Source organism: Coregonus clupeaformis, chromosome 7 (genome assembly GCF_020615455.1).
Source record: "Coregonus clupeaformis isolate EN_2021a chromosome 7, ASM2061545v1, whole genome shotgun sequence".
Lineage (NCBI taxonomy): Eukaryota > Metazoa > Chordata > Actinopteri > Salmoniformes > Salmonidae > Coregonus > Coregonus clupeaformis.
In genome coordinates, this window is record NC_059198.1 from 17,327,518 (window position 1) to 17,388,465 (window position 60,948).

At 43.2% G+C, this 60,948-nt stretch overlaps 1 pseudogene; it reads left to right on the top strand.

The window, feature by feature from the left end:
* Positions 1-31,394: 31,394 nt before the first annotated feature.
* On the top strand, positions 31,395-55,201 carry LOC121570621 (annotated as a pseudogene).
* The last annotated feature ends 5,747 nt before the right edge of the window (positions 55,202-60,948 follow it).

Here is a 60,948-nt window from a genome sequence, read left to right on the forward strand (position 1 = left end):
AGACAGAATAATAACAACAAAAATCCAGAAAAACGCATGTCAAAAATGTTATAAATTGATTTGCATTTTAATTAGGGAAATAAGTATTTGACCCCTCTGCAAAAAATGACTTAGTACTTGGTGGCAAAACCCTTTTTGGCAATCACAGAGGTCAGACGTTTCTTGTAGTTGGCCACCAGGTTTGCACACATCTCAGGAGGGATTTTGTCCCACTCCTCTTTGCTGATCTTCTCCAAGTCATTAAGGTTTCGGGCCTGACGTTTGGCAACTCGAACTTTCAGCTCCCTCCACAGATTTTCTATGGGATTAAGGTCTGGAGACTGGCTAGGCCACTCCAGGACCTTGATGTGCTTCTTCTTGAGCCACTCCTTTGTTGCCTTGGCAGTGTGTTTTGGGTCATTGTCATGCTGGAATATCCATCCACGACCCATTTTCAATGCCCTGGCTGAGGGAAGGAGGTTCTCACCCAAGATTTGATGGTACATGGCCCCGTCCATCGTACCTTTGATGCGGTGAAGTTGTCCTGTCCCCTTAGCAGAAAAACACCCCCAAAGCATAATGTTTCCACCTCCATGTTTGACGGTGGGGATGGTGTTCTTGGGGTCATAGGCAGCATTCCTCCTCCTCCAAACACGGCGAGTTGAGTTGATGCCAAAGAGCTCCATTTTGGTCTCATCTGACCACAACACTTTCACCCAGTTCTCCTCTGAATCATTCAGATGTTCATTGGCAAACTTCAGACGGGCCTGTATATGTGCTTTCTTGAGCAGGGGGACCTTGCGGGCGCTGCAGGATTTCAGTTCTTCACGGCGTAATGTGTTACCAATTGTTTTCTTGGTGACTATGGTCCCAGCTGCCTTGAGATCATTGACAAGATCCTCCTGTGTAGTTCTGGACTAATTCCTCACCGTTCTCATTATCATTGCAACTCCACGAGGTGAGAACTTGCATGGAGCCCCAGGCCGAGGGAGATTGACAGTCTTTTGTGTTTCTTCCATTTGCGAATAATCGCACCAACTGTTGTCACCTTCTCACCAAGCTGCTTGGCGATGGTCTTGTAGCCCATTCCAGCCTTGTGTAGGTCTACAATCTTGTCCCTGACATCCTTGGAGAGCTCTTTGGTCTTGGCCATAGTGGAGAGTTTGGAATCTGATTGATTGATTGCTTCTGTGGACAGGTGTCTTGTATACAGGTAACAAGCTGAGATTAGGAGCACTCCCTTTAAGAGTGTGCTCCTAATCTCAGCTCATTACCTGTATAAAAGACACCTGGGAGCCAGAAATCTTTCTGATTGAGAGGGGGTCAAATACTTATTTCCCTCATTAAAATGCAAATCAATTTATAAAATTTTTGACATGCATTTTTCTGGATTTTGTTGTTGTTATTAGCCTGTTAGCGTCGGTGCTTGACTACCGTTGTGAGGTCAGAATGCTTGGCTCAACCCTACTCCTCGGCCAGAGCGTCCAGTGTGCGCTCTGAACGCTCCGAGAGCGAAACCCACTGAATTTACGAACTGACAATCTGACAACGCTCTGAGTTTACTAACGCCCAGAGCACACTCTGGAACTCCAAATTAAATGTATGAACACACCCATAGTATAAACCAGCCTTTAGTCTTGAAAGTTAGAGAAATGGCGCCGGAGAAGATGGCTGCCGTTTTACAGCCCTCTAACCAATTGTACTATTATGTGTGTTTTTTTGCGTTATTTGTAATTTATTCTGTACATAATGTTTCTGTCACCGTCACTTATGACCAAAAAGAGCTTCTGTATATCAGGACAGCGATTACTCACCTCGTATTGGACGAAGATTTTTTCTTCAATGAGTCGGACGCGAAGGATATCCTACAGACATCCGACAAGGCCCAAATCCCCATCATTCGCATGAGAAAGAGATGGAGATATCGTGTACGTAGGTCGGGGTGCCTTGTAGGGATCCGACGGCGAGCGAGTAAACTGTCTATTCCATCATCCTATTAGCCAAAGTTCAATCATTCGAAAACAAATTGGACGACCTAAGATTAAGGTTATCCTACCAACGGGACATTAAAAACTGTAATATATTATGTTTCACCGAGTCGTGGCAGAACGACGACATGGATAACATACAGCTGGCGGGATATACGCTACATCGGCAGGATAGAACGGCTGACACCGGTAAGACAAGGGGTGGCGGTCTGTGCATATTTGTAAACAACAGCTGGTGCATAAAATCTAATACTAAGGAAGTCTCAAGGTTTTGCTTGCCGGAGGTAGAGTATCTCATGGTAAGCTGTAGACTACACTATTTACCAAGAGAGTTTTCATCTATATTTTTCGTAGCTGTCTATTTACCACCATAAACCGATTCTGGCACTAAGATTGCACTCAATAAGCTGTAAAAGGCCATAAGTAAACAGGAAAACGCTCATCCAGAGGCAGCGCTCCTAGTGGCCGGGGACTTTAATGCAGGGAAACTTAAATCCGTTCTACCTTATTTCTACCAGCATGTTAAATGTGCAACCAGAGGAAAAAAAAACTCTAGACCACCTTTATTCCACACACAGAGACGCGTACAAAGCTCTCCCTCGCCCCTATTTGGCAAATCTGACCATAACTCTATCCTCCTGATTCCTGCTTATAAGCAAAAACTAAAGCAGGTAGCACCAGTGACTCTGTTAATACAATTGTGGTCAGATGACACAGATGCTAAGCTACAGGACTGTTTTGTTAGCACAGACTGGAATATGTTCCGGGATTCTTCCGATAGCATTGAGGAGTACACCACATCAGTCACTGGCTTCATCAATATGTGCATCGATGACGTCGTGCCCACAGTGACTGTACGTACATACCCCAACCAGAAGTTATGGATTACAGGCAACATCCGCACTGAGCTAAAGGGTAGAGCTGCCGCTTTCAAGGAGCGGGACTCTAACCCGGACACTTATAAGAAATCCCGCTATGCCCTCCAACGAACCATCAAAAATAGGCAAAGAGTCAATACAGGACTAAGATTGAATCGTACTACACCGGCTCCGACGCTCGACGGATGTGGCAGCGCTTCCAAACTATTACAGACTACAAAGGGAAGCACAGCCACGAGCTGCCCAGTGACACAAGCCTACCAGATGAGCTAAATCACTTCTATGCTCGCTTCGAGGCAAGCAACACTGAAGCATGCATGAGACCATCAGCTGTTCCGGATGACTATGTGATCACGCTCTCCGTAGCCGATGTGAGTAAGACTTTTAAGCAGGTCAACATTCACAAGGCCACAGGGCCAGATGGATTACCAGGACGTGTCTCCGAGCATGCACTGACCAACTGGCAAGTGTCTTCACTGACATTTTCAACATGTCCCTGACTGAGTCTCCAATAACAATATTTTTCAAGCAGGACACTAAGATAACCTGCCTAAATGACTCCCGACCCATAGCACTCACGTCTGTAGCCATGAAGTGTTTTGAAAGGCTGGTCATGGCTCACATCAACACCATTATCCCAGAAACCCTAGACCCACTCCAATTTGCATACCACCCCAACAGATCCACAGATGATGCAATCTCTATTGCACTCCACACTGCCCTTTCCCACCTGGACAAGAGGAACACCTACGTGAGAATGCTATTCATTGACTACAGCTCAGCGTTCAACACCATAGTGCCCTCAAAGCTCATCACTAAGCTAAGGACCCTGGGACTAAACACCTCCCTCTGCAACTGGATCCTGGACTTCCTGACGGCTGCCGCCAGGTTGTACGGATAGGTAACAACACATCTGCCATGCTGATCCTCAACACGGGGGCCCCTCAGGGGTGCGTGCTCAGTCCCCTCCTGTACTCCCTGTGCACCCATGACTGCATGGCCAGGCACGACTCCAACACCATCATTAAGTTTGCCGACGACACAACAGTGTTAGGCCTGATCACCGACAATGATGAGACAGGAGGTCAGACACCTGGCCATGTGGTGCCAGGATAACAACCTTTCCCTCAACGTGATCAAGACAAAGGAGATGATTGTGGACTACAGGAAAAAAAGAGGACTGAGCACGGATGGACGGGGCTGAACAGGTTGAGAGCTTCAAGTTCCTTGGTGTCCACATCACCAACAAACTATCATGGTCCAAACACACCAAGACAGTCGTGAAGAGGGCACAACAAAGCCAATTCACCCTCAGGAGACTGAAAAGATTTGGCATGGGTCCTCAGATCCTCAAAAAGTTCTACAGCTGCACCATTGAGAGCATCCTGACCGGTTGCATCACCGCCTGGTATGGCAACTGCTCGACATCCGACCGTAAGGCGCTACAGAGGGTAGTGCGTACGGCATCCAGTACCTCTATACCAGGCGGTGTCAGAGGAAGGCCCTAAAAATGTTCAAAGACTCCAGCCACCCTAGTCATAGACTGTTCTCTCTGCTACCGCACGGTAAGCGGTACCAGAGCGCCAATTTTAGGTCCAAAAGGCTTCTTAACAGCTTCTACCACCAAGCCATAAGACTCCTGAACAGCTAATCATGGCTACCCGGACTATTTGCACTGCCCCCCCACCCCACCCCCCCCCCCACCCCACCCCATCCCCCTCTTTTACACTGCTGCTACTCTCTTTATTGTTTATGCAGAGTCACTTTAACTCTACCCACATGTACATACAGTGGGGAAAAAAAGTATTTAGTCAGCCACCAATTGTGCAAGTTCTCCCACTTAAAAAGATGAGAGAGGCCTGTAATTTTCATCATAGGTACACGTCAACTATGACAGACAAAATGAGGAAAAAAAATCCAGAAAATCACATTGTAGGATTTTTTATGAATTTATTTGCAAATTATGGTGGAAAATAAGTATGTGGTCAATAACAAAAGTTTCTCAATACTTTGTTATATACCCTTTGTTGGCAATGACACAGGTCAAACGTTTTCTGTAAGTCTTCACAAGGTTTTCACACACTGTTGCTGGTATTTTGGCCCATTCCTCCATGCAGATCTCCTCTAGAGCAGTGATGTTTTGGGGCTGTCGCTGGGCAACACAGACGTTCAACTCCCCTCCAAAGATTTTCTATGGGGTTGAGATCTGGAGACTGGCTAGGCCACTCCAGGACCTTGAAATGCTTCTTACGAAGCCACTCCTTCGTTGCCCGGGCGGTGTGTTTGGGATCATTGTCATGCTGAAAGACCCAGCCACGTTTCATCTTCAATGCCCTTGCTGATGGAAGGAGGTTTTCACTCAAAATCTCACGATACATTCTTTCCTTTACACGGATCAGTCGTCCTGGTCCCTTTGCAGAAAAACAGCCCCAAAGCATGATGTTTCCAGCCCCATGCTTCACAGTAGGTATGGTGTTCTTTGGATGCAACTCAGCATTCTTTGTCCTCCAAACACGACGAGTTGAGTTTTTACCAAAAAGTTCTATTTTGGTTTCATCTGACCATATGACATTCTCCCAATCCTCTTCTGGATCATCCAAATGCACTCTAGCAAACTTCAGACGGGCCTGGACATGTACTGGCTTAAGCAGGGGGACACGTCTGGCACTGCAGGATTTGAGTCCCTGGCGGCGTAGTGTGTTACTGATGGTAGGCTTTGTTACTTTGGTCCCAGCTCTCTGCAGGTCATTCACTAGGTCCCCCCGTGTGGTTCTGGGATTTTTGCTCACCGTTCTTGTGATCATTTTGACTCCACGGGGTGAGATCTTGCGTGGAGCCCCAGATCGAGGGAGATTATCAGTGTTTTTTTGTGTCTTCCATTTCCTAATAATTGCTCCCACAGTTGATTTCTTCAAACCAAGCTGCTTACCTATTGCAGATTCAGTCTTCCCAGCCTGGTGCAGGTCTACAATTTTGTTTCTGGTGTCCTTTGACAGCTCTTTGGTCTTGGCCATAGTGGAGTTTGGAGTGTGACTGTTTGAGGTTGTGGACATGTGTCTTTTATACTGATAACAAGTTCAAACAGGTGCCATTTATACAGGTAACGAGTGGAGGACAGAGGAGCCTCTTAAAGAAGAAGTTACAGGTCTGTGAGAGCCAGAAATCTTGCTTGTTTGTAGGTGACCAAATACTTATTTTCCACCATAATTTGCAAATAAATTCATAAAAAATCCTACAATGTGATTTTCTGGATTTTTTTTCCTCAATTTGTCTGTCATAGTTGACGTGTACCTATAATGAAAATTACAGTCCTCTCTCATCTTTTTAAGTGGGAGAACTTGCACAATTGGTGGCTGACTAAATACTTTTTTCCCCACTGTATTACCTCAATTACCTACTGTTATTTTATTTTACTGCTGCTCTTTAGTTATTTGCTTTTATTTTTTACTTAGCTATTTTTTACTTAACACTTTTCTTCTTTTTTTTTCTCAAAAAAATCTGCATTGTTGGTTAAGGGCTTGTAAGTAAGCATTTCACTGTAATGTCTACACCTGTTGTATTCGGCGCATGTGGCAAATAACATTTGATTTGATTTGATTTTAAATCTTTGGTTGTTTAGTACATGGACTCACATGTGAATCCTTAAAGAGATGGGTGGGGCTAAAGCTTAAGAGGGTGTGAACGATGCTGAATGGGTGTAGACAAAGAAGAGTGCCATTCAAGGGCCATTTTCTCAAAAGTGAGGTTACAAGTTCATAAACTGTCAAAGCAGAATTACTTTCCATTGTTCCTCAATTGTAGTGTATGATATACAATTTTCTAGCTCTGAGTCTCTACTTTTATCCAATGTAAAAAAAAAAATGTTGCTACATAAGACCGAAACGAACCGGTCGGTCACATTTATTGTCTTCAGAAAATTCATTCAATATCTTTTGATGAAGTGGTCTGGGAAAAATAATGGGATGGTAAAATCTATTTCAGTCATGGGTTAATAAATTCGAAAGGGTGTTATTATCCTACTCAAAAATAATTTGGATCTTGAGGTACAATCAGTTAAAATAGATCCTCAAGGAAGATGGATTGCTTTGAATATATTACTTGATGACAAACAGTTATGGCTCATAAATCTATATGGACCAAATAATGACGATCCAAACTTCTTTGAAAGTATGTACAATAATCTAATTAGTCACCAACATTTTTATAACTCTGTTATAATGGTAGGGGACTACAACACAGTATTAAGTACATCACTAGACCATAAAGGCAATCATACTACCAATTATCACCCTTTGGCCTTCAAAGAGATTATGAATATTATGGACACGTTGGAACTGGTCGATATGTGGAGGCTTAAAAACCCGGACCTATATATACTTGGAAGAGGCTAAATCAAGCTAGTCGGATTAATTACTTTCTGGTATCCTTTTCTATGGTACCAAAAGTGAAAAAAGTACAGATTGAGGGCCGAATGCAATCAGACCATCAGCTTATAGCCCTCCATGTAACTATGACAGACTTTCCTCGAGGGCGGGGATATTGGAAATGCAATCCGAGTTTATTGATGGACAGTGTATTTTTTATGAAAACGAAGGAGATTCTAACAGATGTTTTCTTGCATAATACAGGTTCAGCGGATCCACTTATAGTTTGGGAGGCCATTCAATTCAATTTTCATCCCAAAAACAAAAACAGATTCGGTCAAGAGAGAAAAGACTTACAGCAGAAATAGAAGAACTAACATCGCACATCAATGGTGTTGATAAATGTTCTACAGAAGTACTGAATAGTTTATACACAAAACAAAAGGAGTTTGAGGAACTTATTCAGGAAAGATCTGGTTTCATTTATCAAAAAAACGTTTTTCTTTAACCTTCAACATGGAAACGCAACCAAAAATAACCTACAATTCTTTATTTTTTACAAATGATGGAGAAAACTATGGTTGGCAATTGATTCCTTTCAGACTGAGAAAACCCATGGCCTTGATGGCATTCCAATATAAATATATCAAATGAATTATTGAAAGATCCACTACTAGCATGATTTAATTATTCATACTTAAATGGTAAACTGTCTGACACACAAAAAGAAGGATTGATTACTCTCCAACTGAAGCAGGAGCTGAGGGGACAGTATAAAGTATATACAAAAATTGGAGGGCCCTCACCCTTAAATGTTGCGATGCAAAAATATTAGCTAAATGTGTTGCTCATAGAATTAAAAAAGTCTTACTATCATTCATCATGATCAGACAGGATTCTTAAAAGGAAGATACAGTATATTGGAGATAACATTAGACAATTATTAGAAATAATTGAAAACCATGAGAATGCAGGGAAACCAGGCATAATCTTTATAGCAGATTTTAAGAAAGTCTTCAATAAAGTACGGTGCCTGGATTATTTTAATTTAGGAGAATCTCTTATAAAATGGATAAAAATCATGTATAACACTCCTTTATGTCATATTATAAATAATGGTTATTTCTCTGAAATTTTTGAATTGTTAAGAGGTGTAAAACAGGGTTGCCCTCTTTCACCATACTTGTTTGTTATGGCCATTGAATTTTTAGCTATGAAAATCTAATCTAATTATAAAATTAAGGGGTTAGAAATTAATGGACTAGAAACAAAGATATCAATGTATGCCGATGATTCAAGTTTTTTCTTGAGTCCACAATGAACCCTGAATGGTTTTACTGAGGACCTGGGTACATTTCTCCAGTTTAAAACCTAACTATGATAAGTGTACTATATTACAGATTCGGTCTCTAAAAGACACAAACTTTAAATTGCTATGTGGTCTCCCGATTAAATGGGTGGATGGTGCAGTTGATGTGCTTGGTGTACATGTTCCTGAAAAGTTGAATGATCTTGCAACTATCAATTTTCATAGAAAACTTAGCAAAACAGATAGGATCTTAAAACCATGGAAAGAGAAAGACCTGTCCATCTATGGGGAAATTCCACTGATTAATTCTCTAGTGATATCACAGTTTACATATTGTCACGATCGTTATAAGATGAAGCGGACCAAGGCGCAGCGTGATATGCGTACATACTTTATTGTACTAAATACACGATCTAAACAAAACAACAAAACAAACGATACGTGAAGTCCTAGGTAAATAACACCAACACAAACCTTCCGGAACAAGATCCCACAAATAACTAGTGCCAACAGGCTGCCTAAGTATGGTTCCCAATCAGAGACAACGAGAATCAGCTGCCTCTGATTGGGAACCACCCTGGCCAACATAAAAAAAACACGAACTAGAACAAAACATAGAAAATCACACATAGAAAATCCACACCCTGGCTCAACATATAAGAGTCCCCAGAGCCAGGGCGTGACAGTACCCCCCCCCCAAAGGCGCGGACTGCGACCGCGCCAACCAAACACCAGAGGGTAGGGGCCGGGTGGGCATTCCGCCTCGGAGGCGGATCCGGCTCCGGGCGTGACCACCACTCTCTCTCTACCCCCCCGTAGCGCCCCTGGTCTGGTCTGGCCCCGCTGGCTGGAGCTGGACTGGACATCGGTGGAGCGGATTGCTTTGGCTCCGGTGTGAAGCAGCTGACCGGTGCCGGACCAGGCACCGGTGGAACAGGCACGGACCGTGCCGGACTGACGACGCGCACCACTGGCTTGGTGCGGGGAGCAGGAACGGGCCGGACCGGGCTGACGACGCGCACCACTGGCTTGGTGCGGGGAGCAGGAACGGGCCGGACCGGCTGACGGCGCGCACCACTGGCTTGATGCGGGGAGCAGGAACGGGCGGACCGGGTGAAAACGCGCACCACTGGCTTGGTGCGGGAGCAGGAACGGGCGGACCGGGCTGACGCACGCGCACCACTGGCTTGGTGCGGGGAGCAGGAACGGGCCGGACCGGGCTGACGACGCGCACCACTGGCTTGATGCGTGGAGCAGGAACGGGCGGACCGGGCTGACGACGCGCACCACTGGCTTGATGCGGGGAGCAGGAACGGGCCGGACCGGGCTGACGACGCGCACCACTGGCTTGGTGCGGGGAGCAGGAACGGCCGGACCGGGCTGACGACGCCGCACCACTGGCTTGGTGCGGGGAGCAGGAACGGGCCGGACCGGGCTGACGACGCGCACCACTGGCTTGGTGCGGGGAGCAGGAACGGGCCGGACCGGGCTGGCGACGCGCACCACTGGCTTAGTGCGGGGAGCAGGAAAGGGCCTGACCGTTCTGGGAACACACACCACTGGCCTTGTGCGGGAATCAGGAACGGGCCGGACCGGACTGGTGACACACACCACTTGCTTGGTGCGAGGAGCGGGACTGGGTTTCCTCATAAACCTCCGCTCCCTCTGCTGCCTAACCAGTTCCTCTCGCCGTGCCTCTACACTCTCCTTCTCCCTCGTGACCAATGACCCCCTTAATCTGGCGGCCTCCTCTGCTAACCGGCTGAACCGCTCTATCGCGGCCTCCTGCTGCCTCGTCGTCCACGGCGTGAGCCCCCCCCTAAAAATGTTTTGGGCTTGTCTCTCCCCCGTGCTCAAGGCCTCCATCCCTCTTGCCAGACTCTCACTCATCTCCTCCCAAGTCCATCCTCTCTCCTCGTCACGCTGCTTGATCCAGTCGAGGTGGGATCTTCTGTCCTGATCGTTATAAGATGAAGCGGACCAAGGTGCAGCGTGATATGCGTACATACTTTATTGTACTAAATACACGATCTAAACAAAACAACAAAACAAACGATACGTGAAGTCCTAGGTAAATAACACCAACACAAACCTTCCGGAACAAGATCCCACAAATAACTAGTGCCAACAGGCTGCCTAAGTATGGTTCCCAATCAGAGACAACGAGAATCAGCTGCCTGTGATTGGGAACCACCCTGGCCAACATAGAAAACACGAACTAGAACAAAACATAGAAAATCACACATAGAAAATCCACACCCTGGCTCAACATATAAGAGTCCCCAGAGCCAGGGCGTGACACATATATATTTATTGCTCTACCAACTCCAGGATAATGTTTTTTCAAGTTATGTGATCCAAAACTATTTCATTTTCTTTGGAATGGAAAACCAGATAAAGTTCAATGGGTATATTTATATAATGTATATGAGTTTGGAGGGCTAAAACTATTAAATATCAAGGAATTAAACCTTCCTCTTAAAGCTTGTATTATATCGAAAATATCTCAATCCAAACAGTTTTTTTAGTAGGCCACTAAGAGAGGCACCTCTGATGTTTAAAAGGGGGCTCTTTGCTGCTATACAGATTAAAATGATCAATTTCCGGTGGATTGACAATGGAACCCTGTTTAAAGTATCCTTATTTTTAAATGAAGCTATACAGAGTTGGCTACAATTCTAATTGTATCCTCCAGAAGAGGCAGGATCTATATTACAGCAAATAATATGGCTAAACTCCGATGTACTGATAGAGGATAAACCAATTTTCTTGGAGAGAAAGTATAAGAAAGGTATCATGTTTATGAATGACATTGTAAACAACGACCGTAGAATTATATCATACAGCCAATTAATCCAGGTGTATGGAGATGTATGCTCAATAAAAAATTATAACTCATCGCTTCTCTGCCACAAAAATGGAAAAGGCAATTACTTAAAAGAGAAAGGAATGATTTAGTTTGTCTGCCACCAATTAAAAATCATGGATTTCTTAAAAATGACTAATATAAATCGTAAAATGTATCAATTTCACTTACGGTCATGAGGGTTGACAACTTTGCCGCATAAAATTCAAGATAGTTGGGAACAGATTCTCAATACCATGGCATCGGGTTTATGAACTGATACACAAAACAACAATTGATGCATCAATTCGTTATTTTCAATTTAAGCTATTATATAAAATTCTCTCTACAAAAAGAATGCTCAGTAAATGGGGTATTCAACAGTCAGACAGGTGCAGACTCTGCCATGTGGAAACAGAATCAATAGAGCATCTCTTTTGGTACTGTCCATCGGTGGCTTGTTTTTGCAGTCAGATCCAAGAATGGTTGTTATGCCATAATATTTGGGTGCGGTTCGACCTGCAACTATATTGCTGCTGGATTTGAAGGACCCACAGTCAGTCAATAGGAAATATTATTGGGCAATATCGGCAAAGATGTTGCAGATGGGGAGGTTCAAGTCCCTAGTGAGACACCATGAGAGAAGTTTGGTTTCGTGCTGTGAGTGGTGTTTGTGCTGGTCCTAGTAGTTATGTGTGTGCTCGCTTCCATGCATGCCCAGGCATCGGGCGAGGCTTGGTTTTTCCCGCCCTTGAATAATCCCTTTGGGCCGGGGGTGGGGCATTTCCTTGCCAGTGTCTTGGGGCGGGTGGGGTTGAGAGCACCCACTGAACAGAGCACCCACTGACCAGAGCACCCCTGATGGGAGTGGCCATTTGTATTGTCTGTGTATTGTATTGTATTGCTGTTAAAAATATGTATAATAATTTCTACACTGTAGAATAATAGTGAAGCCATCAAAATTATGAAATAACACATATGGAATCATGTAGTAACCAAAAAAGTGTTAAACAAATCAAAATATATTTTATATTTCAGATTCTTCAAATAGCCACCCTTTGCGTTGATGACAGCTTTGCACACTCTTGGCATTCTCTCAACCAGCTTCACCTGGAATGCTTTTCCAACAGTCTTGAAGGAGTTCTCACATATTCTGAGCACTTGTTGGCTGCTTTTCCTTCACTCTGCGGTCCGACTCATCCCAAACCATCTCGATGGGGTTGAGGTCGGGGGATTGTAGAGACAAGGTCATCTGATGCAGAACTGCATCACTCTCCTTCTTGGTAAAATAGCCCTTACACAGCCTATAGGTGTATTGGGTCATTGTCCTGTTGAAAAACAAATGATAGTCCCAATAAGTCCAAACCAGATGGGATGGCATATCACTGCAAAATGCTGTGGTAGCCATGCTGGTTAAGTGTGCCTTGAATTCTAAATAAATCACAGACAGTGTCACCAGCAAAGCACCCCCACACCATAACACCTCCTTCATGCTTTATGGTGGGAAATACACATGCAGAGATCATCTGTTCACCCACACCGCGTCTCACAAAGACACGGCGGTTGGAACCAAAAATCTCAAATTTGGACTCCAGACCAAAGGACAAATTTCCACTGGTCTAATATCCATTGCTCATGTTTCTTGGCCCAAACAAGTATCTTCTCTTATTGCTGTCCTTTAGTAATGGTTTCTTTGCAGCAATTCGACCATGAAGGCCTGATTCACACTGTCTCCTCTGAACAGTTGATGTTGAGATGTGTCTGTTACTTGAACTCTGTGAACCATTTATTTGGGCTGCAATTTCTGAGGCTGCTAAATCGAATAAACTTATCCTCTGCAGCAGAGATAACTCTGGGTCTTCCATTCCTGTGGCGGTCCTCATGAGTGCCAGTTTCATCATAGCGCTTCATAGTTTTTGCGACTGCACTTGAAGAAACTTTAAAAGTTCTTGAAATTATCTGTATTGACTGACCTTCATGTCCTAAAGTAATGATGGACTGTCATTTCTCTTTGCTTATTTGAACTGTTCTTGCCATAATATGGACTTGGTCTTTTACCAAATAGGGCTATCTTCTGTATACCACCCCTACCTTGTCACAACACAACTGATTGGCTCAAACGCATTAAGAAGGAAAGAAAATCCACAAATTAACTTAAGAAGGCACACCTGTTAATTGAAATGCATTCCAGGTGACTACCTCATGAAGCTGGTTGAGAGAATGCCAAGAGTGTGCAAAGCTGTAATCAACGCAAAGGGTGATTTGTTTAACCGTTTTCTGGTTAATACATGATTCCATATGTGTTATTTCATAGTTTTGATGTCTTCACTATTATTCTACAATTTAAAAACTTTTGACTGGTACAGTATATATACAATGGGGAGAACAAGTATTTGATACACTGCCGATTTTGCAGGTTTTCCTACTTACAAAGCATGTAGAGGTCTGTAATTTTTATCATAGGTACACTTCAACTGTGAGAGACAAAAATCCAGAAAATCACATTGTATGATTTTTAAGTAATTAATTTGCATTTTATTGCATGACATAAGTATTTGATACATCAGAAAAGCAGAACTTAATATTTGGTACAGAAACCTTTGTTTGCAATTACAGAGATCATACGTTTCCTGTAGGTCTTGACCAGGTTTGCACACACTGCAGCAAGGATTTTGGCCCACTCCTCCATACAGACCTTCTCCAGATCCTTCAGGTTTCGGGGCTGTCGCTGGGCAATACGGACTTTCAGCTCCCTCCAAAGATTTTCTATTGGGTTCAGGTCTGGAGACTGGCTAGGCCACTCCAGGACCTCAAGATGCTTCTTACAGAGCCACTCCTTAGTTGCCCTGGATGTGTGTTTTGGGTCGTTGTCATGCTGGAAGACCCAGCCACGACCTATCTTCAATGCTCTTACTGAGGGAAGTAAGAGCATTGAAGATCAATATGGTGCAGTCATCCTGTCCCCATTGCAGAAAAGCATCCCCAAAGAATAATGTTTCCACCTCCATGCTTCACGATTGGGATGGTGTTCTTGGGGTTGTACTCATCCTTCTTCTTCCTCCAAACACGGCGAGTGGAGTTTAGACCAAAAAGCTCTATTTTTGTCTCATCAGACCACATGACCTTCTCCCATTCCTCCTCTGGATCATCCAGATGGTCATTGGCAAACTTCAGATGGGCCTGGACATGCGCTGGCTTGAGCAGGGGGACCTTGCGTGCGCTGCAGGATTTTAATCCATGACGGCGTAGTGTGTTACTAATGGTTTTCTTTGAGACTGTGGTCCCAGCTCTCTTCAGGTCATTGACCAGGTTGATTCACCTTCCTCATGATCATTGATGCCCCACGAGGTGAGATCTTGCATGGAGCCCCAGACCAAGGGTGATTGACCGTCATCTTGAACTTCTTCCATTTTCTAATAATTGCGCCAACAGTTGTTGCCGTCTCACCAAGCTGCTTGCCTATTGTCCTGTAGCCCATCCCAGCCTTGTGCAGGTCTACAATTTTATCCCTGATGTCCTTACACAGCTCTCTGGTCTTTGCCATTGTGGAGAGGTTGGAGTCTCTTTGATTGAGTGTTTGGACAGGTGTCTTTTATACAGGTAACGAGTTCAAACAGGTGCAGTTAATACAGGTAATGAGTGGAGAACAGGAGGGCTTCTTAAAGAAAGACTAAAAGGTCTGTGAGAGCCGGAATTCTTAATGGTTGGTAGGTGATCAAATACTTATGTCATGCAATAAAATGCAAATTAATTACTTAAAAATCATCCAATGTGATTTTCTGGATTTTTGTTTTAGATTCCGTCTCTCACAGTTGAAGTGTACCTATGATAAAAAATTACAGGCCTCTACATGCTTTGTAAGTAGGAAAACCTGCAAAATCGGCAGTGTATCAAATACTTGTTCTCCCCACTGTACATACACAGTTGAATTTTGAAGTTTACATACACCTTAGTCAAATACATTTAAACTCAGTTTTTCACAATTCTTGACATTTAATCCTAGTAAAAATTCCATGTCTTAGGTCAGTTAGGATCACCACTTTATTTTAAGAATGTGAAATGTCAGAATAATAGTAGAAAGAATGATTTATTTCAGCTTTTATTTCTTTCATCACATTCCCAGTGGGTCAGAAGTTTTTAGTATTTGGTCGCATTGCCTTTAAATTGTTTAACTTGGGTCAAATGTTTTGGGTAGCCTTTCACTAGCTTCCCACAATAAGTTGGGTGAATTTTGGCCCATTCCTCCTAACAGAGCTGGTGTAACTGAGTCAGGTTTGTAGGCCTCCTTGCTCGCCCATGCTTTTTCAGTTCTGCCCACAAATTTTCTATAGGATTGAGGTCAGGGCTTTGTGATGGCCACATCAATACCTTGACTTTGTTGTCCATTTTGCCACAACTTTGGAAGTATGCTTGGGGTCATTGTCCATTTGGAAGACCCATTTGCGACCAAGCTTTTGAGATGTCTTGAGATGTTGCTTCAATATATCCACATAATTTTACTTCGTCATGATGCCATCTATTTTGTGAAGTGCACCAGTCCCTCCTGCAGCAAAGCACCCCCACAGCATGATGCTGCCACCCCGTGCTTCCCGGTTGGGATGGTGTTTTTCGGCTTGCAAGCAACCCCCTTTTTCCTCCAAACATAACGATGGTCATTATGGCCAAACAGTTCTATTTTTGTTTCATCAGACCAGAGGAAATTTATCCAAAAAGTACGATCTTTGTCCCCAAGTGCAGTTGCAAACCGTAGTCTGGCTTTTATATGGCGGTTTTGGAGCAGTGGCTTCCTCCTTGCTGAGCGGCCTTTCAGGTTATGTCATTATAGGACTTATTTTACTGTGGGTATAGATACTTTTGTACCGTTTCCTCCAGCATCTTCACAAGGTCCTTTGCTGTTGTTCTGGGATTGATTTGCACTTTTCGCACCAAAGTACGTTCATCTCCTGAGCGGTATGACGGCTGCGTGGTCCGATGGTGTTTATACCTGCGTACTATTGTTTGTACAGATGAACGTGGTACCTTAAGGCGTTTAGAAATTGCTCCCAAGGATGAACCAGACATGTGGAGGTCTACAAAAAAATTTCTGAGGTCTTGGCTGATTTCTTTTGATTTTCCCATGATGTCAAGCAAAGAGGCACTGAGTTTGAAGGTAGGCCTTCAAGTAAAGTGAGGGAAAAGGGTATTTGATCCCCTGCTGATTTTGTACGTTTGCCCACTGACAAAGAAATGATCAGTCTATAATTTTAATGGTAGGTTTATTTGAACAGTGAGAGACGGAATAACAACAAATAAATCCAGAAAAACGCATGTCAAAAATGTTATAAATTGATTTGCATTTTAATGAGGGAAATACGTATTTGACCCACTCTCAATCAGAAAGATTTCTGGCTCCCAGGTGTCTTTTATACAGGTAATGAGCTGAGATTAGGAGCACACTCTTGTATAAAAGACACCACTTTTACCTGTATAAAAGACACCTGTCCACAGAAGCAATCAATCAATCCGATTCCAAACTCTCCACTATGGCCAAGACCAAAGAGCTCTCCAAGGATGTCAGGGACAAGATTGTAGACCTACACAAGGCTGGAATGGGCTACAAGACCATCGCCAAGCAGCTTGGTGCAGTTGGTGCGATTATTCGCAAATGGAAGAAACACAAAAGACTGTCAATCTCCCTCGGCCTGGGGCTCCATGCAAGATCTCACCTCGTGGAGTTGCAATGATCATGAGAACCGTAAGGAATCAGCCCAGAACTACACAGGAGGATCTTGTCAATGATCTCAAGGCAGCTGGGACCATAGTCACCAAGAAAACAATTGGTAACACATTACGCCGTGAAGGACTGAAATCCTGCAGTGCCCGCAAGGTCCCCCTGCTCAAGAAAGCACATATACAGGCCTGTCTGAAGTTTGCCAATGAACATCTGAATGATTCAGAGGAGAACTGGGTGAAAGTGTTGTGGTCAGATGAGACCAAAATGGAGCTCTTTGGCATCAACTCAACTCGCCGTGTTTGGAGGAGGAGGAATGCTGCCTAAGACCCCAAGAACACCATCCCCACCGTCAAACATGGAGGTGGAAACATTATGCTTTGGGGGGGGGTTTCTGCTAAGGGAACAGGACAACTTCACCGCATTAAAGGGACGATGGACAGGGCCATGTACCATCAAATCTTGGGTGAGAACCTCCTTCCCTCAGCCAGGACATTGAAAATGGGTCATGGATGGGTATTCCAGCATGACAATGACACAAAACACACGGCCAAGGCAACAAATGAGTGGCTCAAGAAGAAGCACATTAAGGTCCTGGAGTGGCCTAGCCAGTCTCCAGACCTTAATCCCATAGAAAATCTGTGGAGGGAGCTGAAGGTTCGAGTTGCTAAACGTCAGCCTCGAAACCTTAATGACTTGGAGAAGATCTGCAAAGAGGAGTGGAACAAAATCCCTCCTGAGATGTGTGCAAACCTGGTGGCCAACTACAAGAAACATCTGACCTCTGTGATTGCCAACAAGGGTTTTGCCACCAAGTACTAAGTCATGTTTTGCAGAGGGGTCAAATACTTATTTCCCTCATTAAAATGCAAATCAATTTATAACATTTTTGACATGCGTTTTTCTGGATTTTTGTTGTTGTTATTCTGTCTCTCACTGTTCAAATAAACCTACCATTAAAATTGTAGACTGATCATGTCTTTGTCAGTGGGCAAATGTACAAAATTAGCAGGGGATCAAATACTTTTTTCCCTCACTGTGTATATATATATATTTACACAACATAGGAAGGTCAATAAGTTTCACATTCATACAATCAACATTGAAGATTTTAAAGAGAACAATAAAGATGAAATTTCTCTAAATTCAATTTAAACGTTTTTAGCATCAAATCCACACGTGTCTAATTAAAATAATAAAAAAATCCCCATCAAAGTCCGTCAGTTTAAGCTGGAGATATGAGTTTTTTTTGCATGGGCTGCATCTCAATCTACCACATCCGCCTATGTCGGCCTTTCCCACGAGTCTCGTCTGAAGTCGGTACCGCTGATGTGCCAACTTCGGTCTGAAGTGTCCGAACCGTTTGGGCTACAAACTAATATGACCCCACTACGGAAAGGGGACGCGTCATAAGGTAACCTGGTACCGGTTTAGAAAATGAATGTAAGTATGGAAGTAGTTTTGTGCCAACAAAAAAAGGGGTTAAATATGTGTCCAAAAAACTAAAATATTTCCTGAGCTTTCTTATACAGTATCTCCTAGATATAGGACAGACACTCAAAACCTTATTCCTTATGATTTTTTTGGGACTGTCGGTTTTTCCATTTATTAATGTGTTATTCAATACTTTTCTATGGGCTATAGTAGTAAAGGCCAAATTCAATATTTTATCAAATCATTTTTTTGTATATTCTTTGATACCTACAGGGGTCCTAAAATTCTAAATCACATAGCTAAATGATCCATGGTATGGTCATCTTTAAAACAGTTCCATATGTTAGCTTAGTAGAACCCCCCTTCTATCTGTAATAGAAGGTTAATCAACATTATCAATACTGTGCATGGTTCTCCCTTTATTGCAACTTTTTCACTATATTTCTGTAGTGACAAATGTAGTGTGGTAGTAAGGAATTTAGGTAAATATTTAAAATATACAATATTAACAAAGTGTGTCAGTTGTAGATGTCTATCTGACATATGTTATAAAACAATGTTCTGTAGAATGAGACATATAACATATTATGTATTACTGCATTTTATTTTTGAAACATTTTCTTCTCAACACTGAATGACATTTGTGTCTGGAAGAAAATGAGTTATTTACACCCGGGGAACCCTTTGCAGGACAGATAGATCACAGAGAAGGAGTTATTTTAATCCGACAGGTTAAAAAAGACCTGTAATTCCGAGCCTCCAGAACTGTAAACCAATTTAGAAAATGAATGAGAGGAGATGGGTAATGTTACAGGGGAGAATACACAACGTGATTTAAAAATGGTTAATGATGCCCAATCATTTATCTCTCTTTATCTCTCTCTCTCTCTCTCTCTCTCTCTCTCTCTCTCTCTCTCTCTCTCTCTCTCTCTCTCTCTCTCTCTCTCTCTCTCTCTCTCTCTCTCTCTCTCTCTCTCTCTCTCTCTCACTCTCTCACTCTCTCACTCTCTCACTCACTCTCACTCTTTGATGTAGTGTGCACTGTGCAGTGGGTCTGCGCTCTGCAGTCCGGTTGGCTCTGGCACCGGCCATAAATGCTCAGGCGTCCCGTCGTGCACAGTCAGCGCTTTGGAGAGATGATCACCTGTTCCTCAGGGCCATACATCAAACAGGGAGCCCTGCTGACTGTTTGAACTAAGGCTGAGCTGACCCTGGCCATGGTCACAGCCACACACACTTTCTCAGCACCCACCCAAGGTGAAGCAAATCCCGCCTCTGGAAGGAGTTCTGCTTTGTTTGCATCAGCGTGCCCTTGGACCAGAGGGGTAAACTTCAAAGTAGGATCAATGAGTTAGCCAGCTAAATTGCCTAAATATTCTGAAATAAACTTGAAATGGCCATGGTCTAATTGACTCAACAACCAAAAACATATATCTAAGTTTAACTTTCTTAATGCTCCAGAAAATCAATAATTATTTCTGGTTGTTTATCAAAGTTAGCTGGCTAACTCATTGATCCTGCTTTGTAGTATACCCATCTGTCCTTGGGTTTTGTGTACATTTTGTGGTTTTAGTTGTTTTGACATTGATTTTATATGGATTTACAGAATACAGTGTACTGTAGAGGTCCCCATTTAAAGATTTGAAGTATAATACTTCATTTTACAAGGTGGTAAATATGAAATAGGCCTGGGCACTACTTATACATGTACAGTACCAGTCAAAAGTTTGGACACACCTACTCATTCATGGGTTTTTCTTTATTTTTACTATTTTCTACATTGTATAATAATAGTGAAGACATCAAAACTATGAAATAACACATATGGAATCATGTAGTAACCAAAAAAGTGTTAAACAAATCAAAATATGTTCTATATTTCAGATTCTTCAAAGTAGCCACCATTTGCCTTGATGACAGCTTTACACACTCTTGGCATTCTCTCAACCAGCTTCACCTGGAATGCTTTTCCTACAGTCTTGAAGGAGTTCCCACATATGCTGAGCACTTGTTGGCTGCTTTTCCTTCACTCTGAGGTCCAACTCATCCCAAACCATCTCAGTTGGTTAGAGGTCGGGTGATTGTAGAAGCCAGGTCATCTGATGCAGCACTCCATCACTCTCCTTCTTGGTAAAATAGCCCTTACACAGCCTGGAGGTGTGTTGGGTCATTGTCCTGTTGAAAAACAAATGATAGTCCCACTAAGCGCAAACCAGATAGGATGGCGTATTGCTGCAGAATGCTGTGGTAGCCATGCTGGTTAAGTGTGCCTTGAATTCTAAATAAATCGCCAGCAAACAGTGTCACCAGCAAAGCACTCCCACGCTATCACACTTCCTCCTCCATGCTTCACGGTGGGAACCACACATGCGGAGGTCATCCGTTCACCTACTCTGCGTCTCATAAAGACACGGCGGTTGGAACCAAAAATCTCAAATTTGGACTCATCAGACCAAAGGACAGATTTCCACAGGTCTAATGTCCATTGCTCGTGTTTCTTGGCCCAGGCAAGTCTCTTCTTAATATTGGTGGCCTTTAGTGGTTTCTTTGCAGCAATTCGACCATGAAGGCCTGATTCACGCAGTCTCCTCTGAACAGTTAATGTTGAGATGTGTCTGTTACTTGAACTCTGTGAAGCATTTATTTGGGCTGCAATCTGAGGAGCAGTTAACTCTAATGAACTTATCCTCTGCAGCAGAGGTAACTCTGGGTCTTCCATTCCTGTGGCGGTCCTCATGAGAGCCAGTTTCATAGCGCTTGATGGTTTTTGCAACTGCACAAGTTCTTGACATTTTCCGTATTGACTGACCTTCATGCCTTAAAGTAATGATGGACTGTCGTTTCTCTTTGCTTATTTGAGCTGTTCTTGCCATAATATGGACTTGGTCTTTTACCAAATAGGGCTATCTTCTGTATACCCCCCCTACCTTGTCACAACACAACTGATTGGCTCAAACGCATTAAGAAGGAAGAAATTCCACAAATTAACTTTTAACAAGGCACACCTGTTAATTGAAATGCATTCCAGGTGACTACCTCATGAAGCTGGTTGAGAGAATGGCAAGAATGTGCAAAGCTGTCATCAAAGCTAAGGGTGGCTACTTTGAAGAATCTCAAATATAAAATATATTTTGATTTGTTTAACACTTTTTGGTTACTACATGATTCCATATGTGTTATTTCATAGTTTTGATGTCTTCACTATTATTCTACAATGTAGAAAATAGTAAAAAGAAAGAAAAACCCTTGAATGAGTAGGTGTGTCCAAACCTTTGACTGGTACTGTGTCTGTCACATGATGCTCAGCTGTTTTATAAATGGATCTGTCACATTGATTTAATCCAAATCATGTTTTCCTGCTAGTCAAGCTGCTCCTCCTGTTGAAACATTCTTAGGCTTAGCCCTGTCAAGAGTTGATGACGGGTAAGATTTTCTTCCTCTTCTACTCCATACTGTAAGAGGCAGACTGGTTGGTAAAGATTATCCCTGTAGATAATCAACTCACATTCCTGTTGCCAAAACTTATTTCAGGCCTTATGACATCATTGTTGGGGAAGTAACTCCACACAGACAGCACAACAGCTGTCTGCTTTCAGAAAGACACATTTAATCAGGGCAGATAAGCTGCAACTTGACACTTGTTTGTTTACAGCTGGCTTCTCCATTCCTCACTCTCTCACCAGTGGTTCACATAATAGCCAAAACTAGCCAGCGACATCTTAACTTCAGCCGTAGACCCATACTAAAGGGGATAAGTGAAATCAATCTGAAAACTTTGATTAATCAGAACAGACAGACAGACGTCTGTGTTCTCTCGGAGCCGTGAGTGGAGATAATAAAGCAGGATGTTTATTGCTTGTTATGACCCCAAAGCATTATTGCAATTAACTTCTGAGAGAGGCAGTGGGGATTTTTCAGTAAGTTCTCTAAGTAAGTAATTAAGCCTATCTATACTCTGGCTGTTATTCCCTTCTCACTTCTCAGTTTAATGACAAATAATTGCAAAGGTATCCCAGTACAATTATTACGCATGAAAATGACTTAGCATTAGCATTTATCATGCATGAATAGACTCAAAATACCAGCCCAAACTCCACAAGATTGAAAGATACCCTGTATGTGACATGCATATTAGTGTATGTGTGTGTGTGTGTGTGTGTGTAAGAGAGAGAGAGAGAGAGAGAGAGAGAGAGAGAGAGAGAGAGAGAGAGAGAGAGAGAGAGAGAGAGAGAGAGAGAGAGAGAGAGAGAGAGAGAGAGAGAGAGAGAGAGAGAGAGAGAGAGAGAGAGAGAGAGAGAGAGAGAGAGAGAGAGAGAGAGAGAGAGAGAGAGAGAGAGAGAGAGAGAGAGAGAGAGAGAGTGTTTGGGTACTGTTGGATTCTTTAAACAGTTTGTCTCATTGGACAGGTCAGAGCCTATGTTTGAAGTTTTTGAGTAGTATGGAGGTTTTTGGCAATACACTGTAGTAGAGGTCTTCACGGGTCCAAAAAGTTGGACCCGTTCAGAAATGGACCTGGAAATATCCCACCCGGACCCGTTATGCATAAATCATTTTTTTAAATACAGAGACCCGTTCCGAACTGAACAGAGGACAACTAGACCCGTTCCATACAGACCTGGTCAGATCCAAACCCTGTACGATCCGAGTGAGGGAAGCAGCAGAAAGTCATTTTGTAAGCTACTTTATTAACCAGAGCTGATAAAGTGTGAGAGGCAGGAGAGAGGTTCCGCTCTCGCAGGAGGGGGAGGGGCCGTACTGTGAGGGAGTGACACAGGGAGGAGGGAGGGAGAGATGAGAGATGTGAGACGAGAGACAGCAACCAACCGAGCCGACTGCGTGCATTAGAAAGAGACATGTAGAGAGGTAAAGAGACAGAGACAGAGACAGAGAGAGAGAGATGGAGTGAGAGAGAGAGAGAGAGAGAGAGAGAGAGAGAGAGAGAGAGAGAGAGAGAGAGAGAGAGAGAGAGAGAGAGAGAGAGATTCCCCAGGTGTAAATAACTCATTTTCTTCCAGACACAAATGTCATTCAGTGTTGAGAAGAAAATGTTTCACAAATAAAATGCAGTAATACATAATCTGTTATATGAGAGAGAGAGAGCGAGAGAGAGAGAGAGAGAGACAGAGCAACAGAGCTCATGGTTCACTGGTTCACGTTGTGATTTTCTTCTTTTTGAATCAAGCTAAATTTTATCCTCCTGCTGGCAAATGGTTTTATTCAACTTGTTTGTGTTTGTCTCAGCAATCCCTTTAAGTGAAATCCAGGAGAATGGCATTGACCCTGACCCCAAACATACTAAATGAAGAGAGAACCCAACAACAAAAACAAGACCCTGCATTAGACACATGCCAGTGCTAAACTGAGATTACTTCAACCATACATCTTATAGGAGTTGGCTCACTGGCTATAGAAGTACCCAAGTTTCAGTATGCCACTCAATGGTCATGTGAGTGTATCACTCACACATTCACACACGCACGCACAAACACACAATATTTTAAATCACCGCGATCCCAGAGATTCTTCCAAGGACTAGATACAATCATCAAATGACTGGCGCAGATTTAAAGCCACATTAATATTGATCTTTGACCCTCGCTGTTTCAATAAACATAAAGATCATAAATTCATTTCCAGCAACAGTAGGTTCGTGGAAGGATAGAAACGTAAGCTGCTCTCCAAATTGGATCTCTGTGTTTTCACACTGCACAGTATTCTTGTTTGCTACCATGAGATTGAAACCCATGGTCTGTGGACTGCTACTGACCAAATAGACAGTCATCAAATATGACAATATATGTGCAAGATATGTAGTCTAAACATGGCTTGGAAGAAGAAATGAAATTCTGTATCAAATACAGAGGAAACATCTTAGCTATAGGTTAAATAGTTACTTGACATGTGTTTGTAAATTGTAACACATTGACACATTTTCAAATACTACCTTGCAAAAGTATTCAGACCACTTGGATTTCTTCACATTCTATTGTGTGACAAAGTGGGATTAAAATGGATTTAATTGTAATTTTTTTGTCAACAATCTACACAAAATACTCCATTGATTGAACCAGGTTTTGCCCAGTGGGACATGACTTGTACAAGGTTGATTTTATCCTGCACTAGTGTTGAAATTACAGCATATCTCATCTGTGTCTCTCATCTCATCTGAGTCCTTCTAATCAAATGCACTCAATCCATTTTGCAGCAGATGAACAGTGTGTGCCTCAATCCCTGTCCTTCAGATCAAGACAGTTTCTCATGCCATATGAAAATGCAATATCCAAATGTACTACCACCCTTGTCCCTGAGACCTCTAATCAAGAAAGCTGCTTATGCAGAGTAAGTCTGCGTCCCAAATGGCATTATATTCCCATAGGGCTCCCCATAGGGCTCTGGTCAAAAGTAGTGAACTATATATAGGGAATAGGGTGCCATTTGGAATACAACCTAAGAGATAGCAGTCCAGGCTTCTTTGCCTGGCTTACTTTTGGGGATCTCTTTCTGAAATGTCTGTCAGTGTGGAATGTGGATGTGGTGCAGGAATCAGGCGCAGGACACAGAGGCTTCGTCCAACAGGCTTTAGTAATGTCACGAAAAACAAACGGGCCTCAACAAAAGCCTGGAGGAAAAATGAAATTACGCACACAACGCGTAAACTCTAAGCACCAAAAATAGCGCGCACACAAGTGCGGAAACTCTCTCCTATACAATGGAGGAAACAAACACTGCACCTTCTGACCGGTGAACAATTACACACAACACAAGACTAAAACAACGAGAACTTATAGGACACATAATAAACACTAAACGGAAACAGGTGTACCAATAAGACAAAACCAAACAAACATCGAAAACATACAACGGTGGCAGCTAGTACTCCGGGGACGACGACCGCCGAAGCCTGCCCGAACAAGGAGGAGGAGCAGCCTCGGCCGAAACCGTGACAGTACCCCCCCTTGATGCGCGGCTCCAGCCGTGCGCCGACCCCGGCCTCGGGGACGACCAGGAGGACGCGGAGCAGGGCGCGTGGTGTGACCACGGTGGAACTCAGTCAGAAGAGACAGGTCTAAGATGTCCCTCCTCGGCACCCAGCACCGTTCCTCCGGACCGTACCCCTCCCACTCCACGAGATATTGGAGACCCCCCATCCGATGTCTCGAATCCAAGATGGACCAAACTGTGTATGCCGGAGCCCCCTCGATGTCCAGTGGGGGCGGAGTGTGTCCTCCACGGCCACAGTTGGTGCAGGGGACGGCCCCCCTCGGACTCCTTCTCCTCCTTTCTATAGCGCCAGCACCCCCGAGCTCCATAGGACTCGGCTCGGAGGCGCTGGAGGGTGGAATGGACGGCCCCCACTCGGGACGTCCGCGGGTGGCCAGCAGGGTGTCGAGGCGGATGGCCATGTCCACCAACTGGTCGAACGAGAGGTTGGCGTCCCTGCAAGCCAGCTCACGGCGGACGTCCTCCCGTAGGCTGCACCGAAAGTGGTCGATGAGGGCCCGCTCATTCCACCCTGCGTCTGCCGCTAGAGTCCGGAACTCCAAGGCAAACTCCTGGGCGCTCCTCTTCCCCTGCCGGAGGTAGAATAGACGCTCCCCCGCCGCTTTCCCCTCAGGTGGATGGTCGAACACAGCCCTGAAGCGGCGGGAGAACTCCGCGTAGGTGATCGTAGCGGCGTCTATCCTCCTCCATTCGGCGTTGGCCCACTCCAACGCCTTGCCGGTGAGACAGGAGATGAGGGCGGAAACGCTCTCGTGTCCCAGGGGCGCCGGGTGTACGGTGGCTAGGTAGAGTTCTACCTGCAGGAGGAAACCCTGACACCCGGCAGCGGTACCATCATACGCCCTCGGGAGCGAGAGCCGAATCCCACTGGGTTCCGGAGCTTGGACGGGCGGACTGGCCGATGGTGGGGGTGAAGTAGGTGGAGGTGTGGGTACCCCACTGGTCTCCCATCGGTGCAGAGTATTTATAACTCCCTGCAGGGCGGTCCCGAGTTGGTTGATCCTGTCGTCCTGTCCGCGGACGCGCTCCTCGAACGACTCGGATGCTGCTGCTGCTCCTGCTGATTCCATCGATGTGGTGTGTAATTCTGTCAGTGTGGAATGTGGATGTGGTGCAGGAATCAGGCGCAGGACACAGAGGCTTCGTCCAACAGGCTTTAGTAATGTCACGAAAAACTAACGGGCCTCAACAAGAGCCTGGAGGAAAAATGAAATTACGCACACAACGCGTAAACTCTAAGCACCAAAAATAGCGCACACACAAGTGCGGAAACTCTCTCCTATACAATGGAGGAAACAAACACTGCACCTTCTGACCGGTGAACAATTACACACAACACAAGACTAAAACAACGAGAACTTATAGGACACATAATAAACACTAAACGGAAACAGGTGTACCAATAAGACAAAACCAAACAAACATCGAAAACATACAACAGTGGCAGCTAGTACTCCGGGGACGACGACCGCCGAAGCCTGCCCGAACAAGGAGGAGGAGCAGCCTCGGCCGAAACCGTGACAATGTCCAATGTAACAAATTATAGTAGACTCTGCCAGGTGACACCATCATTATTTCCATGTGTCTGATTTGCCTTACGTTGTGAGATCCGTTTGTGATGGAAGCTGTGAAATATAGTTTCCTTTAAGGTCAGGAATATTTCACTCCTTAAATCCAGAGATGACTTGAGCCTTACATCAACAACTACATGAAGAGCAAGACATGGGATGTGATCCACACTGAAAGGTCAAGACATCCACATTGACAATTGATACAGTGGGAAAATAAATGACACTGTCATTTTCAAGAAATATATTACATTTCAAAATGGCTGTCATACATTTCAGCCATTGCAGTAGAAAAGCCATTTCACTTTATTATATTTTCATGAATAACACAAGGTTGAGCCGTTGATGCTTTTCCTTTATGTAGTACAGAGTGTTGCTGGAATGTCACAACATATTACTGCTATTTTGACAGAAGAGACACAAACCAGTTTACCCTTTCAAAAAATGATGAGAAATGCATTAGGACCCCCTATCCAAACAGATAACACATATTGTTCAATGCTTGACAGAGAATTTCCAGGAAAGCATTTTGCTGTACTGTAGTGTTTGTACACAATCTCAGATGATCTTCCATGAAAGACAACTGTTCAACCAAAATACATAATTTTTTGAGGGAAAAGGGGCTTGAAACTAAGACCCTTTAGAGCAGAGTTTCCTAAACTCGGTCCTGGGGCCCCCCCTGGATGCACGTTTTGGTTTTTGCTCTAGCACTACACAGCTGATTCAAATAATCAAAGCTTGATGATGAGTTGGTTATTTGAATCAGCTGTGTAGTGCTAGGGCAAAAAACAAAATGTGCACCCAGGACCGAGTTTGGGAAACCCTGCTTCAGAGTGTGACTAAAAGCTCTTGCACAGAAAAGATTGATGTGGAGAGCTATCAATCAATCAATCAATCACATTTATTTATAAAAAACATTTTACATCAGCAGTTGTCACAAAGTGCTTATACAGAAACCCAGACTAAACCCCCAAAAAGCAAGCAATACAGATGTGGAAGTTAAATCTAGAATCGGCTTCCTATTTCGCAACAAAGCCTCCTTCACTCATGCTGCCAAACATGCCCTCGTAAAACTGACTATTCTACCGATCGTTGACTTCGGCGATGTCATTTACAAAATAGCCTCCAACACTCTACTCAGCAAATTGGATGTAGTCTATCACAGTGCCATCCGTTTTGTCTCCAAAGCCCCATACGCTACCCACCACTGTGACCTGTACGCTCTTGTTGGTTGGTCCTCACTACATGTTCGTCGTCAAACCCACTGGCTCCAGGCCATCTATAAATCACTGCTAGGCAAATCCCCGCCTTATCTTAGCTCATTGGTCACCATAGCAGCACCCACCCGTAGTCTGCGCTCCAGCAGGTATATCTCACTGGTCATTCCCAAAGCCAACACCTCCTTTGTCCGCCATTCCTTCCAGTTCTCTGCTGCCAATGACTGGAACGAATTGCTAAAATCTCTGAAGCTGGAGACTCTTATCTCCCTCACTAACTTTAAGCATCAGTTGTCAGAGCACCTTACCGATCACTGCACCTGTACACAGCCCATCTGAAATTAGCCCACCCAACTACCTCATCCCTATATTGTTATTTATTTTGCTCTTTTGCACCCCAGTATCTCTATTTGCACATAATCTCTTGCACATCTAGCATTCCAGTGTTAATACTATTGTAATTATTTTGCACTATAGCCTATTTATTGCCTTACCTCCATAACTTGCTACATTTGCACACACTGTATATATATTTTCTGTTGTATTTTTGACTTTATGTTTTTTACCCCATATGTAACTCTGTGTTGTTTTTATCGCACTGCTTTGCTTTATCTTGGCCAGGTCGCAGTTGTAAATGAGAACTTGTTCTCAACTGGCTTACCTGGTTAAATAAAGGTGAAATAAAATAAAAAAAAGTGGAAGCACGGTGGCTTGGAAAAATCCCTAGAAAAGCAGGAACCTAGGAAGAAACCTAGAGAGGAACCAGGCTGTGAGGGGTGGCCAGTCCTCTTCTGGCTGGAGATTGTAAGGGTACCATTAAGGCTAAATCGTTCTTCAAGATATTCAAACATTCATAGATGACCAGCAGGGTCAAATAATAATCACAGTGGTTATAGAAAGTGCAACAGGTAAGCACCTCAGGAGTAAATGTCAGTTGGCTTTTCATAGCCAAGCATTCAGAGGTCGAGAGAGAGAGAGAGAGAGAGAGAGAGAGAGAGAGAGAGAGAGAGAGAGAGAGAGAGAGAGAGAGAGAGAGAGAGAGAGAGAGAGAGAGAGAGAGAGAGAGAGAGAGAGAGAGAGAGAGAGAGAGAGTTGAAACAGCAGGTCCAGGACAAGGTAGCATGTCCGGTGAACAGGTCAGGGAGGATTTGCCAAAGTGAATACCCTATGCTCCCAAAGGGGCCAAGAGGATCAAGTCAAAGTTTGACTCAATAATCATCAGTACTATAGCAATGTAGAATAAAAGTGCACCAATCAATAGTCATCTATGGAGATGATGACTCTTAAACATTGCATGACCTGTGCTGGAGTGCTTCAATCTGCTTCCTGTTGTTTGTATATCTGCTGAACTCATTTGAACTGAGGACCCATCATGCATCATATCCACTATGTGAATCACTGCAGAAGCATTTTGGGTTGCGTTAATGAGGTTTGAGTGCTCATTTGCTTTCTCCTCTAATTAGCTGTAATTAGTGGTAAGAGCTCATGGATCCTTTGTTTCCCTCAGGCTACCCAGGATACTACAAATTGAGACTGAGACACAGCATTTCCACTCACATCAGTTAAATAATAATAATAATAATATGCCAGTTAGCAGACGCTTTTATCCAAAGCGACTTACAGTCATGTGTGCATACATTTTTACGTATGGGTGGTCCTGGGGATCGAACCCACTACCTTGGCGTTCAAAGCGCCATGCTCTACCAATTGAGCTACAGGGGACCACTGTTACAGCTCATACAGAGTTACAGCTCGTACATGCATTTCAGGACATACACATAGTAGCCTATACACTGAGTATACCAAGGAACACCTTCCTAATATTGAGTTGCACTCCCCCCCCCTTTTTGCCTTCAGAACAGTCTCAATTCATCGGGCATGGATCTACAAGGTGTCGAAAGCGTTCCACAGGGATGCTGGCCCATGTTGACTCCAATGCTTCCCACGGTTGTGTCAAGTTGGCTGGATGTCCTTTGGGTGGTGGACCATTCTTGATACACACGGGAAATTGTTGAGCATGAAAAACCCAGCAGCATTGCAGTTCTTGACACAAACCGATGCGCCTGGCATACTATCTTCAAAGGCACTTCAATATTTTGTCTTGCCCATTCACCCTCTGAATGGCACACACAATCCATGTCTCAATTGTCTCAAGGCTTAAAAATCCTTCTTTAACCTGTCTCCTCCCCTTCATCTACACAGACTGAATTGGATTTAACAAGTGACATCAATAAGGGATCATAGCTTTCACCTGGATTTACCTGGTCAGTCTATGTCATGGAAACAGTATGTCATGTTCTTAATGTTATGTATACTCTGTGTATTTACCTACATTACATGATAGAGGATATGCACTGTGCCACTATAGGTCATATGCATTCTGCACAGTATATGATTATTCACAGTGCATAATCACATAGCATACATCCAGGACATCATCTTTGTTAGAGGTCTTTTGTGTCTCTGATAATTGGTTAATGATGATGGATGATTGGTTTTGTGCTGCTCTGATCTCTAACATGTTTTTTCATGCAATCAGAGGTTATAACAAGAGGCACAGCTCAATTATCTGATTTCTCTGATCAATCTGATTATTGATGTATGTTATATCAACTGGTATTATTGTTTGATGTTATGGTTACACGTTTTTAAATTATTTAATAAATTAAACCAATCAGGGTATTACACAGATGTCCTCCTATAACTTGTTGAAGACCCCTGCAGAATAGAACAGTGTTGGAGTTAATTCAAACAATTCAAGTGAGTCTAGAGTAGGTTCGCATTATTTATTACTCATAGTCAATAACTTCCACATATAATATGATATAGTGTAATAATAATTTAGATGATAAAGATACTATTGTTGTGATGAAAATAATGTAATAAGGAAACGTATTTATGCATTTTCTTTGCCTCTCACAGTTGTAGGCTATTCCATGGCTACATCGAATTATATGGTTACATGGGGACGTAGACCTTGACTTGAGGTTCATAGATATCCTATGTTGAGGTTATTGTCATTTCTCTGACGTCATATTTGAGCGGGAGTGCGCGGCGTAGCCGGAGCTGTGCGTGTGCTGGAGTCTCCGCTGAGCTGCGGTGTTGTGCTTGTCTCTCTCATACCCCACTCTACAAAGTTTGGCGAGCCATATCCTTCTGCATTCAAACAGAAAATATCTAACATCGTTTCGTTCAGCACAAATTCAATATTTTACAGACACAAAAAAAGGAACAGAAGGAACTAATATCCAGAGGGTAAGTTATCAAGTGCGCGGATTGGTGAAATGATGCATTACGCTCTAAGCTTTAATTGTGTTATCACAGTAAAAACATGATTTAATTTACCTGTATATATAATGGAGATGGATCGTTTTCATTCGTTTTTTGAACGGCACATAAGAAAGTTGGTTTAATATACAAACGTAAATTATTAATTATAATTTGACGCACATCTTCAACTTTTTTATCGTTCTTTTTTTTCTCACGGGTTTCCTTCACGCATAGCCAAAGGCATATGCTGGTAGCCCCCTTTTCTCCTTTTCGTTAGGTGGTCAAACATAACCAAAAATGGAACGCACCCCGGTTGAAATTTTCAAGGAAGACAAGTGCCTCTCCGCGCTCGCCGAAGACTGTTATATGAATGCTACTACGCAGTCTGGATACCCAGAAGGTCACAATCTGACTTTTGACTCTGACTGGGAAGAGGATCCCATGTCCCCAATCATCCCCATCATCACAGCTGTGTACTCCGTGGTGTTCGTAGTGGGCTTGGTGGGCAACTGCCTCGTCATGTATGTTATCATCAGGTAAGGTTTATCATGATCTATTTGCTCACTCACCTCAATATTGCATTGATATCAACTTTGACAATATATAGGCTATTGCTAAAGATTTTTGGCAAATTAATGGTATGCTAAAAAATACAACATTACAGTAAGATGCCCATGCATTACACCTAACCACATTTTAGCACAAAAAAACAAAAAGTACATTTTTCTGACATCTGCAACACTTGTGAGCCACCCAGTGGCAGGTGCATGTTTAAACTTTATTGTACAAAATGTACAATCACTATATGGTTTGTTGATTATTTTGTTTCAATCATGACCCATTCAGAACATATACTGTACCGTTCTATTGGAGGGAACAATACCTTTTTACTATTGGGCCTTTTTACAGTTGGAATGCTACATCTTTTTGGGGCGATGTTTATAAGAGTTTTAAATGTGTCATTTAAAACCAGTGGCCCTCTATAATGCTGATTGGGTTGCTTGCACCTCATTGGGTTTTATTTATGCTGTGTAGACAAATAAATCAGAGCTGGTGTCATGTGCAGTGCACCAACACCTCACAAAGTGCTCCAGACTAGACGATTACCGCAAATCAGTTTTATTGCACATTACCTGTCATCCACAGTGCCATTCAGTCACTTCCCCAAGTTTATTCCATTCTATTGGTTAGCTAATTGCGATACACTCTCAGCTCTCTGTTTTTTGTAGCCAGCTCAGTTGAGAATTTGTATATTTTTATCTGGTTGACAGATTTTTTTTCTTACACATCTTCTTCTTAATAGAAGTTTCCTAAATTATACATTTAGTAATCTCGGTTACCCAGAAGTAAAATTATAGCAAGAATTGTCTGTCCACGAGAGATTATACATTTAGCAATCAGGAAATGGAATGCACTTGCAAAGTGGATCCAAATATGATTTATTTCATATGATTTATTAGCATAACACCAAATGGGCATAATGGAAGTCCTCTACTTCTGAACTCAAGTGGCAACATGTCACTGTTGTTATGGTTACATTACCACCTCAGAGCTGTGATTGATTCTAGGGAAGATTGGGGTTTCAGTCCTGTTGTTATGGAGTTATTTCACTAGGGTCTGTCCTTAAATCACCTGTGACAGAAGTCATTGGAAGATCGAGGCATCATCACCCCTGCAGTGGCTGGAACTTTATCATGTGCTCCCAAGGACTAGGATTTGACTATGGTAATGTCCCAAATGGCACCCTATTCCCTATATAGTGCACTATTTTGACCAGACCAATATGGGCAACATACAATATGTCTTGTGCAAAATGCAACAAAATGAGATACAAGCTTTTTACGGGATGGTTAAACGATATGCACATTTGAAGCAGTGGTCTCCACAGCAATTACCCATTGCATGCTCAATAATATAGGCTGAGTGAAATGGAGCATGTCCAAGGTATTGATCCAAAAAGCAACAGGCTCAACTAACCTCTAGTGGATCATGTGTATGGTTACTGACCAATAGTCTATAATACTATATGTACGTTATGCTGTAGCCATTTCAGATCTTAAAGATGCAGTTCTTTAAAGGCAATCTGGGATTCAAATGCAACAATGCGGTCACCCCGACACTTTTGGGGTAAACAGCTGAGGGATGGGGCTAGAGAAATGTAACTACACTCAAATTCATAGACTGAGCTATGGATGCAAGGACTGACCATCCATGAGATCAAAATGATTGTTTTAACCATGTTTTGAAGTTTAGACAGTTGAGACAGCTACTGCCAGGTAAAACATTTGAACTAAGCTAATGACACATTTATATGTTAGCCTGTATTCTTCAATAATCAATGGCCATCTCCGAAGTCTGGCTTGCCTATTTCTTACTTCAACTGCACACTGTGTACTAATCGTACTACATACTATTTAGAACGTACTGTTTATTAAGATTGAATGCAGTAAGCAACAAATATCAGCATACTAGGCTCATCCTACTGAGAATGCGTCATGTAATGTGCAATTACGTTGAATCCCGCCATTCGTTCATTTTGGTACAGCGTGCCCCCCTCAGCTGAATATCAGTTGATGTCAAACACACGCGGGTCTTGAAAGACGACTCTCTTCCTCAAGTGTGCAGCAAATTCTACTAGATGAAACGCTGAAATGAGGATGATATCCTGGCATTTAAAGCATACACATTTTTTTAAATTTCATATACTACTTTGTATACTATTTTGCATACCCAAAATGCCTACTATTTAGAACGCAAGTAGTCAGACACGGCCAGTGGCTATAAATAATTTATTTAAAAGTCCTAAAATGGATGTACCAATCCCAGATTGCCACTTTAAAGTATAAATCGGATAAAGTAGATTACTTACATGATTGGGACACAATTTATAGTACCCCCCCAGAGGAAGTTGCCGCCACTATTTCAACATAATTTCCTGTCCAAAAGAGGAAATGCACCACAGGTGGTTGGTGGCACCTTAAATGGGGAGGACGGGCTCATGGTAATGGCTGGAGCGGAATAGGTGGAATGGTATCAAATACAGCAAACACATGGTTTCCATGTGTTTGATGACATTCCATTTGCTCCGTTCCAGCAAATATTATTAGGCTACTTATACATATTCACGAATTGGGTGTGGGAATTTCCTCATGGAGTTGATAAACATCAACAAATAGGGCACTTACAGCTGTCAGTGTAACTAGCTAGCATGCTAACCTAAACTACCTAGCTAATCTTATCTCTTGTTGTAATTTTTTTTTACTACACCATATTCAAAAGATTAGCCAGATGGCTTTATGGCTGGTTCTGGAGCTGGATTTGTCAAAAGCATTGATTTAGGGAAAACTTCGCAACAGATGGAAACCACTGGCCTATCTTTGACTTCACCATCTATTGTTATCTTCAAAGTTTTGGCATCTTCCATAAATTGCGGCCGCGAATCCACCATAGAAATAGTTAGAAAGAATAAGATGAGGCTCTGGTAATATGGGTAACTATTGAAATATAGCTGATATGCGTTTTTCTACATTTTAATGGACACGGTGCAATATTTGGTAGTTAGACTGCTGGCAGGCTTCGGCTACGGTACAGCAAAGCCAAGTCAGCCTGTGCTCATGGTACTCACAGGGGAAGTGAAATGATAGGCTACAATGACTTTGCTCATGATCATGCAGGCCGCAAATGACATGTAACTATAAATTCCTTTAATTTTCTTTCGTGGTTTCTAGCTAGCGTTACACCAATCAAAGCAGTGGAGCATTTAGTGAAAGCAAAACTTTAGTGGTCAAAATCATTCATCTTGGGGGGAAAATTGACAAATGATCTAATTTTCTGGGGGGGGTGAGGTAAGTGGAGGTGCAAAACAGAAGTTGGCACCCCGTATTTTAATTTGCTCCATGGCTCAGGCAGCCAAGTGGACCCAAGGCTGTTTGGCTCACCTCAGTCGCGAAGAGGAATAACTTTGCAGCGGTTTCTGATTAATAAACAATGCCATGCTGGTGGGTAGTAACATTCAAATAAACTCAGCCCTGAAACGAAACGTAGGCTGAAAATAATTTGTATGTCATATCATATAAAAAGACACAACATTCACATGGATTTGCCCAAAGAAGTAAGTTCAGATTTGTCACTTCAACCCCAAATATACACAACATATACAAAAGTACGTGGACACCCCTTCAAATTAGTGGATTCGGCTATTTCAGCCACACCCGTTGCTGACAGGTGTCTCCATAGACAAACATTGGCAGGAGAATGGCCTTACTGAAGAGCTCAGTGACTTTCAACGTGGTACCGTCATAGGATGCCACCTTTCCAACAAGTCAGTTCATCAAATTTCTGCCCTGCTAGAGCTGCCCTTGTCAACTGTAACTACAACAACGGCCCAGCCGCGAAGTGGTGGGCCACACAAGTTCACAGAACGGGACCGTCGAGTGCTTTAGCACGTAGTACGTAAAAATTGTCTGTCCTCAGTCGCAGCACTCACTACCGAGTTCCAAATTGCCTCTGGAAGCAAGGTCAGCACAAGAACTGTTCGTCGGGAGCTTCATGAAATGGGTTTCCATGGCCGAGCAGCCGCACACAAGCCTAAGATCACCATGCGCAATGCCAAGCGTCTGCTGGAGAGTTGTAAAGCTCGCCGCCGTTGGACTCTGGAGCAGAGGAAACACTTTCTCTGGATTGATGAATCACGCTTCATCATCTGGCAGTCCAATGGACGAATCTGGGTTTGGCGGATGCCAGGAGAACGCTACCTGCCCCAATGCATTGTGCCAACTGTAAAGTTTGGTGGAGGAGGAATAATGGTCTGGGGCTGTTTTTCATGGTTCGGGCTAGGCCCCTTAGTTCCATTGAAGGGAAATCTTAACGCTACAGCATACAATGACATTCTAGACGATTCTGTGCTTCCAACTTTGTGGCAACAGTTTGGGAAAGGCCCTTTCCTGTTTCAGCATGACAATGCCCCCTGTGCAAAAAGCGAAATCCATACAGAAATGGTTTGTCAAGATCGGTGTGGAAGAACTTGACTGGCCTGCTTAGAGCCCTGACCTCAACCCCATCAAACACCTTTGGGATGAATTTGAATGCCGACTGCGAGCCAGGCCTAATCGCCCAACATCAGTGCCCGACCTCACTAATGCTCGTGGCTGAATGGAAGCAAGTCCCTGCAGCAATGTTCCAACATCTAGTGAAAAGCCTTCCCAGAAGAGTGAAGGCTGTTATAGCAGCAAAGGGGGCGAACCAACTCCATATTAATGCCCATGATTTTGGAATGAGATGTTCGACGCGCAGGTGTCCACATACTTTTGGTAATGTAGTGTATCATACTTTGACTAAAACAATGACTTATTGACTTAAATTGTTGTGCACCATCATGGGTAAGCACTGGCCATTGTCTTTCAGCTCGAAAAAGTGGATTTCAACTGAAGTGGGCTTTTAAAAGTATGACAGCTGTTAAGCTAGCCCTGCCAAGATTATTTTTCTCCATATCAAAATATCAGACAGAAATGACTAGACTCATATATACATGACTGTTGTCATTTTCTCCCCTAGTTACAGATAGTTGTTTACAGATAAAAAGACCTTGAATGAGAATTTGTAATTACTTTTAGTAATGTTGGGAGTATCAATAGAAATGAAAATCACCAGGTTAGATGATGGCAATTTAACAGATGGAAAAGTTTCCCCATTGGGTTTCATCTAGTTCTTTCATCAACTGTCAATAACAATCTTTCATCACCTGAGTTCAAATACTATTTGAAATCTTTCAAATACTTTTGGCATTTTCTCTAGTCTAGCTTTTTTCAAACCTCTCCACAGGGACTCCCAACCATTATTTGAATTGTATTTCAACTATTCCAGAACTACAACACCTGATTAAATTAGTCTACTAATCATCAAGCCCTTGAATTAGGTGTGATAGTTCAGGGCTACAACAAAATTGTCAAACGTCTCAAGTATGGGTAACACATAGACTTAGATAGACATCGCATCATTGTATCTGTCTCATTATGGCATTTGTGAGAGCATGGGCAGTACCATTGAGGCAATCTCCATTTTGAAGTAGTCAATTTGCTTCTCCTACTACTTCAATGAGTTTGCAAACAAACTGGAAGTGTGCATACTGCCACCTAGAGGGTGTTGTTTGAACAGGTATAAAGTCAAGATTTGCGATTGAGTGCCACCTGCCATTATGGAATGTTTGCTCACGAGTATAATTCATTGGCTGATCCCTCCTGATGACACGGATGGAATCATGTGATCCTTCCTAACCCATAGGAAGCCACCCAGTTGACAACTTCAAAAATGGTGAAAGTCCTTAATGCCGCTGAAATGGGCACTAGAGTCCTCTATCTATCTCTATGGGTGTCACGCTCGTCGAACAGAGAGGACCAAGGCGCAGCGTTGCGGGTGAACATATTATATTTATTCAACTGATCACACGATCAAAACAAAGAACGAAACGTGAAGTCCTTCGATACACAACCAAAAGGAACAAGAAACCACAAAACACAAAGTGCAAGACAAACAGTTAAATATGGCTCCCAATCAGAGACACCCAGCTGACACTCGTTGCCTCTGATTGGGAGTCACTCAGACCAACATAGAAAATAAACATAGACTTACACACCCTGGCTCAACATAACATAGTCCCCAGAGCCAGGGCGTGACAGTACCCCCCCCCAAAGGCGCGGACTCCGGCCGCGCCAAACAACCACAACAGGGGAGGGACCGGGTGGGCACTCCGCCTCGGCGGCGGATCCGGCTCCGGACATGACCCAGGCACGGGTTGTGCTGGACTGACGACGCACACCCCTGGCTTGATGCGTGGAGGAGGAACGGGCCGGACCGGGCTGACGAAGCGCACCCCTGACTTGGTGCGGGGAGCAGGAATGAGCCGGACCGGGCTGACGACGCGCACCACTGACTTGGTGCGGAGAGCAGGAACGGGCCGTGCCGGACTGACGACGCACACCACTGGCCTGGTGCGGGAAGCTTGGATGGGCCGGACTGGGCTGGCGACGCGCACCACAGACTTGGTGCGGAGAGCAGGAACGGGCCGGGCTGGGCTGTCGACGCACACCGTAGGCTTTGTGCGTGGAGCAGGGACAGGCCGGGCTGGGCTGTCGACGCACACCACTGACTTGGTGGGAATGGCAGGAACAGGCCGGGCTGGGCTGACGACGCGCACCACTGACTTGGTGGGAATGGCAGGAACAGGCCGGGCCGGGCTGACGACGCGCACCACTGACTTGGTGGGAATGGCAGGAACAGGCCGGGCTGGGCTGACGACGCGCACCACTGACTTGGTGGGAATGGCAGGAACAGGCCGGACCGTACTGGGGACACACACCACTGGCCCCACGCAGGGATCAGGAACGGGCCGGACCGGACTGGTAACACACCCCAGTACCTCTCGCCGTGCCTCCACACTTTCCCTCTCCTCTGTGCCCAGTGGCCCCCCTAACCTGGCGGCCTTCTCTGCCAACGCTTTGCACCGCTCTAACCCGTACACCTGCTGGCCCGACGTCGTGAGCCCCCCCCTAAAAATTTCCTGGGGGTCTCTCCTCCCTCTTGCCAGACTCGCAATCATCTCCTCCCACGTCCATCCTCTCTCCTCGTCACGCTGCTTGATCCAGTCGAGGTTGCCACGGAGATCTGCCAGCGATGGCTCCTGAACACGCTGCTTGGTCTGGTTAAGGTGGTTTCTTCTGTCACGCTCGTCGAACAGAGAGGACCAAGGCGCAGCGTTGCGGGTGAACATATTATATTTATTCAACTGATCACACGATCAAAACAAAGAACGAAACGTGAAGTCCTTCGATACACAACCAAAAGGAACAAGAAACCACAAAACACAAAGTGCAAGACAAACAGTTAAATATGGCTCCCAATCAGAGACACCCAGCTGACACTCGTTGCCTCTGATTGGGAGTCACTCAGACCAACATAGAAAATTAAACATAGACTTACACACCCTGGCTCAACATAACATAGTCCCCAGAGCCAGGGCGTGACAATGGGGTAACTGCATACGCGAAATGTGTCTGAAAGTGGGCATGGTGAAATATGTGGGTGGATCATCAGCGATGGACATAACATTACATTTACATTTTAGTCATTTAGCAGACGCTCTTATCCAGAGCGACTTACAGTTAGTGAGTGCATAATATTTTTTTGTACTGGCCCCCAGTGGGAATCGAACCCAAAACCCTGCCGTTACAAGCGCCACGCTCTACCAACTGAGCTATACGGGACCAACATCAGTGCTCTGTGATTGGTTAGATGGTTTTGATTGAGCGGTGTTGTTTTTCGTTTCTTAAAATGTTTTCATTGGTCAGTTCCTGTGTGGTGATGCTGTTTTATCGGGACTGATGGTTTGTTTACAGAGCAGTTTAGGAGAACTAACGTAGAATGTTAGGAGAATAAGGTTAAGGTTAGGAAAAGGGTTAGGGTTAGGCTTAGCTAAAATGCTCTCACAGAAACAGTTGAGTGGCAACAAATCTGCCCAATTAGCTGTTTGCTTTCCATACACCCACCTGTGTTGATACGCCCGTCTATGTTGACACACCCATGTTCCCGCAGCCATGTTGAGTTGCAGTTACGCATGACTTAAACGTCAAGGGGTCCCGAGGAGAGGTTTGAAAAAGGCTGCTCTAGTCTGCCAGATGGATGGAGTTTGCACTCGTCACTATTCTATTGGTTCCACTATGCCAGGCAAGCTGAATCAAGCCCAGATAGAGTATTTAAGATGATTTCAAATAGTATTTAAACTCAGATATGGACCTTACACATTCTACCCTACATTCTTTACTCTACGCTGTTTTGAAACAGGTACACAAAGATGAAGACGGCCACCAACATTTACATCTTCAACCTGGCTCTGGCCGACGCCCTGGTCACCACGACGATGCCTTTCCAGAGCACTGACTACCTGTTAAACTCATGGCCGTTTGGCGAGGTGGTGTGTAAGGTGTTCATCTCCATCGACTACTACAACATGTTTACCAGCATCTTCACCCTGACCATGATGAGTGTGGACCGCTATGTGGCCGTGTGCCACCCAGTCAAGGCCCTGGACTTCCGGACACCCATCAAAGCCAAGATGATTAACATATGTATCTGGATGCTGTCCTCTGCAGCAGGGATACCAGCACTGCTACTGGGGGGCACCCAGTCCAACAATGGTGAGAGCGCTGGCATGCATGCAGGCACACACACATCATAAAAGCATACACACACACATACACATGCATACACACACTCATTCAAGAAAAACGCACAAACATGAATGCATGAATATGCACGGACGCAGGCAAGCACACACACATACAGTGCATTCGGAAAGTATTCAGATCACTTGACTTTTTCCACACTTTGTTATGTTACAGCCTTATTCTAAAATTGATTAAATTGTTTTTCCCCCCTCATCAATCTACACACAATACCCCATAATGACAAAGCAAAAACAGGTTTTTAGAATTTTTAGCAAGTCTTCTTGGGTATGACACTACAAGCCTGGCCCACCTGTATTTGGGGAGTTTCTACCATTATTCTCTGCAGATCCTCTCAAGCTCTGTCAGGTTGGATGGGGAGCGTCACTGCACAGCTATTTTTAGCTCTTTCCAGAGATGTTCGATCGGGTTCTAGTCCGGCCTCTTGCTGGGTCACTCAAGGACATTCAGAGACTTGTCACTCCTGCGTTGTCTTGGCTGTGTGCTTAGGGTTGTTGTCCTGTTGGAAGGTGAACCTTTATCCCAGTCTGAGGTCCTAAGTGCTCTGGAGCAGGTTTTCATCAAGGATCTCTCTGTACTTTGCTCCGTTCATCTTTCCCTCGATCCTGACTAGTCTCCCAATCCCTGCCGCTGAAAAACATCCCCACAGCATGATGCTGCCACAACCATGCTTCACCGTAGGGATGGTGCCATGTTTCCTCCAGACGTGACGCTTGGCATTCAGGCCAAAGAGTTCAATCTTGATTTTATCAGACCAAAGAATCTTGTTTCTCATGGTCTGAGAGCCTTTAAGTGCCCAATGCTAATCACGTAGAGGAACAATTCCCAAACAACCTCTGAGTGAACTGCTGCGCTGGGGAAGGAGGGCACAAAGGTTTTGCTATTAACACAAATTGGAGGTCAACAAACATGCACTGGAGAGCCTCACGTGACAAGATGGCGTATTGAACACACAGCGGTGCGATTCACCTCAAGATAAAAACGAAATATTCAATATCAGTAAGTTAGACTAAATATTAACACTTCATATACTCGTGGGTAATAACATTCAATCTGGATAATAACACAAAACAAATCATAAGGCTAGAGAAATGTATTGACAAATATTACAACAATAAGCAACACTCAAACATGACGGAGGATAAACGAGGAGAATCAATTTCCAAGAGAAAACGCGACTCCTCGATGGCTACAGATGATTTATGCTTTTCACCACTGGGACTGGTAAGTGTGGAAAGCGATCTGTTGAAGTCGATAAATGACAAACTGGGCATACTGGAGTTGGTCAGTAAGGATGTAAAGGAGTTGAAGGCGAGTCTTGAAATGAGTGACATAAAAGCTGCGATAATGGAGAAAGATACAAAAAAGCTAAAAGGGACAGTCACTAAGATAGAAACGGACGTTAACGGACAACTTTCTGAGAGAAGCCTTGCTAGACATACAGACTAGATCGATGAGAGAACATCTAATACTTACGGGTATCCAAGAAAAAGAAGGAGAGGTTACCGAAAAAATTGTGAATGACTTCTTTCTTACAGCGCTTCAAATCCCACTCGATGCTGTCGATAAAATCCAACTCGAACATTTGTTTTCTTTAAGGATAAAGTAATGGTTAAAGCCTAGGTAAAAGACTTGCTAGCACGAAAATAGGCATGAATGATCAGTTCCCGAGGGAGATTGCAGAACGGCGCAAAGTTCTGTACCCAATCATCAAGGAAAATAGATTAAAAGGGAAGCGTGTTGCTCTCGTAGTCGATAAACTGTATATTGACAACCAAATGTTCCGCGACGCAAAGACTACTCCATGGCTATTCTGAAAGTTCTAATAGAGGAGCCGAATAATTGAACACCCAATACTAGCCATGGTAGGGATTGTAATAATAAAACACATTTATAGTATTTTATAAAGGGATAAGACGGCATTACAAGAAAGGATAACAAGCGAAATAATACATCTTCAAATATAACTAATTAGAACACAAGTACTCAATCAACATAGTGTAGATAAAAACACAGCAAACAGAAGACATAGAAGGCACAGTATGTGGGTATGTGTGGATGTATTGTGATGGAAGGTGTGGTGTGCGTTTTTGTGTTTGGAAAAGTGTGGCGTTAAGTGAGTGAGAAAGGAAATGGTTGCATATCCCAGAACCAACGTGTGTCTGTGAGCAGATGTTGTGAGAGAGAGCTTTCAATTTTGTGCAGATGAGGGATATACATTTTAAAATAAAGTATACATCTAATCTATTTTTGTATTGTCCTATCATGATGAAACGGTCCCCAACCCTATATCCTAGACACCCACCTGAGCGACCCATACACCAAAGAGAAGTCCCCATCTGTTTTATGGCCCTGCTGTAAGTTGCCTATATGCAGCCAAAACAGAAAGATAAATGCGGTCAGAGACCTACTAGAGCAGCACCGCCCCCTCAAGATTCTGAGCCTGCCTGGCAGGGTTGGTCCTACAAAGCCAGAGCCCCCTGATGGGAGAGCATTATATACAAGGAAATTCTCAAAGCTGCTAATGAGAACCTTGACGACCTTGTACCTAGCCGGTGGGAATTCCGGTGGGGTACCCCCACCCAGGTAGTGGCAGTGCTGGCAACACTGGCTGCAGTAACCCATGGGGAGGGGGTCACACTCGGACAATCAGAGAGGGGGCATATTATTGTGGCCCTGGTGGCACAAAATAATCAAAGGTCTGACTGCACGGAGATGCTTGGGAAAAATGGTTACAACGGGGGACCAGAGTGTTTGTGTTTCATGGGAAGAGGGTGGATCGGATCTCCATCACCTAGGACTTGACATAGGTTAATCAAATCTCAAATTTTTGTCAATTTTTGCTCAATCTTGCATGCTTTCTCAAACAGCTGTAACTGTCACGGTTTTCTAAGCCAGAACCCAGAAGCAGACCAGGACAAGGTGAGTTGAACGAAGGTGAGTATTTATTAACAGATTCAAAAAGCGATGCAGAATAATCCAGGGGACAGAGCGGGCGACGGGGATGAGTTGGTGGAGGTGCAGTGGCAGATCCAATAGTGGCTCGGCAGCCGCCGACAACCAGGCAGGGGTTGGGTGAAGGTTCCGGGAGAATGACTGTAGATAGAAACAAACGGAGGTAAGTACACGGCAAGCCAACAAGGTGCAAAACAACAAAACTAACGCTAGTAGCTCAGAGGCTGATACGCTGACAAACATACTGTTCATGGCTAATGATCCGGCAGGGAATGGATGTCAGGTCAGAGCTTATGAAGGGTGATGATCAGGACCAGGTGTGCAGATAGCTGATGAGATGCAGGTGCGGGTAATCGGGAGATCTCCCGCCTAGCAACGTCGCCCGGCAACCAGGCAGGGAGCGTTCAAGAACCTTCAGAAAACAGGAGATTCAGAGCAGAAAAACGGCAACACAGGCAGGAACCGACTCAGGACGCAGGGTTCATGACAGTAACTGTATATGCATTCGTAAATCTTGTCCTTTCTTGAGTTGGGCTCTGGGATGTAACAACCGTTGAGCATCTGAGCTTATGGTTGATTGTGGAGGAAAGGGGTTGAGTGTGTAAGAGTATGTGCGTGTGTGTGTGTGTGTGTCTATCCCACATCTGTTGCAAGGGGGTAAGGATGTTAGGGAGAATATAGGATGAACCACAATAATTGTTTGATAAAATAATAATTACTTGACAAAAATGTAATGTAATAGATTGGCAATCCGGGTTATAGGTAACAATCCTTTGCATGAACTGCCAACATTATTACGCATATTAATTGATAATGATGGGAATTAAGATATGCAAGATATTTGAATATATATATTTTTTTAATAGCTATATATATATTGAGATGAGAGCATTGGAAATGCTTTTGGCGGTTGACCTGCTTCTGTTTTGTGGGTGGCACTGTGTGCTGTTTTCAAAGGATGGGTCCTGGCCTCTCGGGGGGCCTAGTGATCCGGGGGGACGGGGGTGGTATGCCGATCACAGGGATGACAACCCAACTTGGGATGGGGAGGGGTCTTTAGCGGGGGGAATAGTGGAGAGCAATTGGATGGTTACTTAGTAGCAATGCAAATATCATGGTACAGCTATATGGACACTCAATCACTATGGTATTTTTTATTGGTAAATTTACGAACATATATTATGATAAATAGATTTGAAACTTGTATCTCATTATGGTAAGTGGTGAAATAAGTATAGCCAGTTATAATTGTAATGGCTTAGCAGATAATAACAAAAGAAGAACAATATTTACATGGCTCAAAGAGAAGGAATATAATATCTACTGTTTACAGGAAACTCATTCAACAATTCTAGATGAAGTTGTGTGGAAAAAGGACTGGGGGGGCGAAATATACTTCTCCCATGGACAAAGAAACTCAAAAGGGGTGATGATATTAATTAACAGTAATTTCGATCCGAATGTGCAAACTGTCCAAACAGATCCGCAAGGTAGATGGATGATTTTAAATATGTTATTGGACCATAAACAGATATGGTTAATTAACCTTTACGGAACCAAATAATGATGATCCACACTTCTTTGACAATACAGTGGGGAGAACAAGTATTTGATACACTGCCGATTTTGCAGGTTTTCCTACTTACAAAGCATGTAGCAGTCTGTAATTTTTTATCATAGGTACACTTCAACTGTGAGAGACGGAATCTAAAACAAAAATCCAGAAAATCACATTGTATGATTTTTAAGTAATTAATTTGCATTTTATTGCATGACATAAGTATTTGATACATCAGAAAAGCAGAAGTTAATATTTGGTACAGAAACCTTTGTTTGCAATTACAGAGATCATACGTTTCCTGTAGGTCTTGACCAGGTTTGCACACACTGCAGCAGGGATTTTGGCCCACTCCTCCATACAGACCTTCTCCAGATCCTTCAGGTTTCGAAGCTGTCGCTGGGCAATACGGACTTTCAGCTCCCTCCAAATATTTTCTATTGGGTTCAGGTCTGGAGACTGGCTAGGCCACTCCAGGACCTTGAGATGCTTCTTACGGAGCCACTCCTTAGTTGCCCTGGCTGTGTGTTTCAGGTCGTTGTCATGCTGGAAGACCCAGCCACGACCCATCTTCAATGCTCTTACTGAGGGAAGGAGGTTGTTGGCCAAGATCTCGCGATACATGGCCCCATCCATCCTCCCCTCAATACGGTGCAGTCATCCAGTCCCCTTTGTAGAAAAGCATCCCCAAAGAATGATGTTTCCACCTCCATGCTTCACGGCTGGGATGGTGTTCTTGGGGTTGTACTCATCCTTCTTCTTCCTCCAAACACGGCGAGTGGAGTTTAGACCAAAAAGCTCTATTTTTGTCTCATCAGACCACATGACCTTCTCCCATTCCTCCTCTGGATCATCCAGATTGTCATTGGCAAACTTCAGACGGGCCTGGACATGCGCTGGCTTGAGCAGGGGGACATTGCGTGCGCTGCAGGATTTTAATCCATGACGGCATAGTGTGTTACTAATGGTTTTCTTTGAGACTGTGGTCCCAGCTCTCTTCAGGTCATTGACCAGGTCCTGCCGTGTAGTTCTGGGCTGATCCCTCACCTTCCTCATGATCATTGATGCCCCACGAGGTGAGATCTTGCATGGAGCCCCAGACCAAGGGTGATTGACCGTCATCTTGAACTTCTTCCATTTTCTAATAATTGCGCCATCAGTTGTTGCCTTCTCACCAAGCTGCTTGCCTATTGTCCTGTAGCCCATCCCAGCCTTGTGCAGGTCTACAATTTTATCCCTGATGTCATTACACAGCTCTCTGGTCTTGGCCATTGTCGAGAGGTTGGAGTCTGTTTGATTGAGTGTGTGGACAGGTGTCTTTTATACAGGTAATGAGTTCAAACAGGTGCAGTTAATACAGGTAATGAGTGGAGAACAAATACTTATGTTATGCAATAAAATGCAAATTAATTACTTCAAAAATCATACAATGTGATTTTCTGGATTTTTGTTTTAGATTCCGTCTCTCACATTTGAAGTGTACCTATGATAAAAATTACAGACCTCTACATGCTTTGTAAGTAGGAAAACCTACAAAATCGGCAGTGTATCAAATACTTGTTCTCCCCACTGTATATGGAGGCTTAAATATCCTGACCTAGTGAGATATACATGGCGGAGACTCAATCAAGCTAGTCGTCTGGAGTTCTTTCTTATGTCATTCTCGTTGGCACCAAAAGTATAAAAAGTGTTGATAGGGGACATAATGTGGTCGGACCATCATATAATTACCATATACATTACACTTTTTCCACGTGGGCGAGTATATTGGAAATTGAATCAAAGCCTATTGGATGATAACTTGTTTTTACTAGGACAGAGGAATTTATAGCAGATTTCCGACATAACATAGGTACAGCAAATCCCCTTATTGTATGGGACACTTTTAAATGTGCCTTTAGAGGCCATGCAATTCAGTACTCATCTCGAAAACAAAAGCAATGTAGGTCAAAAGAGTCAATACTAACAAAGGAAATAGAATGTCTAACAGAACAGATAGATAGCAATAAAAACTGTAACATAGAGGCTCAGAATAAATTAGAGGAAAAACTAAAAGAAATTGAGAAACTTATTCAAGAAAGATCAAGTGTAATATATTCTAAAAAATAAAGCAAACTGGATGGAATATGGGGAAAAATGCACCAAATTCTTTTTTAATTTTCAACATAGAAATGCTACCAAAAAGAATTTACTGAAACTGGTTAAAATTACGGAGTCACCCATGATTCACCAAATTATATTTTGAAGGAGGAAGCAAAGTACTTTAAGCATATGTTTTCATTTCAGTCGCCTCCATCTCCTCTGACTGAAGCTAATTGTAGGGATTTTTTTGCTATTGATAATGTAAAATTAACAGCCATACAGAAAGATTCACCAAATTATATTTTGAAGGAGGAAGCAAAGTACTTTAAGCATATGTTTTCATTTCAGTCGCCTCCATCTCCTCTGACTAAAGCTAATTGTAGGGATTTTTTTGCTATTGATAATGTAAAATTAACAGCCATACAGAAAGCCTCATGTGAAGGTGAAATTACAGAGGAGGAACTTCTGGATGCAATTGTCACGATCGTTCATTAACGAGAAGGACCAAGGCGCAGCATGATATGCATTCATATTTATTTCCGTACTGAACACACGTCAAAAGAACAAAAACGAAACGTGAAGTCCAAGGTAGACAAAATAACATACCTTTACGGAACAAGATCCCACACCCCACTAGTGCCAACAGGCTACCTAAGTATTGTCCCCAATCAGAGACAACGAGCTACAGCTGCCTCTGATTGGGAACCACCCTGGCCAACATAGATCTAAACGATCTAGAAACTAACCTAGACAAACCCAACACAGAAAATACACACCCTGACTCAACCAATACAAGTCCCTAGAGTCAGGGCGTGACAGTACCCCCCCCCCCCCCCAAAGGTGCGGACTCCGACCGCGCCACATAAACGTAACAGGGTAGGGGCCGGGTGGGCATTCCGCCTCGGAGGCGGATCCGGCTCCGGAGTGGAGCCGCTGGCCGGAGCTGGACTGGACCCCGGTGGAGCGGATTGCTCTGGCTCCGGAGTGGAGCCGCTGACCGGAGCTGGACCAGGCATCGGTGGAACAGGCACGGGCCGTGCCGGACTGGACACACGCACTACTGGCTTGGTGCGGGGAGCAGGAACGGGCCAGACTGGGCTGACGACGCGCACCCCTGGCTTGGTGCGGGGAGCAGGAACGGGCCGGACTGGGCTGACGACGCGCACCACTGGCTTGGTGCGGGGAGCAGGAACGGGTCGGACTGGGCTGACGACGCGCACCACTGGCTTGGTGCGGGGAGCAGGAACGGGCCATCCCGGACTGGCGACGCGCACCACTGGCCTGGTGCGGGGAGCAGGAACGGGCCGTACCGGACTGGCGACGCGCACCACTGGCCTGGTGCTTGGAGCAGGAACAGGCCTGGCCGGGCTGGCGACGCGCACCACTGACTTGGTGCGAGGGACAGGAACAGGTCGGACCGGGCTGGCGACGCGCACCACTGGCTTGGTGCATGGGGCAGGAACAGGCCGGGCCGGGCTGGCGACGCGCACCACTGACTTGGTGCGAGGGACAGGAACAGGCCGGACCGGGCTGGCAATGCGCACCACTGGCTTGATGCGAGGAGCAGGAACGGGCCGAACCATACTGGGAACACCCACCACTGGCTTAGTGCGGGAATCAGGAACGGGCCGGACCGGACTGGCGACACGCACCACTTGATTGGTGCGAGGAGCGGGACTGGGTTCCTTCATTAACCCCCGCTCCTTCTGCTGCCTAACCAGCTCCTCTTGCCGTGCCTCTACACTTTCCTTCTGTTCCCTCTGAATCAATGACCCCCTTAATCTGGCGGCCTCCTCTGCAAAACGGCTGAACCGCTCTATCGCGGCCTCCTGCTGCCTCGTCATCCACGGCGTGAGCCCCCCCCCCCCTAAAATTTTTTGGGGTTTGTCTCTCCCCCGTGCTCATGGCCTCCATCCCTCTTGCCAGACTCTCTCTCCTCATCACGCTGCTTGATCCAGGATTGGTAGGATCTTCTGTCACGATCGTTCATTAACGAGAAGGACCAAGGCGCAGCGTGATATGCATTCATATTTATTTCCGTACTGAACACACGTCAAAAGAACAAAAACGAAACGTGAAGTCCAAGGTAGACAAAATAACATACCTTTACGGAACAAGATCCCACACCCCACTAGTGCCAACAGGCTACCTAAGTATGGGGCCCAATCAGAGACAACGAGCTACAGCTGCCTCTGATTGGGAACCACCCTGGCCAACATAGATCTAAACGATCTAGAAACTAACCTAGACAAACCCAACACAGAAAATACACACCCTGACTCAACCAATACAAGTCCCTAGAGTCAGGGCGTGACAGCAATTAAAGAGTTTAAGTCTGGGAAAACTCCAGGGTTGGATGGCATACCAGCGAGGTATACCAAACCTTTTTTGATATACTCAGAGGACCGTTATTAGCATGTTTTAACCACTCCTATGTAAATGGTAGATTATCAGACACTCAAGAAGAAGGTCTGATTTCATTATTACTGAAACAGGATACAAGTGGGAAATATAAAGATCCAGTCCATTAAAAAAATTGGAGGCCCCTTACACTTCAGTGTTGTGATGCAAAAATTCTACCAAAATGTATAGCGCATAGAATTAAAAAGGTATTGTCGGACATTATTCACTCTAATCAGACAGGTTTTTTTACATGGACGATACATTGGAGATAATATAAGGCAAGTACTGGAAATAATAGAACACTATGAAAAATCTGGGAAACCAGGCCTGCTATTCATAGCAGACTTTGAAAAGTTATTTGATAAAGTACGACTGGAGTTTATATATAAATGCCTGGAGCATTTCAATTTTGGAGTATCTCTTATAAAATGGGTTAAAATCATGTATAGTAATAACCCTAGGTGTAAAATAGTAAATAATGGCTATTTCTCCGAAAGTTTTAAACTGTCAAGAGGAGTAAAACAAGGTTGTCCACTATCGGCATATCTATTTATTATGGCCATCGAAATGTTAGCTATTAAAATCAGATCCAAAAATAATATCAAGGGATTAGAAATCCAGGGCTTAAAAACAAAGGTGTCATTGTACGCTGATGATTAATATTTTCTTTTAATTCCACAACTTGAATCCCTTCGCAGCCTCATAGAGGATCTAGATACATTGTCTAACCTCTCTGGATTACAACTAAATTATGATAAATGTACTATATTATGTATTCGATCACCTAAAAAATGCAATTTTTACATTACCATGTAGTTTACCAATAAAATGGTCTGATGGTTATGTGGATATACTCGGAATACATACCCCAAATGAAATAAATGATCTCACTCCAATAGATTTTAATAGAAATTTAGCAAAAATAGATAAGATCTTGCTACCATGTAAAGGTAAATACCTGTCTATTTGTGGAAAAATCACCCTGATTAACTCTTTAGTGTTATCCCAGTTTACCTATTTGATTATGGTCTTGCCAATGCCTAGCGAACAGTTTTTTAAATTATATGAGAAAAAAAGATTCCCTTTTATTTGGAACGGCAAGCCAGATAAAATTAAACGGGCCTATTTATATAATGAATATGAATTCTGAGGACAGAAATTATTAAATATTAAAGCATTAGACCTATCACTAAAAGCTTCAGTCGTACAAAAGTTATACTTAAATCCGAACTGGTTCTCTAGCAAATTAGTAAGATTGTCTCACCCCATGTTCAAGAATGCCCTTTTTCCCTTTATTCAGATTACAACCTCTCACTTTCAGTTATTTGAAAAGGAAATCATCTCCCAAATAACACTATTTCTAAAACAAGCCATAAAAAGTTGGTTGCAATTTCAATTTAATCCTCCAGAAACTACAGAACAAATAATGCAACAAATATTGTGGTTAAACTCAAATATACTAATTGATAATAAACCATGATTCTTTGAAAAAAAATTTTTAAAAGGTATAATCTTCGTAAATTATATCATAGGTAGGACTGGTGGAGTTATGTCACACATGCAGCTAACAAAAACATTTGGAAATGTCTGCTCTACCCAAAATTACAACCAAATAATTGCAGCATTACCTCAAAACTGGTAGAGGAAAGTGGAAGGGCGAAAAAGTAAGGAACTTGTCTGTCAGCCCTGCATTAAAGAATATAATTGGTTAAAGAAAATTGTGATAAATAAAAAATATACCAGTTTCATTTAAGGACCAAAGGATTGACAGCCATCCAATATAGATTACAAAATAGTTGGGAAGAGATTTATGACGCACCGATTCCATGGCATAGTGTTTATGAACTGATATGCAAAATGATGCCGAATTCAAAACTTAAAAATTATTATTCAAAATTCTTGCTACCAATAGAATGTTATTTATTTATATGGGGGATACAATCTTCCCAGCTCTGCAGATTTTGCTGCGAAGAGACATCATTAGATCATTTGTTTTGGTACTGTCCATTTGTTTTTGGTCACAGGATCAGGAATGGCTGAAGGATTGCAATATTTATCTGGAGCTAACCCTGCAGATAGCACTACTGGGTGATCTTAAAAGTCATAGTCAATCGATCAATAATATGATAATACTATTAGCAAAATTGTTTATTTTCAATTTACAATCTGTAGAAACAATGACAATAGAAGGGTTCAGAACTTTTGTGAAACATCACAGTACAGTTGAAAAATAGAAATCCAATATGGATGGTGATAAGAGATAGATGGGAGGTGTTGAATGGAGCTGAAGGATGGGACTAATAACAACTAACAACAACTAATAACAACAAGATAACTAATGTAAAGTATACTGTGTCCATAATAAGTATATAAGTTATAGGTTGAGAGCTTTTGTGAAAGAGCACAGTTAGAAAGATATGGCATATAGAAGCAAACCGGATGGACATCATGAAAATAATTGGAGAGGTTGAGGGTAGAGGAAGTTCAGGAGTAAAAACAAACTAAATAGAATTATTGTAAAATTGACTGTGTCCATAAAATTTATATAGTATGTATAAGCTGGAAGTAGAGACCTAAGCGTTGTTGTTCACTAGTTTACTCCAATTAGGGAAGGGGTGGTGGGGTTGGAAAATAATAAAGGGAAATATATATTTTTTAAATGATATGTATGTATATGTATTTATATATATGTATGTATATTTGCGAGAGAAAAAAACATATGGGGGATTGGAAGTGATGCAGACAATTACATTGATAGAAGTTACAATCTATCTGCAATATTAAAGCTAATCTATCCCCCCCCATAAAAACACAACAACAACAAAAAACACTCCAAGCGGGCTGTCATGTGCCTTTTACTGATGAGTGGCTTCTGTCTGGCCACTCTACCATAAAGACCTGATTGGTGGAGTGCTGCAGAGATGGTTGTCCTTCTGGAAGGTTCTCCCATCTCCACAGACGAACTCTGGAGCTCTGTCAGAGTGACCATCAGGTTCTTTGTCACCTCCCTGACCAAGGCCCTTCTCCCCCGATTGCTCAGTTTGGCCAGACGGCCAGCGCTAGGAAGAGTCTTGGTTGTTCCAAACTTCTTCCATTTAAGAATGATGGAGGCCACTGTGTTCTTGGGGACCTTCAGTGCTGCAGAAATGTTTTGGTACCCTTCCCCAGATCTGTGCCTCGACATAATCCTGTCTCGGAGCTCTATGGACAATTCCTTCGACCTCGTGGCTTGGTTTTTGCTCTGACATGCTCTGTCAACTGTGGGACCGTATATAAACATGTGTGTGCCTTTCCAAATCATGTCCAATCAATTGAATTTACCACAGGTGGACTCCAATCAAGTTGTAGAAACAGGATGCACCTGTGCTCAATTTCGAGTCTCATAGCAAAGGGTCTGAATACCTTTTCTAAAAACCTGTTTTCGTTTTGTCATTATGGGATATTGTGTGTTGATTGATGAGAATATATATATTTTTTAAATCAATTTTTGAATAAGGCTGTAACGTAACAAAATGTGGAAAAAGTCAAGGGGTCTGAATACTTTCCGAAGGCACTGTATACACACACAGTCCTTATGGGTGAAATTTCCCAAGAGAACATAATAAACATGCCTTACACTGTGCACAGATTGAGTTGGTTCATTTTGTTTTTGCTCTCAGATTCCTTTGGTAGAGTGAATCAAAGTGCAGAAGTGCCCGTCTAATCTCAGAACATAGAGGTCTAATACAGCACCATCTCTCTCCTATTTTGTAGAGGGGAAATGCATTACGTCTAAGCCATCTGTTGGTAATGAGCTTGCCGTTATCCTTACACCACATATTGTTTCTGAATACAGATGGAGCTGTGGATAAGTGAAAAAAAATCTGTGCTATTAGTAAGATGTTACCCTTTGAGTGTGCATTAGCCATTCCATAACAGTGTCGCAGATTGAGAGATGAACCAGACACAGCTTGAAATGTTATGTGTTCTCAGAACACTTTGCTTGAGCGTAGGTGCATTTCATCAGTGCTTTTTCTTTCTCGACCTCTCCTCCCACCACTTCCTCTAGGAACCACGGAGTGTGCCTTACAATTCCCTGAGCCGTACGTGTACTGGGACACCCTGATGAAGGTCTGTGTGTTTGTGTTTGCCTTCGTGGTGCCCGTGCTTATCATCACCGTGTGCTACACCCTCATGGTGCTGCGACTCAAGAGCGTACGTCTCCTCTCGGGCTCCCGGGAAAAGGACCGGCAGCTGCGGCGCATCACCCGCCTAGTCATGGTGGTGGTCGTGGTGTTCGTAGTGTGCTGGACGCCCATCCACATCTTCATCCTGGTCAAGGCGCTGGTGAGCGTGCCCGAGACCACCGCCGTCATGGCCGCCTACTTCTTCTGCGTGGCGCTGGGCTACACCAACAGCAGCCTCAACCCCGTCCTCTACGCCTTCCTGGATGAGAACTTCAAGAGGTGCTTCAAGGACTTCTGCCTGCCGAAAAAGCTGAAGGGGGACAATGCCTCAGGGAGGAACAACAAGAGCACAGTGAGGGGAGGAAGGGAGGCCCCACTTCCACTGGAGAACCCAGACGGGACTAGAAAGCCGGCATGACTAGCCATGGAGATGTCTTCCACTTCCCGCGTTGGAAAGGAAGACTCCAATGATCTGGGCCTAACCCAGGTGACATCAGGAATGTAAACGCATACAGCAGTGCTACTTTTCCTCTCTGTAGATAACTCAGACTGTAGATGACTGGTGTTCCATTGGTTTTAATGTTAGGCCCAAATCAATAGTCCGACTCATACTTAGAAAAGGTTATATCAATATTCTTTGATATCACATTTATTTGCACACATAATCTTTGATATCAAATGTATTTGCACACATTTTCTCAGTTTTACCATGTTCCTTCATAGTTACTTGTTATGCTGACTCTACATCTTCACAGTTCTAAATGGATTGTAAGTTGCAACATCCTCCTTCTAGCCTCTGCCATTCAATTAAATAGTTATCTTTGTCAAAACATCAATAATGATTGGGGAAGCGCTTTAAAGGGGCAATCTGGGATTGGTACATCCATTTTTGGACTATTTGATTTTTCCATGTGTCTCTACCAACCAATGTGCATGTGGTGCAGAGATCTGTTACCTACTTTGGGAGTGGGACACCCTTATGGCATGAGAACACAAACCTTAGTATTTGGGGCTAGGGAAAGGTTGTATTCTATGGAGATGAACCACAGGCCTCTGCATGGTGGTCTGCAGGATGGTAGCTACTAAAGAGCTGCTGGGAATGAGTCAGTCAGAATATCCTTTATACATGTTGATGAAATCCTCAGGGACATAGAATGGACTGTGTGTTAGACATTTTGCCTTGTAATATACTAACCAGCCAGTTTATTAGGTACACCACCCCGTTCACAAAAATGGATCGCTCCTAGAGACAGTGAGCCACGTGGCCATGGCTTGCTATATAAAGCAGGCAGACAGGCATTGAGGCATTCAGTTACTATTCGATTGAACGTTAGAATGGGCAAAACAAGTGACCTACGCAACTTTGAGCGTGGTATGATCGTCGGTGCCAGGCGCACTGTATACAGTATCTCAGAAACGGCCGCCCTCCTGGGCTTTTCACGCACGACAGTGTCTACGGTTTACAGAGAATAGTGTGACAAACAAAAAACATCCAGTCAGCGGCAGTCCTGTGGGTGATAACACCAGCGACCACACCGGGTTCCATTCCTATCAGCTAAAAACAAGAAGAAGCGTCTCCAGTGGGAACGTGATCACCAACACTGGGCAATTGAGGAGTGGAAAAACATTGCCTGGTCCGACGAATCCCAGGTCCTGTTGCGTCATGCTGATGGCAGTCAGGATTTGGCATAAGCAGCGTGAGTCCATGGACCCATCCTGTCTGGTGTCAACGATACAGGCTGGTGGCGGTGGTGTAATGGTGTGGTGAATGTTTTCCTGGCACACGTTAGGTCCCTTGATACTAATTTAGCAACGATTGAACGCCACAGCGTATCTGAACATTGTTGCTGACCAAACCCAATAGAGCATCTTTGGGATGAGATGGAATGGGCTGTTCGAAGCATGATTGTACCGCCATCCAATCTGCGGCAACTGCGTGATGCCATCGCGTCAGCATGGACCAACATCCCTGTGGAATGTTTCCGACACCTTGTAGAATCCATGCCCCGAAGAATTCAGTCTGTTCTGGAGGCAAAGGGGAGGGTGGGTGGGGGGGGGGGGGTCTGACCCGGTAATAGATGGGTGTACCTAATACACTGGCCGGTGAGTGTAGCTGCTGATGAGAATTCACTACAAAAAATATGTTAAGTGCTTAGAGTTTTATTTGCTATATTCTATAAATGAATGTAGTTGTCTACTTATTTACATATCTTATTGACTTTATTTTTGGTCCATTTTTGTTTTTAATGTATCTATTTATCTTACTGTATTTATCATTTTTTCTGTCTCTTTGTATAAATCCCAAATAGCACCCTATTCCTTATATATTGCATTTATAACCCATATTTGTGATGCAAGTTTGTCATTCTGTATGTTTCTGGGCCATATGTTTTGCCCAAGCAGCAGCTATTCTTCCTGGGGTCCACACAAAAACATAAAACACGACAAGTAACAAAGCACTGATACACTGATAGACAAGAACAGTCACACAAATTAAAAATATGATAAACAACAACAACAACAAAAAGATGTGCCTTTTACAGTCCAGGATAAAGCATCTCCAGCCAACTAAAGGTTTGATACTACAACATGGACACTTGGGTCAATTCAGCACTCACATTTATCAAAATACAGCCTTGCCAAACCCAAAGTCAAGCATGTATCAGTGTGCTGTTTGACCCTAGTTTGGCTGATGCTTGGGGGACTTTGAGAAGTCAACGAACTTCCCAGTGAGCAAAATGTGTTTAAAAGGACGTTGAAAAGATGCAGAAAATACATTAAAAAATACATATTGTCAACCAATTTTGCTCACTGGGACAGGCTCGTGAAAATCCTGGACTTGAATGTTTTTTTTCAAATTTGACAGAGGGCTTACATCAACGTTGACGTCTGGAGCTAACTCCTTTGTGTCAAGTTGTTCATTTTATGATATCAATCACATGTGCTGTTTATATGGCTTGCGCCTGGATACACGTATTCATATTTGGATATTCATATTCTTACCATAGAGAAACATGAGTATATCAATGCAACCTAAGAAAATTAATATATTCAGATTACTGTATGATAAAATATACATAAATAAATACTATATGCATCGTATACATAAATTGTATAGTCAGAAAATATATTTCACAGGCATTTTGAAATGTACCAGTATTTCAAACATGTCAATGAGCATTGCAATGGGACATATTTAAACTAAATAATTCAAGTGTTTAAACGTTTGGTCAAGCAACGTTGGCGAAGTAAATGCTTGATTGTCAGCTCTGTTTGTAAATGTTCTAATTCCCACCGCTTATCCTTCGAAATGTATATTCAATGACTTTAAGATGTACTGTGTAACTTACATGTCTTTCATTCTTCGAGCCATGGCATTTGTAAAACCTGAGTCATTCTCAGAGCCATATAGTACATTATAAATCCATTCCTCTTCAGTTTAAATGGGCAATCTGGGATTGGTACATCCGTTTTTGGACTATTAAATGAAATATAACCATTGATTCTTGAAGAATATAACTTATGAGTGCTTCATTAGCTTAGTTCAGCTATTATACCAGAACCCAAAATATAAAGTTGTTTGCCATTTTGATCAAAATGGCAAACAACTTTATATTTTGCATCCATAGCTCTGTATATGAATTTTTGAGTGGTTATATTACATTTCTCCAGCTCCATCCCTCAGCTATTTACCAAATGAAGTGGCGTTGTGACTACTTTGTTGTTTTTCAAATCACAGATTGCCCATTTATGAGAGTTTGATAACCAACCTAATTCAGTCCGTCTTATCTGAATAAGGACCTGGGTAGAGCACTGTTGATATAGCCTTCAGTGAGATTTTTGAATGATTTTAAAAAGGAAGATACTTAAACACAATCTTGGTGTATTTTTAGACCTGTTTTAATGTTTCATCATGTCCTTTTCTTTGTGACTAATTGCTGTGTATTTGTACAGACAGCCTTTTAGTCATAATAAAGGCACAGACACACAGTTATGTAAGTGACTGTCTTGCTGTGAAAACACAGAAACACTTTTTTTTTTTAATGTGTTTAGAGTTGAGGGCAACAAGACTTTGAGATATGATTCAAAGTAATAATAATAACAATAGTTTATTAATCCAAACGAGACAGAAATGTGTCTTCTGCTGTACCCAATTATGCTGTAGTTTGAGAAAACATGAGTGAAAACTCAGTTATAATCATCAAACTTGTCCTAATTGGTCATTAACTGTTTGTTAATATCATTGTTTCATAATCTCATTCACCCGTTCAGTTTTCAGGAGGTGCTCAGCGGTGGCGTCAATAGGCCTGGGCTTCTGGGTCTTCAGCCCCGGATGTTTTTGATGCAGCCCCGAACCATGCAGTATAAAAAAAAAATGTTTTACTGACAACTTTAATTACAAAAAAAAACTATCCAATATAATGTGCCAGGCAGTAGAGTGACGCGGTGCCTGCTGTGATTTCAGAACGCAGTGGATCACTTCTCTTTTTATTACTCTTTTTATTCACTTAGCTACTTACCTTTTCTATGGTTACTGCAGATATATTATGGACATTTTCTGAAATTACAATGCAAAAAACATTTATTCTACTGTCAAAATTGACTACAAAGTGTAAATAGGATAATTTTGGTCTTAAAGTCAGTCCCTTCCAAAGTTTTGTGAGACTTGTGGTCCTGACTGCATCACAACGTAAATGAAGGTTGGGTTTGTTTCAATCCTGCCCACAGCTGGCAGCATACAAGTAATCATCAATTCTGAGTGCAGCTGCACCTGACCAGATCGTAATGATTGTGGTATATTTGGGTTGACTTTGGATATCCCTATGGGGCTAATTAGGGACAATATGTTAAAATTCCAAAAGCTCCAAATGTCAATGACTTAAAAACCTCAAACCAACTATAAATTGTAGAAATTAATTTACAAATTTTGTAAGCATTTACCCTTTTACTGCAGTGGGCTGAATCAGGGTCACACAGTTGCTTGTTAGTCTTAAACAAATCGAATTTGAAATAATAGTATACACCTCACACACATGGTTATGGCCTTAAAAAAAGAAGCCACTGTACCATGTCATATATAGTGTTAAAATGTAGTCAACTTTGAGTTTGCATCCCAATATTACACTTTATATACATCACAGAAGACTGAAATATAATAAAACCGTTTGACACAGAAACACCAGATTTTAGCTGTTTAAAAAAATAATGTTTATAAATTCTGAAAAATATTAATAACATTCCACCCATGAGGCCACTAGAGGGCAATTTAGTAATTTGACTGCAGGACAGGGTGAGAAAACGAAAAGTTGTGCAACATCAAAATAATATTAATATTTCTCATTTACATTGTGTAATTTATTGACGGTCCTTAACTAGCCCCGGCGATAGGCCTGTTCTGTTCTTCTGGTGTCTCTCTCCATCATATCCAAAGTCAGGTCCCACACCAGATGGTTGAAGCTAATTGGCAAAAAATGATTTGTCTAACTTCCCATCTGCGAACACACGCAAGAGACACCCACATCAAACCACACACCCTGAAACAACTCATGTTTGAATTCAGTCATGGCCACTAGCATTTCTTAATGAACCAAACCTAAAAGAAGGCCAAATCAGAAAGGGCAGTCATCCTTTAAAACTAACTAATTAGAGTGGCTTGCGAAAGTATTCACCCCCCTTGGCATTTTTCCTATTTTGTTGCCTTACAACCTGGAATGAAAAATGAGTTTTGGGGGGTTTTATCATTTGATTTACACAACATGCCTACCACTTTGAAGATGAAAAATATTTGTTATTGTGAAACAAACAAGAAACAAGACAAGAAAACTGAAAACTTGAGCGTGCATAACTATTCACCTCCCCAAAGTCAATACTTTGTAGAGCCACCTTTTGCAGCAATTACAGCTGCAAGTCTCTTGGGGTATGTCTCTATAAGCTTGGCACATCTAGCCACTGGGACTTTTTCCCATTCTTCAAGGCAAAACTGCTCCAGCTCCTTCAAGTTGGATGGGTTCCGCTGGTGTACAGCAATCTTTAAGTCATACCACATATTCTCAATTGGATTGAGGTCTGGGCTTTGACTAGACCATTCCAAGACATTTAAATGTTTCCCCTTAAACCACTTGAGTGTTGCTTTAGCAATATGCTTAGGGTCAATGTCCTGCTGGAAGGTGAACCTCCATCCCAGTCTCAAATCTCTGGAAGACTGAAACAGGTTTCCCTCAAGAATTTCCCTGTATTTAGCACCATCCATCATTCCTTCAATTCTGACCAGTTTCCCAGTCCCTGCCGATGAAAAACATCCCCACAGCATGATGCTGCCACCACCATGCTTCACTGTGGGGATGGTGTTGGGTTTGTGCCAGACATAGCATTTTCCTTGATGGCTAAAAAGCTAATTTTAGTCTCATCTGACCAGAGTACCTTCTTCCATATATTTGGGGAGTCTCCCACATGCCTTTTGGCGAACGTGTTTGCTTATTTTTTTCTTTAAGAAATGGCTTTTTTCTGGCCACTCTTTGGTAAAGCCCAGCTCTGTGGAGTGTACGGCTTAAAGTGGTCCTATGGACAGATACTCCAATCTCTGCTGTGGAGCTTTGCAGCTCCTTCAGGGTTATCTTTGGTCTCTTTGTTGCCTCTCTGATTAATGCCTTCATTACTTGGTCCGTGAGTTTTGGTGGGCGGCCCTCTCTTGGCAGGTTTGTTGTGGTGCCATATTCTTTCCATTTTTTAATAATGGATTTAATGGTGCTCCGTGGGATGTTCAAAGTTTCTGATATTTTTTTATAACCCAACCCTGATCTGTACTTCTCCACAACCTTGTCCCTGACCTGTTTGGAGAGCTCCTTGGTCTTCATGGTGCCACTTGGGGCCTTTCAGAACAGGTGTATATATACTGAGATCATGTGATAGATCATGTGACACTTAGATTACACACAGGTGGACTTAATTTAACTACTTATGTGACTTCTGAAGGTAATTGGTTGC